The sequence below is a fragment of the Hevea brasiliensis genome, chromosome 11, assembly GCF_030052815.1.
Source record: "Hevea brasiliensis isolate MT/VB/25A 57/8 chromosome 11, ASM3005281v1, whole genome shotgun sequence".
Classification (NCBI taxonomy): domain Eukaryota; kingdom Viridiplantae; phylum Streptophyta; class Magnoliopsida; order Malpighiales; family Euphorbiaceae; genus Hevea; species Hevea brasiliensis.
Genome location: NC_079503.1, coordinates 19,730,178 through 19,802,266, shown reverse-complemented (window position 1 = coordinate 19,802,266; position 72,089 = coordinate 19,730,178). Strand labels below are relative to the sequence as shown.

The 72,089-nt window shown below is 35.9% G+C and overlaps 3 protein-coding genes across 5 annotated transcripts; 1 reads left to right on the top strand and 2 right to left on the bottom strand.

Moving 5' to 3' along the window:
- Positions 1 to 26,199: 26,199 nt before the first annotated feature.
- Positions 26,200 to 35,662, top strand: LOC110660288 (lysine-specific demethylase JMJ18). Of its 2 annotated transcripts, none has more exons than XM_021818539.2 (12): positions 26,200 to 26,447; positions 26,898 to 26,988; positions 28,472 to 28,543; positions 28,952 to 29,029; positions 29,152 to 29,661; positions 29,761 to 29,991; positions 30,722 to 30,883; positions 31,687 to 32,055; positions 32,215 to 33,274; positions 33,397 to 33,500; positions 34,255 to 34,443; positions 35,043 to 35,662. In XM_021818539.2, exons 2-12 carry the CDS (start codon positions 26,941 to 26,943, stop codon positions 35,355 to 35,357), a joined length of 3,138 nt encoding a protein of 1,045 aa, XP_021674231.2. In that variant the 5' UTR covers positions 26,200 to 26,447; positions 26,898 to 26,940; the 3' UTR covers positions 35,358 to 35,662. The 2 variants fall into 2 exon arrangements, with proteins under 2 accessions (XP_021674231.2, XP_057985979.1); XM_058129996.1 differs by having other exon boundaries at positions 26,252 to 26,447; positions 26,878 to 26,988.
- Positions 35,663 to 36,178: 516 nt separating this feature from the next.
- Positions 36,179 to 37,787, bottom strand: LOC110660292 (FAS1 domain-containing protein SELMODRAFT_448915). The gene has a single exon (XM_021818543.2). The coding sequence runs from the start codon at positions 37,555 to 37,557 to the stop codon at positions 36,637 to 36,639; it is 921 nt and encodes a 306-aa protein (XP_021674235.2). The 5' UTR covers positions 37,558 to 37,787; the 3' UTR covers positions 36,179 to 36,636.
- Positions 37,788 to 39,447: 1,660 nt separating this feature from the next.
- Positions 39,448 to 53,254, bottom strand: LOC110660287 (gamma-soluble NSF attachment protein). Of its 2 annotated transcripts, XR_009141389.1 has the most exons (10): positions 52,935 to 53,254; positions 52,147 to 52,214; positions 46,356 to 46,440; positions 46,074 to 46,232; positions 44,985 to 45,122; positions 44,423 to 44,501; positions 44,100 to 44,179; positions 41,912 to 42,041; positions 39,827 to 39,956; positions 39,448 to 39,726 (listed from the first exon to the last, which is right to left on the bottom strand). XR_009141389.1 is itself a non-coding variant. In XM_021818538.2 (9 exons), exons 1-9 carry the CDS (start codon positions 52,979 to 52,981, stop codon positions 39,625 to 39,627), a joined length of 888 nt encoding a protein of 295 aa, XP_021674230.1. In that variant the 5' UTR covers positions 52,982 to 53,252; the 3' UTR covers positions 39,448 to 39,624. The 2 variants fall into 2 exon arrangements, 1 of the variants encoding a protein (XP_021674230.1); XM_021818538.2 differs by lacking the exon at positions 39,827 to 39,956 and having other exon boundaries at positions 52,935 to 53,252.
- Between the last annotated feature and the right edge of the window lie 18,835 nt (positions 53,255 to 72,089).

Sequence of the window (72,089 nt, the reverse complement as noted above, 5' to 3'; positions counted from 1 at the left end):
GACAGGTGCTTGCAAACCTTTTGGTAGATTATCCCTGCCTAGAGGTGGCAGAACTAGTTAAGTATGACTAGAACATTTTCAGTGCTGAGAAGGTTCCATAGATTCTCTGGTTCAATGGTTTCAATACAGAAGCTGTGATTGTAATCACTTCCTCTATAGGAACTAAGACGGTAGTATCTTTTAATGTAGAATTTCAATGCACCAATAACCAAGCTGAGTATGAGGCAGTGATTATCGGGTTGGAGGTCCTCAGAGAGTTAAGAGTAGAGGAGGCACATATCATGGTTTGTAACACCCCTATTTGGACAGCCTGGTATGTTTCACTGTTCCGGTGACCGGTGTCGATCCAGATAATTAAGGGGATTAGAACCACATCTAAAGCAACTAGATAAGCCCTGAACACAAATAATTAGTAATTGTCAATTAGTTAAGTATAAATAAGAAAAACAGAACATAAGAAGTTAAATGAGCCGACAATCACAACGATGGGTGACCTTCTCGGGAAGGACTGCGAGGTCAATTTAAACTCGAATTTTGAACTGTAAAATGTGACGCTGCAGTCCTTAGGACAATTGAAAATACAGTGGAAAAGAGAAAATCATGAAAAATAATTTTTAAGCAAGTCAAATAATTAGGTCAGGGATCTGGAAGAAATATTAAATAACTTGCATACCGGATCAGACCGGCGAGGGGAAATTTGGTCAATTCACCCCTAGAGGTGATTCTTGACTTAACTGTCCAATAAAATCGGAGAAATGAAAATTTTGAAATAGAAAATTAAATTAAAGAACCATTGAAAAATAAAGGAAAAAGAAAAAAAAAAGAAAATTGCCTTATGACATCATGTGTGTGACATCACACATGACCTCATAATTAAATTCTAATTACTTGAAATTTTGACTAAGTCTGTGACACCCCTTACCCGACTACAGTGTAGCCGAGCAAGTTATGCCACTCAGTATGCCGGAGCACTCTATTTTATCTTAATTCATTTTTATCATAGTTTTGGAAATAACTTGTGAAATATAATTCATTTATTGAAATTGTAATTTATTTGAGGTTCCGAAAATTTTATAGAAAATCCGTGAGTCTGGCTAAAAATGGAGAAAAGCAGTTCTTGAAAACATGAAAAACACTTCCTATGATCATATTCAATCAATCCTAACTCCAATTATCAACAAAGTCTCAGAATAATTTCAGCAATTTCATTTATTTCTCAATCATTCATCTCATGGTACTCATATACAATTCACATTTTGTATCACATCAAGTTACAACAATTTCTTAACGATTCCTCTATTTGTCATTTCACATCATCATTAGACTCAAATCATAAATAAATTCTCACATGTGATTTATAATCACAAATTACAAGTACTTACATTAATACAAAATTATATTACATTTGTTCAAATACATATGTTAAAATAAGAGTTTAATTACCAAATTTACAAAAATCTCAAAATACAAAATGGGACCTAGTGTCCTACCAATGCACTATGGATGGTGAGGTGACACGGATGCTATGCAGAACTGTGAACTGCCTTACCGAATCTGTGGTCTACTGGGCCCTCTGTCCAAATCTTGATTACCTCACGGCGTTGCAAAGCGGCGCTAAGCATAAAGCTTAGTGGTGCCAATAATACAAGAAAATATAATATGCAAATAAAGATAATAATTTCCTTGCTATTGTGTTCATAATAAATGAATAATTACTAACTTATTGTTTAGTCGAGGGCTATTCATGTTTTATGATATTAACTTCTTCATGCATTTCGTTAATTATTTTCTTCATGATCTTGAGCTTCTTTGTATTTTTGTAATCATTCCTGATACTTAATTTTCGTATTTTCTTTAATAATCAGTGCAACCACAGTTATACTTTTCCATGCCCAAGTAACCTATACTGGACGACTGGACTGGATAACGGGTCGTTGGCACTGGACACCGCGGTGCCTCGGGCCGTCATACCATGGGACGCAGAACGTCTACCACGTATGCAGTCAGTATGGCTAAAAAGCCATGATATCACATAATCGGGCATAAAAGCCATGAATACGGGCATAAAAGCCATGAATACAGGCATAAAGCCATGAATACAGGCATAAAGCCTTTCGCAGTACTGCTAAAACAATACCCTATTGGCATGCCAAACTATCCAAACCAATCTTGTTAGGAATACTAGGGCATTTAATACTTTAAAATGTTAATATATTGTGCTTTATGACTTCATTATTTCATGATAAATTTCAATCATAATTCATACATTCATTTGATCATTTATATGATCACAATTCACATCAATTATTCTTTTATACCATTGTACTCAAAATACTTCTCCTCTTTACAATAATGAGAACTAATGTCTCATTCATACATTAATATGGTTTATTTATCCATTCATTATGTTATTCATATTGATCACAATTCTAAACAATGGTTCACATGTACCATTGTATTCAAAACATTTTTCCTTTTTTATTTATACATTCAAGAATCTACTTATGTAATTACAAATTTTATATTTCAAGTTGAGTTACTAATATTTTATAAATTCCATTTGTGATGGGCATATATGCCCTAACTATCTATTCACATCAATTAGGTGACTTATTTTTCATGTTTCAAGTAATCCATGAATATTTCATGGATTTCAAATTTATGGCCTAAATTTCTTTTTAACAATTTTGACTAGGATGCATAGTCCATATTTGTCATACAATTCTAAGCATTTAAGCTTAGAATTGGTTCTAGGTCTTCATCTTAATTCACTAATCATTTTGATTACTATTCACCATACTAGTCAACCAAAATGTTGACCTTTTTATACTTAATGGATATATTAATTCTAATTACACCAAGATCCCACATTTTGAGTTTTACATTTACTAGTATTAATTGCCAATTGCAATTTAAAGTCCCTTAGATGCATTTCTAATTTTAAATTTTGAATTTCAAGTTTTGGTGTCACTATTCACCTCATTGGTCAACAAAAATGTTGACTTTTGCATAGACAATAGGTACATTGGTTTTAAAACTCCCGATGTACCACATTTTGCATTTAAAACTTGTTGGAATCAATTACCAAATCCATTTCCAAGCTTATTTCAAGTTTTCATGTCACTATTCACTTCATTAGTCAACTAAAATGTTGACTTTTGCATAGAAAATATGTACATTGACTTTGGCACTTCCAACATACTACATTTTTCATTTAAAACTTGTTGGTTTTGATCACTTTCTCAAAGCTTAGGTCATTTTGGCAAAATTGCCAATTTTCGGTTTTGGTGCTCCGAAGTTGCACTGTTTCATTGGTCGATTTACTGTTGGAATTTGACAAAACTTCCTTCATAGAAAATGTTTCTTATTTTGTCTAGTTGAATTTATTTTTTTGAATCACTCTATTTGGAGTTTTGTAGCTCAAGTTATGGCCAAAATAAGTTTACTGTTCACGTGTACTGTTCCTGCTGAAATTTTGGGTTTTGGCAGATTTTGGTCCAACTTTGGTCAGTAATTTGACCAAGTTAAGTTCATAATTTGGTCTAACTTTCTTCATATGAAATGTTCTACCATGCCTTAGGTTTCCATCGGTTCAAGAATCGCCTAAATCCGAGTTTTCTAGAGAGAGTTATAGCCATCCAAACATTACTGCTCAAATGAAAATTCTGGAAATCTCAGTACAGTAAACTTTACTTTGCTCATTGTTTTGAATAGGTTATGGTCATAATTTGGGGTAGGTTTCTTCATGAAAGTTGTTTTTCTATATCATGTCTTGTTACTGTAAAAATTTGAGGTCAATTTGACCATTCTACAGTGAGTTATGGCCAAATGAACAGTTACTGTTTATTTGGTCATTCTGCAGGGGCTGTTTGCAGGGTATCCGGATTGGGGCCAACTTTTGGTCCTCTTGCTTTGGTCTTTTGGGCATGGTTTCTTCAGCAAAAATGTGCCATTATAAGCCTAGTTTCATGTCCAATTGGCCAAACACCAATTGGACCAACACAGCCCAAGCTATGGCAGTCCAAGTGGACTGAAATTTTAGTCACCCTGCTGCACTCACAAGGCAGCATGCTCCTTCACTTTGCCATGCTACATTTCAGTCCAATTTATGGCCAACTTACCTAAAATGGTCACTAATTGACCATTAAAATGTTCTCTAATAATTTCCTAAGCCAAGTCAAATTTTCACTTCTCAAAACCCTAATTCCCATATGAATTTTCACAACATGCTTTAATTAACTAACTAATCCATTATACTCATATTTACTTACTTTAAACATAATCCCTAGTGCACTCCAAGCCCATCAAAACACTCAATCTTGTTCCTTACTTAGGGGCAGCCGAAATTGATGGCATACATACACATAGTTTTTATTCATTTTAATTACAAATCCTTACTTATTTCAAGTCTTTAACATAGAAATAAAGAGCTTTAGGTGTATATGTGCACTAACCTTAAATGGGGCAGAATTTCCAGCCACCCAAACTCCTTTCTTTCTTCCTCTTTTGGCTGCCTAGAGGTTGCTCAAGTTGCTAGGTTAATTTTTTTTGAAGCTAGGTTATGATTTTATTGGGTAGAAATGGGAGAATCAAGCTTTGAAAAGCTTGAATATGCTTAGCTATGGAAGATGTCACGTTTGAGGAAGAAGAAGAAGAAGATGACCAGAATTTTTGGTCCTCTTTGACTCTTTTAAGTGTTTTAAAAATGCTTATTTGAATGCAATTGGTGGAAACTTGTAAGTGACATCATAAAGATGTCATAAATTGCTTTTTATGGATTTTTCTTTCCTTTTCTTTTCTAATCATTTTCAATTCAATTTTCAACAATATTTATTCACATTTTATGTCATATTAATTATTTACTCAACTGGACAAGTCGGCTAAAAATCACCTCTGAAGGCGAAATGACCAAAATGCCCTCCGTTTGGCTTAACGGGTCGAAATTGTCTGTACCGATTGAAAATTTTTCTAAATATTTTCTTGGCATTCTAATGCCATAGGAACCTTAATGACCCTTCTCTGGAGTCCCAAAAATTATTTTATAATTTTTTCCCCGGGTCTAGGGCTCCTCGTTGCGAGAACCGCAACTTCCCTCTGGTTACCCATCGCTTGGGCACCGGCTCATTTGACTTAGTTGTATTTTATTTCTAAAATTTTTACTAAATTTTTCTTGTCAATATTTGAGTTATTTATGGTTTCTCGCTTTAGTTTAAATATTTTTCCAGACGTTCTAGCTGTCCGGACCGACACCGGTCACCTGAACAGTAGACTGTATGGAGTTGCTACGGGGAGGGTGTTACAAAGTCAAAAAGAAGGATAATTATATATAAAAACAAAATTAAAAAGCTAATTTTCTATCATCTTCTCCATGTTTGCCGTGGCACTCACCTCTCTCATTTCTCTCCCTAAGTTCCTCCATGAGAGCTTAAATTTAAGCTTTCAAAACCCTAAATTTCACCATAAATTTCCTAGTTCCTCAAGTTAAACCTTGATTTTGAGTATTGAAAAGAAGTGTAGAAGAAAGAAATTAGAGAAAAATTGGACAATTAAGAAGATTGGAAAGCTCAAGTGAGATAAGAATTTAAATTGAAATTTTTAGTTTAAAATATATGTTTTGAGTTAATTTAACTTAGATTTTAACTTAAATTCAAACGAAAACTATTATGGGGGACCAAATAGAAATTTCAGCCAGCTAGGATTAGGGTTTTAAATGAATGAGTTTGATGGTTTTGAATGATTATTTGAGATGAATTAAGTGTATAGATGTTGATTATGTATTTTAAATTCATTAATTGAATGAATTGTGCAAGTTAGGATTCTTGGCACTTAGGGTTTGGGAGAGAAATTGTAGAAAATGGTTAATGGATGTAAATGACCATATTTGAGTTGAGAAATAGTGAACTGTGACCATTTGTGGTGTGCATGAATTGTTGGAAACAAGTTTAAATTCGGATTGGAGAGAGTCAATCTGCAAGCAGCTTGACCTAGATCCCTTTTAGGGACTAAAACTAAAAATTTACCAACCCAATTGGTGTGAGGCTATTTGGGAATGAAACTAGACATAAATTGGCATATTTTTCATTTAGGAATCATGCCTAGAAAATGACCATAGCATATTGAACAAATTGGCCAAATATCTGACCTATACAAAAATGATCAAATAAATAGTATTTATTCATTTGGCCATAACTTGGGCTAGGCAAGTCTAAAATATCTGAAATTTTACTAGTAGAAATCTGAGATATATACCTAAAACTTTCATGAAGAACACAAACCCAAATTATGCCCTGCCAGAACCCGGAATTTGCCCAGAAAATCTGGGTTAGACCAATTCGGCAGCCATGATTCAAATGGCTATAACTTGAGCTAAAAAACTCCAATTAGAGTGATTCAAAAAGTAGAATATATTTAAGACAATAAGAAACAATTTCTATGAAGAAAACTTAACCAAATTCTAACAGCAACATGACCAATGGAACAGTGCAACATAGGACACCAAAACTGAAAATTTGCAATTTTGCCTAAAAAACTTAAAATTTGAGAAAACAACCAAAACCAACAAATTAGGTAACCAAAATCTGGTATGTAGGTGAAATTAGAATTCTCATACCTATTAAGCATTAGAAAGTCAACAAATTGACCTGAATAGTGTCATGAATAGTAACCCCGAAATACAAATTTTAAAGAACGTCAAGTTTAGCATATTAAAGCTAGGTATAAGTAGATTTGAATTTATTTTTGGAGTTATGATAAATGGTGATATTGAAACACTATGAAACTGTGTGTTTCAGTGGAAAAGAATATCAGGAAAGAACCCGAGACATCGAGTCAAGGCCAGTAGGTGACTCGTGTAAGGTTTGTGCACAACTAACTATTTTATTACTTTTCACTTCTAAATTGATTTGAACAAGTTTATTTTGTGATTTATAATTTTGTTGTGTTGGGGATTTTAATTTGTTGAATGAAATTGTATAAATTAAATGTAAATTTTCTTATGCATTTAAGGATTTATTGCATGGTTTTGAGGACTGTAAATTTTAAGTTTGATGTGTTGCCAACCTTGAGTATGAATTTATGATGATTCAATATGTTAATGGTTTGTAAACACTTTGTAAATAAAAATTGTTTTGAATATGATTTGAAACCACAGTTGATATGGCAATATATGTTGTGAATTCTCATTAGTTTGTCTAGTGAGATATCTCCTCCACTAGATGGGGTGAGTTCCTTCCTCTCTGGCTTGCCAGTTGGGGAAGAGTTTGAATGAGTACCCATATATACTAGCTAGTCTTTGTTCCTCCCTTTTAGCCTCGGTTATTGGGAGAGTTTGAAATGTCATTATGTACAACACAGCATCTATTTGAATTTTGGGTCATGGGTTCAACTGTGTGAATTGTTGGCAACGCCCTTTAAATTATGCATAGTTTGATAAATTGTGGTAGAAATAAATAATTTATCAGTGATTCAAAATATTTTTGTATTATTTTGAGATTTACAAGAAATATAGATAAATAATTACTATTTGATCAAAATGTTATTCAAATGAATAATTTGCATGAATGAAAATATTGATTTCTGAATGTTATGAATTTTGAAGAATTTAGAAATTTTAAATTTTTATTTGTTATGAATTGTCAAGCATAACTTGTATTAAGTTTTAAATTATTAGTTTGTGCACTACTGAGTTCACCACTCAGCGATAGCTTTGTATGCTGTCGCAGGTGAAAGAAAATATAAAGCAGCTGAGCAAGATTACTGAAAGGCATAGTGAGACTATCTTCGGGTATATCATAGGTATACCCTTGTACTTTAGATTTTGATGTAATTCTGTAATTATATGTATGAAATTTGCTTTTCTCTTTTGTAATATATTTTTGGATTGTAATTAAATATAAATTATTATAAGGTTATCTTGAGATTTTATGTATTTATAAAGTTTTGCACTACTAAATTTTTAATGATCCCATGAATGTAAATATTAATTTTGTAACCTTAATGAGAGGTTTCAATGTTTGATTTAATTTAAACTATGTATTGAGTTGCTTGTGCTGATTTGTGAAATGAGATTGAATAATGGAGTTGTGATTAAGAAATATATTGGGAGTGTCTTTATTTTTAGGTTTTGAATAACTATTTTCTCAAAATATAGATGGCACTCTGCCGAAAGTTTTGTAAAAATTACGAAGATTTTAAATATCTAAAAATTTGATTTATGTTTGGACTTTAAATAAAGGTTTTTAATATCTGAAAAAAATTTTACCCACCAATTAAAAAAAAAATGAACGAAAATTGTTTTAAAATCCCTTGTAGTATATTTAATGGGTTATCGATAGGCGAAGTATGGTAATTCATTAGGTGTACTACGGGAGCATGTTACATCTTATGAGGAGTAGGGTGTGACATGTTTTAGTGGTATCAGAGCTAGTTTTAAAAGTAAATTTTGAACTATGAATTTGAAATATTTTTTGATAAGTATAATTGCTCAAATGTTTGATACATATAGTATATTTACATTATAAATATGAACTAACAGGGAGAAATCTCCTTTTATTGGTTGTATAGAAAAAAATAAATCCTGTGAATAGATATGGACAAGGGGGATAAAACGGTAGAGCAGTTAGATACAACTGACGTGCGAGGAGAGGCCTCAGTTCTGCAGAGCGTTGGAGGTCCAGCTGCACCAGTCCCTCCTATACAAATTACTGCACAAATGGCCCAGCAGATAGCCATGTTCTTTCAGCAAATGGCTGATAATCTGTCAGCCCAGGCCCTAGTACAAACCCAACCCCCTCAAGAGCAGCATGAAAAAGAGAAAAGTGGGAAATCTATCGGCCAAAGTTCGAGTAGTAATTTGGGAAAGAGAAAAGATTTTGAGGGACCCCGAGCTCCTAAGTATGACAGAGGCGGATCTTCAAGGCGAAAGCAATCAAGAACCATTCGTCAAAGAACCAGAAGTTCCTACCCTATCCGTATTTGTGACGTTTGTGGAAAATTACACGGGGGTATTTGCTATAAGGTCACTAGAGCCTGCTTCAATTGTGGTAGAATTGGAGATTTCACCCGAGATTGTACTAGCGCACGTCGATTTATGCCACATACTACACCAGCAGGATTAGTCCAAGGTTCTGAATTTAGAGGCTCATTAATAGTTAATAGGGGCAGAGGTAGAAGTAGAGACAACACTTCGGGTAATCTTAGCACAATGGACCAACCCGAGCAGAGGAATACACTAGAAAGAGGGAACGCCATGCATCGAGGGGAAAAAGCAGAGACTTCAGATGTAGTTACCGGTACATTCATAATTTTTGAAAGGAATAATTATGTACTATTTGATTCCGACTCTACTTATTTATATGCTAATGCTAAAATTATATGTTCTACTGCTATTCCCTTGCATAGAGATAAATTTTGATGTGTTAGTAATTAGTCTTTTAGGATAAGAATTGCGATAATAAGCGTGATTGAAATTAATTTTAAAAAAGTTTCTAGTGAGATACATCTCCTAGACTACAATAAATTATAAAGTTAATTAGTAAGCCTAATTAGATAAGGCAAGAGGACCTAAAAGTAAGTTATAGTAATATAGCTACCTTAGATGCAGGTAAGGGTATTATTGCTAATAGATGTTAGTAGATACTATAATCAAAATATGTAACATCCTCACTTTAGCTAGTCCATACAGTCTACTGTTCCAGTGACCAGTGTCGGTCCGGACAGCTAGAACGTCCGAAAAAATATTTAAACTAAAGTGAAAAACCATAATTAACTCAAATATTAATAAGAAAAATTTAGAAAAAATTTTTTGAAATAAAATACAACCAAGTTAAATGAGCTGGTGCCCTAGCGATGGTTAACCTAGTGAGAAGTTACGGTTCTCGCAACTAGGAGCCCTAGACCCGAGGGAAAAATTATAAAATAATTTTTGGGACTCCAGAGAAGGGTCATTGAGGTTCTTATGGCATTAGAATGCCAAGAAAATACTTAGAAAATTTTTTCAATCGGTACAGACAATTTTGGCTTGTTAAGCCAAATGAAGGGTATTTTGGTCATTTCGTCTTTAGATATTATTTTTGCCCAACTTGTCCAATTAAATAAATAATTAATATAACATAAAATATGATTAAATGTTGTTAAAAATTTAATTGAAATTAATTAGACAAGAAATGAAGAGAAAATAAAAGAAAATGGCATTATGACATCATAGTGATGTCATTAAAGTTTTCCCAACCAACCCAATGTGGACACATGGCATAAACTTATTTAAAAGAGACAAATGGGTTGGAAAAATGAAACAAAAATCAGATTTCTCTTCTCTTCATCTTCCTTGCCGCGAACCTCCTCCATAGCCAAACCATTTTCAAGCTTTCAAAGCTTGATTTTCACTCACTTCTACCTGACAAAACCCTAACCTAGCAATACAAAAAAGTGTTCTTGCATCTTAGAGATTCTTTTGGGAACAAAAAGAAAAGGAAAACAAGAATTCTAGCAAGTGAGAAATCTCACTCCATAGAGGTTAGTGACCTAAACTTGAATTTCACTTTAAATTCATGTTTAATAATTATGAATGAGTGCAAATGATAAGGAAATTGATAGAATACCAATTTTATGTAAACTCTAAGTTTTGGCAGCCTTGGTTAGGGCAAGATTGTGATGATTTTAATGAAGTTAAAAGGATAGTATGGCTGCCCACAATGTCTCTTTTATGTGGATTGATGAAATGCAATCCTAATGCATGGTTTGAAATGTTGAGTTAGGGTTTGGAGTGGAAAAATGGGACTTTGACCATGTGATGATGAAAATAGGTTTTAATGGTCAATTAGTGACCATTTAGTTCTGTTTAAATAAAAAATAAAGTATGTTGAGTAGTGGGATTTGGGTTTGGTGTGGCTGCCCTTGGTGACCTGCAGAATTGGACATGAGTCCAGCAGGTTTGGGCAGCAATAACATGAATTGTAGAGGTTCAATTAGTGCAAGGCCAATTGGACATGAAACTAGACACATAATGGCACAACTTTGGTGAAGAAACCATGCCCAGAAAACCAAACCAAGTGAACCAAAAGATTGCCCTAATCCGGGTGACCTGCAGTCTACCTGGGCAAAATGACCAATGAATAGTGTTTAGTCATTTAGCCATAACTTAGTGTAGAAAGGTCCAATTGACTTGAAATTTTATCAGCAATAAGCTAAGATATAGACCAATAACTTTCGTGAAGAAATCTAACCCAAATTATGACCAGAACATATTCAAAAGGTAAGTTGCAGTCACTATTCCTAACACTGTAGATTTGGTCAGTCCAGAAATTCTGGACAAAATTTCAATCCAGCTAGTTGTGGTTTTTGGGCCATAACTAGAGTTACAAAAATCCAAATGGAGTGATTTTAAAAAGGAAATGCAACTAGACAAAATAAGAAACAACTTTCATGTTGATCAGTTTGCCAAATTCCCACTACAAAAATGACTAATGGAATAGTAAAGACAAAGCATGAAAACTGAAAATTCTGTCCAATTGGCATTAAACTTAGAAATGGTATTGGCAACCAACACCAACAAGTTTAAAATACAAAATGTAGTATGTTGATGATATTTAAACCAATGTACCCATTGTCAATGCAAAAGTCAACCTTTTAGTTGACTAATGAAATGAATAGTAACCATAAAATTTCAATTTTAAAGAATTAAATAAATTAAAAGTGTAAAATGCCCTAGTATATCTAACAATATTAGTTTGGATTGCTTGGCATGCCAATAGGGTTTTGTTAGCAGTACTGCATATGACTTCGTTCCATTCTATGTTTCATGGCTTCCCATGCCATTCTGTAACATAATAGCCTTTGGCTATGTTATTTGAGTTGATATACTTGGGTTTTCACCCTGATATTATTACAGCTTATTAGCTGTTCTGTTGCACACCGGGAGACACAATGTGACCGATGGTGTGATGGTCTGAGGTACTTAGTACCCAGTGCCAGTTTACCCGTTTATCCAGTCCAATCGACTAATATAGGTTACTCGGGCAATGATAATAAACCTTACAAAATTTTAAACGAATAATACTGCAAATAATATTAGAAATTAAGTCTACCCAAAAATGTTAACATACATTCTGCATAATTATGTTTATTTTATTTTATTTTATTTTATATTGTCACCACTACGCAGAATTGCTTAGCGCGTCGCTTTTGCCATGTGCAGGTACTGGAGATCTAGTTGGGGAGCCCAGCAGACATCAGACAGGGAGAGCCTTCGAGCTGCATCCGTGGTCCAGAGTCACCTCACATCTGCACTGCATATGGTAGGACATTAGGATTTTGGGTAGTATTTTGTATTTGCATTTTGTATTAGTTTTGGATTGTAACTATAAACTCTTGTAATTATGTAATAATGTAAATATATGAAGTTTCATGTTTTTGAAATTTTCTATATAATGTATGTTGATAAATGAAATGTTGAGAAATATGAATGTGCTTTCAATGATGATGTGAACAAAAAAGAAAAATTTCTGAAAATAGTATTGAGATTTTGAGATTGAGTTGAGATATGTATGAATAATGGAGTTTGGATTTGGAAATTATATTGGAAGTGTTTTTAAGCAGGTTCAGAAGAATTGTTTTTCTAATTTACAGCTGGCACTCTGCCGGATTTTCTATAAAATTTGCAAAAAAATTCAGATTTATCAACAATTGAAAATAAATAAATTAAAAGGGATAAATTGTAATAGAAACATAAATTGGTGCTATGGCACACTGAGTGGCATAACTTGCTCAGCTACACTGTAGACGGGTATGGGGTGTCACAAAATAAGTTTAAGATATTAGTAGATTTGAAAGAAATAAGATATAGGGAAGTTTGATCTATTGGGATGTATCGTAATAACTATGCAATATTCTTGATGTTTGTGCTGTAAGCTGCAGATTACAGTACTAAATTGGGATTTATTGTGTAGAGCTACATACTACTCAATAGTACATAAGGATAAGAATAGTTATAAATGACTTTCGCTTTGGTACAAATATACCAGAATAGAGTTTATTACTATAACTGAGTTTGAAAATCCTAATTCGAGATTTAAAACTCTATAATTAGAATATCAAAATATTATGGTTGCAAGGGAGTGAGAGTTAAAGACTCCGTTAGCCTAGCATGAATTACAGTACATCAGGAATTGTTATGGGACTAGAGATTTTAGCATGGTCAAAATTTAAAAATAACACCTATAGGGCTAAGTCATCCAGTCTCCGATATGGGGTTTATAGTTGTTCTGGTTTTGCAATGGATCTTTTGATCAAAGTTTAGTAAGGAACAGTATTCTATTTGTGTAGCAGTAAGACACAAAATATGATTTTATTCCCCTGAAAGAGATAGGATGCTATGGATAACAATTATAACTTATAAAACAGTTAAGAAATGATGTTCTACTGATAACAGTAATTCAATAAGAATTAGTTGGCCAGGTATTCTTTAGGAAGAGCACAATTTTATTATGCTAACCATAAGGATTAGATTAGAATTAAAGCAAAACTTTTGAATAGCATGGGAAAAAGGAGAGTCTGGTAGACTCCCTTCTTAAGATTGAAGAATTGTTTATGGTTCAAAAAAAAAAGGGGTAATGATCGCAAACCAGCAAAAAATAAGCTATAGGATATCGGTAGATAAAAGAAAATATAAAAGTAAAAAATTTGAATAGTGGGTGCAAATGTAATAAAGAAACGTTATGAATATTAGTTAAAGTGTTGACTAGAATGGTCAGAGGACCAAATCAAGGTAATATTGAAGTATAGTGGATTATTAGGGACGATAAGAGGTGCTAAATTATAACTCGACAGTCAAGTTAAGGAAGAAGATAAGATTGAGGAATAAATTAAAGTTAAGTTGTGAAATGAAAAAAGAAACAAATAAAACAGTAAGAAATGAGAAAAACACTAGATGAGGAATTGCCACAAAGGCAAATAACTTACTTAAAATGCGTAACGATATCCCGAACTATTTTATCAAGAAAGAAATAAGTTAAACAAAATCAAACAAGATAGTGCAAAATGACACATAGGCCTTGGTCATAAATGGAGATGGTAAGATAATGGTTATGGACCTATGGCTAAGAAAGAGATAAGTAGTTCATATATAACCAACAAGGTCATTTAAAAAGAAAAAAAAACTACAAAGGAAAATAATTGCTAAAACAACAGCAAGAAAAGACTAAAATATTCTAAACTAAACTGAAGGTTGCATCAAATGATCAAGAGATTTGATAAGAAAAGAGTAAAACTAAGTTTTCACTCATAGGATCATACGAGATCCTAGAAAGAGTGGATCCACTAGTACATAGATTTTCTTACTTCTAAATTGAAATGAATTTGAATCTAACTTATGACAGAAGCTCATAAGAAACTTGACACACGAGGTCAGCAAACGATGAGTAAATAGTATTGGTTAAAGTGCTATAGACCATTATTCCGATTATGAAGCTACGAAGAAATGTGAGAAAAATATGAGAAAACAACATGTATGACTATTTGCGGACAGATAGTGGATACAATTTAGAGGACGAAATTTATTTTAAAGGGGAGAGAATTGTAACACCCCTATTTGCATAGCCTTGTATATTTCACTGTTCCCGTGACCGGTGTCGGTCCAGATAATTAAGGGGATTAGAACTACATCTAAGACAACTAGATAAGCCCTGAACACAAATAATTAGTGATTGTTAATTAGTTAAGTATATATAAGAAAAACAGAACATAAGAAGTTAAATGAGCCGACAGTCACAGCGATGGGTGATCTTCTCGGGAAGAATTGCGAGGTCGATTTAAACTTGAATTTTGAATCGTAAAATGTGACGCCGCGGTCCTTAGGACTATTGAGAACACAGTGAAAAAGAGAAAATCACGAAAAAGAATTTTTAAGCAGGTCAAATAATTAGGTCAGGGATCCGGAAGAAATATTAAATAACTTGCAAACCGGATCAGATCGGCGAGGGGCAATTTAGTCAATTCACCCCTAGAGGTGATTCCTGACTTAACTGTCCAATAAAATCGGAGAAATGAAAATTTCGGAATAGAAAATTAAATTAAAGAACCATTGAAAAATAAAGAAAAAAGAAAAGAAAATTGCCTTATGACATCATATGTGTGACATCACACATGACCTCATAATTAAATTCTAATTACTTGAAATTTTGACTAAGTCAAAAAGAAGGATAATTATACATAAAAATAAAATTAAAAAGCTAATTTTTTGTCATCTTCTCCATGTTTGTCGTGGCACTCACCTCTCTCATTTCTCTCCCTAAGTTCCTCCATGAGAGCTTAAATTTAAGCTTTCAAAACCCTAAATTTCACTATAAATTTCCTAGTTCCTCAAGTTAAACCTTGATTTTGAGTATTGAAAAGAAGTGTAGAAGAAAGAAATTAGAGAAAAATTGGACAATTAAGAAGATTGGAAAGCTCAAGTGAGATAAGAATTTAAATTGAAATTTTTAGTTTAAAACATATGTTTTGAGTTAATTTAACTTAGATTTTAACTTAAATTCAAAAGAAAACTATTATGGGGGACCAAATAGAAATTTTAGCCAGCTAGGATTAGGGTTTGAAATGAATGAGTTTGATGGTTTTGAATGATTATTTGAGATGAATTAAGTGTATAGATGTTGATTATGTACTTTAAATTCATTAATTGAATGAATTGTGTAAGTTAGGGTTCTTGGCACTTAGGGTTTGGGAGAAAAATTGTAGAAAATGGTTAATGGATGTAAATGACCTTATTTGAGTTGAGAAATGGTCAATTGCGACCATTTGTGGTGTGTATGAATTGTTGGAAACAAGTTTAAATTCAGATTGAAGAGAGTCAATCTGCAGGCAGCTTGACCTAGATCCCTTTCAGGGACCAAAACTGAAAATTTACCAACACAATTGGTGTGAGGCCACTTGAGAATGAAACTAGACACAAAATGGCACATTTTTCATTTAGGAATCATGCTTAGAAAGTGACCATAGCATATTGAACAAATTGGCCAAATATCTGACCTATACAAAAATGACCAAATAAATGGTCAATTGTGACTATTTGTGGTGTGTATGAATTGTTGGAAGCAAGTTTAAATTCAGATTGGAGAGAGTCAATCTGCAGGCAGCTTGACCTAGGTCTCTTTCAGGGATCAAAACTAAAAATTTATCAACCCAATTGGTGTGAGGCCAATTGACAATGAAACTAGACACAAAATGACACATTTTTCATTTAGGAATCATGCCCAGAAAGTGACTATATCATAGTGAACAAATTGGCCAAATCCAGATTAGGCAATCTGACCTGTACAAAAATGACCAAATAAATAGCATTTGTTCTTTTGGCCGAAGAACACAAACTCAAATTATGACCTTAACTAAGTCATTTAATCACCCAAATTCGGTGACCTAAAACTGCCAGAACCCAGAATTTGCCCAGAAAATCTGAGTTAGACCAATCCGGCAGCCATGATTCAAATGGATAACTTGAGCTAAAAAACTCCAATTGGAGTGATTAAAAAAGGAGAATAAATTTAAGACAATAAGGAATAATTTCTATCAAGAAAACTTAGCCAAATTTTAACAGCAACATGACCAATGGAACAGTGCAACATAGGACACCAAAACTGAAAATTTGCAATTTTACCTAAAAGACTTAAAATTTGAGAAAACAATCAAAACCAACAAATTAGGTAACCAAAATGTGGTATGTGGGTGAAATTAGAATTCCCATACCTATTAAACATTAGAAAGTCAATAAATTAACTTGAATAGTGTCATGAATAGTAACCCCGAAATACAAATTTTAAAGAACGTCAAGTTTAGCATATTAAAGCTAGGTAGAAGTAGATTTGAATTTATTTTTGAAATTATGATAAATGGTGATACTGAAACACTGTGAAACTGTGTGTTTCAATGGAAAAGAATACCGGGAAAGAACTCGAGACATCGAGTCAAGGCCAAGAGGCGACTCGTATAAGGTTTGTGCACAACAAACTATTTTGTTACTTTTCACTTCTAAATTGATTTGAACAAGTTTATTTAATGATTTATAATTTTTTTGTGTTAAGGATTTTAATTTGTTGAATGAAATTGTATAAATTAAATGTAAATTTTCTTATGCATTTAAGGATTTATTGCATGGTTTTGAGGATTGTAAATTTTAAGTTTAATGTGTTGCTAACCTTGAGCATGAATTTATGATGATTCAATATGTTAATGGTTTGTAAACACTTTGTAAATAAAAATTGTTTTGAATATGATTTGAAACCACAGTTAACATGACAATATATGTTGTGAATTCTTATTAGCTTGTCTAGTGAGATATCTCCTCCACTAGATGGGGTGAGTTCCTTCCTCTCTAGCTTGCCAGTTGGGGAAGAGTTTGAATGAGTACTCATATATACTAGCTAATCTTTGTTCTTTCCTTTTAGCCTCGGTTATTGAGAGAGTTTGAAATGTTATGGTGTACAACACGACATCTATTTGAATTTTGGGTATGGGTTCAACTGTGTAAATTGTTGGCAACGCCCTTTAAATTATGCATAGTTTGATAAATTGTGGTTCAAATAAATAATTTGTCAGTGATTCAAAATATTTTTGTATTGTTTAAAGATTTACAAGAAATGTAGATAAATAATTACTATTTGATCAAAATGTTATTCAAATGAATAATTTGCATGAATGAAAATATTGATTTCTGAATATTATGAATTTTGAAGAATTTAGAAATTTTAAATTTTCATTTGTTATAAATTGTCAAGCATAACTTGTATTAAGTTTTAAATTATTTGTTTGTGCACCACTGAGTTCACCACTCAGCAATAGCTTTGTATGCTGTCGCAGGTGAAGGAAAATATAAAGCAGCTGAGCAAGATTACTGAAAGTTATAGTGAGACTATCTTCGGGTATATCATAGGTATACCCTTGTACTTTAGATTTTGATGTAATTCTGTAATTATATCTATGAAATTTACTTTTCTCTTTTGTAATATATTTTTGGATTGTAATTAAATACAAATTATTATAAGGTTATCTTGAGATTTTATGTATTTATAAAGTTTTGCACTACTAAATTTTTAATGATCCCATGAATGTAAATGTTAATTTTGTTACCTTAATGAGAGGTTTCAATGTTTGATTTAATTTCAACTGTGTATTGAGTTGCTTGTGCTGATTTGTGAAATGAGATTGAATAATGGAGTTGTGATTGAGAAATATATTGCAAATATCTTTATTTTTGGGTTTTGAAGAACTGTTTTCTCAAAATATAGACGGCACTCTGCCGAAATTTTTATAAAAATTACGGAGATTTTAAATATCTAAAAATTTGATTTATGTTTGGACTTTAAATAAAGGTTTTTAATATCTGAAAAAAATTTAACCCACCAATTAAAAAAAAAATGAACGAAAATTGTTTTAAAATCCCTTGTAGTATATTTAATGGGTTATCGGTAGGTGAAGTATGGTAGTTTATTAGGTGTACTACGGGGGCATGTTACATCTTACGAGGAGTAGGGTGTGACGTAGTTGATTCATAGTTGGTCATCAAGTAGCTAATAGAGGAGTATAAGGGCAGTAGCTTCTTCCTGGCTTCGTACTTTGTAATAGCAGCGCAGCTCCCCGATTGCTTCAGAGAAATATCTTTCATGCATATGCTTAGAGAGGTCAATTGGGAAGCAGATTAGTTAGCCTAATTAGCTTCTAGCCTAAAGATGTCCTGAGAGACAAAATGATTTTGGTTAGGAAAAGGAAACACTTGTCCATTGAAGAAATAGGTATACCAGTCGATTTATTTAATACTAACTTGGTTGTTACAAATGATTGAAGGACTCTGTTGACAAAGTACCTAGAGAATCCTTTAGTTAAAGTGTCCCACTGCATCAAAGTACAGGCCTTGAATTACCTATTGCTTAAAGGGGAATTATTCTAGAAAGGCTTTGACAGCCTGCTGCTCAGGTGTTTCAACTTTCCTGAGACTTTAAGGGTGATGTAACAGGTGCATGAAGGTAATTATGGGGCACACTAAGCAGGTGTAAAGATGAGATGGCTTATTAAGAGACATGACTATTACTGGCCAAAGATCCTCAAGGATTGCATAACATGTGCTAAGGGATGTTAACAGTGTCAGAGGTATGGTGCGGTCAAGAAAAGGCCAGCAGAGGAAATGCACCCTATCCTGAAACCTTGGTTGTTCAGAGGCTGGGCGATAGACCTCATTGGGATGATCCACCTTGTGTCTTCAATGGGACACACCTTTATCATTATTACAACATATTACTTCACTAAGAGGGTGGAAGCAGTACCTGCAAAGAAAGTAGAATAAAAAGATGTCATCCACTTCATTAAAGAACATATCATCCATAAGCTCAGAATTCCTCAGACTATCACAATTGAATAGGGGATTATGTTTACCAGACAAAACATGAAAGACTTTACAGAGGACTATGGTATAAAACTACTCACTTTAACTCTGTATTACACCTAAGCCAATGGATAGGTAGAAGCATCTAATAAAATCTTGATAGGTATCCTAGAAAAGATGATCGATAAGAACCCAAGGGAGTGGCATCTAATACTATTAGAGACCTTATAGGCATACAGAACCTCTAGGAGATGCAACAAAGTTGAGCTCTTTTCCCCTAACCTAAGGGCATGATGTCATCCTTCTAATGGAGGTAGTGGTTCCTTTATAATGGGTTGCAAGGAAAAATGACTTGACTCCAAGTGAATACACAGACAATGGCCATGGAATTAGAAGAATTAGATGAAATTTGAATACACGCCATCAACCATATGGCAGCACAAAAGAAGAAAGTCTCAATGATTTACAATGAAAGATCTAAAGATAGAGCTTTTCAGGAAGGTGACCTAGTTTGGAAGACTATACTGCCAGTAGGTGCCAAGGATAAAAGATTTGGCAAGTGGCCTCCAAATTGGGAAGGACTTTTTTAAGTGCATTGAGTACTCAGAGAAAATGCTTATTGGTTGGGTAGCCTTGCAAGGGAGCTACACAAAAAAGTGATCAATGGTAAGTACCTGAAGAAGTATTTTCCCACTATGTGGGAAATGTAAGAGCAGTAAAAGGAGGAGAGCTAATACTAAACCTGCAGCCCTACCTAGTTGACCCCACAACTTTCTTGAAGATTCCTGCAAATACTAAAATAGACAAAGCCAACAAATGATAATATTTTCAATGTAATCACACATGCAAAGTCAAGAATATAGTTATGTAAAAGGCCTATCGGCCACTGATGTAAATGGAAAAAAGACAATCCATGGCTAAATGTTCATCAAAGCTACCAAAATAACTATTATGAAATATATTATACTACATCCCATAAAAGTACAATCACAAATCAAATCTAAATCAATGAAAGGAGAGCTGCTCTAACAGATGACCAATGGCTGTAGAAAGAAAATAGGAAATCGAGGTAGTTATAACAGCTCTAAATTTAGAGCTCCATTTAAGGAAGTGTCGCCTTCATAAGCTTGCCTTCAACATCTATCTTCTTGATGCTCTGGGTATAGTCAACTTTTATCTCCTGAACCTGATCCAATAGTGAGGCCCTCTTGACCTTTACCTTGGGAATCTCAGCTTTTAGCTCAATTAATCGTTGATCCAATATTGTGATCTCATTCTTCTTCTCCTAAACCAAGCTCACTTGTGAGTTGGCTTGATCTACCAATAGATAAATACTGGCTTTTCGAGACATAAAATCATGAATCTCCTTGGTCAAAGATTTAGTTATCTTCTTCTTTTCTAAGTGCTGAGGAAACAAATCAGACAGCTAGGCTTAGAAGTCACCTAACTAACCAGATGGCTCAAGGGCAGCCAAAGTAGAAAGAAAAGATAAGATCATACCCTACTGATCCTCAAAAAGGTCACCAACATCTAGGGTAAGCAAAAGTCTCAATTCTACTTAGTTATACTAACAACTTATGCAAAGGGCCTGAGGGGGGAACTAGTGGAGTCAACATCGAGATCAATGAAGAATGAAAGATCCACGATCAATAGAGGATCAGATACAATTTGAAAACTGATCAATGAAGATACAGGAGCAGTTGGTGCAATAATAGCATCAAGCTCATCAGCCAATGTTGTAGTGAAAATAATGGTAGGGTCAACAGAAGACATTATGACCTAAGGATTTGGTACCTACATGTAAAGGTAAGGTTAGTACAATAAGAGAAAATAATAATGCACAAAGGGTAAGAATTCAAACCTCAGGAAGAAAAGTGAATTGTATATCATCCAGAGAGTCAATATCATCCTTATTTACTACCTTAGTGTCATCTCTCTAATCAACGGTAGGTGCAATAGCCTTCCCACCATCACTAGAAGCTGCATCTTGTGAGGTAGAGATATCTATAATAAAAGTGCCCTCGAGATTAGAAGAATTAGTGTGATCGAAATTTGAGGTAGATGAAGTCACAACAGAACTCAAGGCAAAGGTCTTAGAACCTTTAGTCCTTGGAGTCGTACATCCTAAGAGCCTAGGACAGATAGATATAGGAGGATCTCTCTTTGATCTAGAAATCAAGGATGATGTGCCTTGGACCTCAAGCCTGAACTACAGTGTGGTGGACTTTACTTTATTGGCAGTAGGAAGAGAAAGCTATGAAGGGGATACCTTTTGTTTTTAGACAGCACGAGAAATAAGTGAAGCACTTGTGAAAGGCATTAAATTAGAAGTAAAAAAAATATAAAACAAAAGAGATGCAAAGGTACTTGGTGGAATCTGAACTCTTACAGATTCCTAAAACCTATAGGTCCACCAATTATTAAAAGTGAGAGCACAGAAGCTGAGGAAGGCACCAAACACAACTGGGCAGCCTCATTAAGCCTAGAATCACTGTAAGACTGGAAAATAATATGATCTTGAGGAAAAGAGATCCTGGCCTTACCAATCGAGTTGTAGGTAGTGACAGGGGATGGAATACCCTAAATTAAATTAAACTACTGAGACTAAAGAGAAGGTATATAAAGCTCTAGTCTTGGATGCATCACCCCCAGTAGAGTGGCAAAGGTAGCACTAGCGTGTAAAGGCCTCACAATAGTGAAAGAAGCCCAAGTGTGGATAATAGTCTCACTAGATGGGACATTGCTCCTACTCAACCACGGAGGCAGCTACAATGTAGTAAGGTCCTCTGAAGAGTCCAAGGGCATGAAATCATCAAAACCTCTGGGGGATAGGTTAAAAGAATTGCAACACCTGATCAGTACTCCAATCACAAGCAGAAGATACAACTCAAAAACTAAAGATCTTGATTAGAGAAGTTGGAGGAGAACTCAATAGTTGAGGGAAGTATGAGAAAAGCCACATTCAAACCACCCAAAAGCTCCCATTCACCTTACTCAGAGAATGATTTAAGCTAATGCTTGATAGATGGAAACAAGAAGCATACTCCCTAAGGCACATTCACCTCCTATGGCTATAAAATGGGCTAATGGAAGGAGCTTAAAGGGCTGGTCAGATACAGGACAAAATAGGTACTTGGGAAGGAGGCGATAGATAAAAATAATGTGATCAACAATGGTGGTACCTATCCTAGCCGAGATTAGAGCACTTTAAGAAGTGAACCTCCCTTTGAGTTGATATTTTGGCTCAGGTTTTATAATCAAACTAGGCACATTAGTACTAATCACTGGCAGACCAGTTAACATGTAGATGTCCTTGAGTGTAATGGACATAAGTCCCATAAGTAGAATAAAGGAGTTACAGGTGTAGGACTAGAACTGGAGAGAACCTAATATGAGTCCGAGGTAGAATGGAGGAGCAAAGTGAGTCAAATAGATGAACTTCTTGATACTAGCCTTCTGCCAAAGGCCTGAGTATATCAGAGATAACCTATCAATCCATTTAGCCTATCCAAATGTGTATCTTAGCCAAGATTTAATCTCCTTTGACTTAGTAATATCCTTTAGGGTGTCCCAGGTAAGTAGCTCATCAATTTGGCCAAGGGGGAAAGGAGGAACTAAGAAGTCAGTAGAAGTGTTCAGATGACCAATGCTGACATTGGCCACACCCAAGTTTTGCATTGAAAGAACAAAAAAGGAGTTAAAAATAATTGGAAAACACTAATGGAACTGGACAAAAGAGTTGCAAATAAGGAGAATATTTACTATCATAGATGAACCTATTATAGAAGGACAAACACTTGAAGAGCTACCGAATGAAGGAGAAGAAAATCTTGAGGCAACACTTGTAAAAACAATGACAGCACCAAGTTAGAAAAAGTTTTGATGGAGTTTCCCCTTTATTAGGAAGGAAAAGAAAATTAGCCTGTTAAATAAAAGCCAATCTTCGGGAAAAGCAATAAACACAACCTTCAAGGAAACACAGAAACACAAGATGTAATAAATGGCATAAGTTCAACTAGGTGCAGTACTAATATAAGTCTAAGTGCAGTAAGAAATTTTATCTCTAGCTATTATAGAAAAAGGTTAATGCTAGACATTAGGAAGCTGGGAGGTAAGAAAACCCTCAAGGCAAAATAGGCATTAAGTCCCGAAGTAGAGGAACACACGGGAGATATTAACAGAGGAGATGTTGCACAGGTACTTAGTACAGGTGCTATAATAGAGGTGGTAATAAATGTTGTGCCCAATGTTGTAATAGGTGTAGTGGCAGGTAATGTAGCAGTGCAGTTATGGATGTAGTACCAGGTGTGGTACTAGATGCTATCGTAGGCATAGTGCCAGGTGTTGTGGCGAGTGTAGTAAATAACATATTGATAGTATAAAATTTGAAGATAAGCATCATGCAACCAAATTATCCAACATATCCCAACAAACAAAGCCCATTTAGCACCCATTTGGCACTAGGTACCAATTTCATTCCTATGACAACAAAACTCATAGTACCAGTTCTTTCAAATTATCCCAATATCCTCTCAAATTGTCTTTAAATCAACAACACCCAAACAATACCTAGTGCTCATACTACCAAGAAATGGCTATTAGAGCCAAGATTAGTTTAAAAGAAAGCATAAAATCAAAAAATAGAGTTGAGAAAATACCTTGAATGGCATTGGATATGGCCAGATGGCACACAAATCGTGCAAGGAGGCTTCCAAGGATTGACAGCATGGTGGTTGCCGATGATGGGTGGTAACGTAGGCAAGAATGGCAAGTGAACGAACAACATCAGTTGAAACACAATGGTGAGCACAAGAATCGCACAGTGGAAGTGATAGCGCATCAAAAAAAGAAGAAGAAAGAAAGAGGAGAGGAAAAGAGTCTTAGGTTTTTATGAGTTATGATTTTAGAATATTGATGATAGGCTTAGATGATGGGTTTAAGAGAAATGAACAAGAAGTGCAGTTGTAATACATAAATAGTGAGAGCATTTCTTTTTTGGGAGAAGACTCACAATGTCCTCGGAAAAGTAAAGCTAATTTGACTTTGATAAGAAGTCTATGGAGATTAGGAAACTTCATTAAAGATTGAATTATATTTGAGATGAAATTCCAGAAGAGGAAGTAGACTTCACGTTAATTTTAGCAAAGGAATAGGAAAGGATCAAGGTCTTGAGGAAATCAATTGTCTAAATTAGAATGGCCTCACTAGCCAATCAATGTGCGGAGGGCAATTATTTACACTAAAAATAATGTAATAAGTTCTTTAATTATTTTTAAGTCTGTGATTAATTAAATTAATTTTTCGTAAAGTTAATTTAATTAATTTTATTGTATTAATTTAATTAAGAGGCCTGAAATAAATATTGCTAAATTATTTTGGTGGTGATTAAGATATTTATTGGAGAAGATTAATTAAACTAGCAAGAGAAATTATTCAATCATTGTGGAGGTCACATGCCATAAAGGAGGTTACTAGTAGTTAGCAAGATCACGGACAACAATTGCGTAATTGCTGAGACGTGCGAGTAAGGGGTAGTATTGGTTCCGAAATATTTCAGGTATAGCTATAAATATGTTCTGATGTGTAGCGTTCGACTCCAACTAATTCAAAAAGAATAACAGATTTCAGCAGTCTATCTATTTTTATTTTTATCTGTTTTTAAATTTTTTAAGTCTTGTATTGAATTTTCAAACTTTATACTCACTTTTCCTAGCAATCAATACAATTTTTGTTTATTTTACTATTTGATATGAGTGAGATTTTAACGAAACTACGTTTAATTTAGTTAAGTTCCCACAAATATTTGATAGAAATTAAAAAAGTGTACAACTAATACACTCATAATCTAATACACCCATATTTTCTAAATTGTTAATTAACTAAATTATTTTCTAAGCAAACACATATTAATTCAATCTCTCTGCTAAGTTAATTTTGAATTCGAATTCAAGGACACCGCTCTAATCTACAATAGATTTGGTCTTTAGTCCATTCCAAATCCAAAGAAGAATTGGTCAAATTCGACTACTAAGTCATCGAAAAGACTAGATTAAGTCGTGGGTTAACTTTTATCTAGTTTACTATCCCATACAATTAGTCAAAATATATGGAAATACTGTTTAAAAAATAAAAATGAAAAACCACTTCTGAAATTTTTTAAAGAATACATATTCTTTAAATGTAATAAGACAAAGTGAACGTTGAACATGTAACACAATACACGAATTCCCTTTGTTTTAACTGTTTAAATATTTTTAAGTCAATTTATATATAATTTAAATAATTATTTATAAATTCACAAAATATACACATTTAGTATTTACGTTCAAAAATTATTATTTGAATCCATTGATAAAATATAAAGTTCGTCTAATCAAGTTAACTTTGAAATTAAACCTATAGTTTTTCAATAAAGAGTTCGTATTTACTGAATTTATAATATCATGAATTTTAATATTAAATAAGTAAATAAAAATTTATCAGTCAAAATAATAGAAAAAGGCGCGAGAGATTCCACGTAGATGGGGCGCTCACGGAAAAGGTCGGGTTTAGTTCCATCGATTTAACTGTAATTGATAAAATTATATTTTTAAATATATTAATTTGAAAATATTAAAAATTAAATAAAATTAAATTTAATATATTTTAATTATAAAACTATTAAAATAATAAAATATTTTTTTAGTATTAGATCACAAATATTTCCTAATCCTACACGTTTTAGAAGAAGAAAATATTTTTTAAATATTTCTTAATCATAAAATTCAATATCAAATACATATTCCTTTCTTCGGCTCTTCTTTAACCTCTCTCTCTCTCTCTCTATATATATATAACGACTTTTTCTCTCTTAGATCCAACCAACTTCCGCGTCCTTATCTTTAACCTCGTTGTTGTCTTTTTTTTTTTTTTTCTTTTTCTAAAAGAAATTAAATTCCTCTCTCGTTTATTTACTTTCTAAAATAAAATATTTATTCAATCAAATTTAATATACCCAATAATAAATAATATAATAGAGAAGGTGGGCAAAGTGATCCAATAAGCTTCTTTCAATCTCCAATCCTAGCCTAGCAACAGAAGCAAGGTATTCTTTTTTATTATTATTTTTATTTACAAGCATCTTTTTTAAATTTTTAAGTTTTAATTCGGTGAAAAGAAGTCAATTTTAAAAAATATATTGTAAAAATTTTTTTTATAAATATTAATGCTGAATTTGATCTTTATGACTCATGGAATAAAGTTATGGAAGTTGAAGGAAGGAATTTAGGGTATGATAGATTGATATGTAGAATAAATTTTTTTCCCTCATTTTATGTATATGTGATATGATTCATGAGAATATAGGAAAACAAATCCTTTCTGGAGGAGGAAGATGGAGAATTGATTTTTTCCCCCTTTTTTCTATTTAAGCTAAAGATTGGATTTTTTTGAGGGGCTAGGTTTCAGGGAATACTTTTTTATTTTTGTTTCTTTTTGCTTCTGGGAATCTAGTTTTCTAAATCTGGTTAGGTCAGGGATTGCTGTGTTTTTGCAGGCTATCAAAATTTCTTTTCTATCTTTATTATCATCAACAGACGATGGAAGAGTTCAAATCGGCTTCAGCTTCACAATCCCATATCAATGAGGTTTGTTTGGTTCTATCTCTTTCTCTCTAATTATATTCTTCGTTTCGTTTTAATTCCAATGCTATGATATTATCTTCTAAAATCTGTTTGTCTGTTTGTTCTAAAATTTGCAGTCCTTGTGTATTTTTTTTTTTGGCAAATCTGGTAATTCCATGTTAGGTTTTATAATCTTCATGCCCCAGTTCTTTTGCAGGGACACAATTGTTCAGGTTGCAACCCTACCATTAGTAGTTTTAGAGGTAGAATTGGGAGTCATGCTGCAGGATAGGAACAAGGGTTTCAGGACTACATATGATTTGAATTAGATATAAGGATGTTATATATATGTATAAGCTTTGTAGTTAGTTGCAGTTCATTGAACCTACTGTGATTGTCTGCTTGCATACAATGTCATATTTGTGGAACTGAGGCACTGATGGTGGAGTGATTAGATTAGAACTAAGATATTTACTCATTCTTTTCAGAAAGTTAGGCTCCTGTCCCCTTAGGGTTCGAGGAAATGATGGTATTAGCTACAGACCAGATTTTGTTGATGAAAGATTATAGTTTTCATGGATATGGTAGTACAAAGATACAACTACTTTTTCAAATTATGGCTATAATAATAGAATCGAGGAGAGTGTGTAACTATTAAATAAGAGAAATTTTCAGGCAACTTTGTTATGTATCAGATGATTCAGATTCTTATGATGCAAATAATTTCAAATCCACTAAAAAACTACCTCAATAATCTTGTTAACTTTATGGCCAGAACAGATTAGTATCAAAGTGCGAAGCTTAGATTGAACTTCTAATAATTCGTTCATCTATCTTGAAGAGCCTACGCTGCAGTAAATGAAGAGTGCTGTTGATATACGCCTCTGGTTGGCCAAAACCATATAATAATTATTCATCAAATAGTGATGATGAGGATATGTTCCTATGGCCAAAACCTGGTATAATTGCTCTTGCAGTTTTCTCTTCAACAAAGCTTGTAATTAAGGAATCCTAAGCTATTGAGTTATTTTACACAATCAGGAATCCAAATAACAGCTGTTGTACAACTAATACAATGTGTGCAAATTACTTTATATTAGCTAGACTAGGGACTATATTGCAGGACCATGAAGTTTGTGTGATCAGATACACAATTTTGTGAGTTGATTATTTTTCTTGCTAAATTTGTGTGGATTTTAATTGCCAATTACAAGAACTTAACAAACCCCTCTCCCCACCCCACCCCCACAACACCACCCACCCCCCCCCCCCCCCCCCCCCCCTCTCTTTTATTTTCTTTCTATTAGCTTTACTGCTTTATTAAGATTGCCAACATTAGTTTCTGCAATATCCACCTGTTGCTTTTTTCCTGCAACTTATTTTCATTCTCAACTGTGGTGGAAAAAAAAAAAAACATTGTTGTATCGGAATGAGTGATATACAGTGTCATGGTCAAGCATTTGAATTTGAATCGTGGGTTATCTGATATAAAGGACTTATTTTGCAGGATAGTTCTTTCAAGCATTCCTCAAAAAATGATAGCACTATTGAGGGCTCAGGGAGTCCAAGAAATCGGAAGGTAAATTATGTTAATATGGTCTTCACTGCTGTTTCAGTGGCTGTGCAATGTTGTGCTGTGAAGAACAGCTTACTAGTGTCAGAGGGTTGCCACTTGCCACCCATCAAGATAGCCCTATGATTTTAATCCTTTCAGTACTGATTTAAATTGACATTTTAAGAGCATTAGGGTGTTATGACCCTGCTCAGCATTAGGGTTGCCACACAATTGTTTACTAAAATATCTCAATTGACTAGATGTAGGGCCCTTATGGCTTTGCTCAGCATTAGACTGCATATGGTCAAACTAAATGTTAGGGCCAACCGGGCAGCCCTTAAGTTGCTCTGTGATATTTAAATTCCTTGTAAATATTGTGTTTTCTTAATTCCTGATGCTTATATAAATATGATTACTATTAATATGTTTCAGGTAACAGCCAGATGGGATCCAGTTGAAGCTTGCAGACCTATTATTGATGAAGCACCAGTATTTTATCCAACTATTGAGGTATTTCTTTTGTCAAAAGGCAGAAATTTAATGTTGATTTGTTATATTTGGTGGTAGTTTTGCACCTTCCGCTCTTCCCTATTCTCTTCATTTATTACATATGTAATGTTGTATTCATTTAGGAATTTGGGGATACACTTGGTTACATATCAAAGATACGTGCAAAAGCAGAGTCATTTGGTATATGCCGAATTGTCCCTCCAGCTTCATGGAGGCCACCTTGCCGCCTTAAGGAGAAAGATATATGGGAAAGTGCTAAATTTTCTACACGAATTCAGCAAGTTGACTTGCTTCAAAACAGGGAGCCCATGAGAAAGAAATTCCGAAGCCGGAAACGAAAAAGGAGGAGGCATTCAAAAATGAGCATGACTAGGAGGTGTGCTAATTCTTGTTCAGAAGCAAAAGCTGCTTCTGAGACTGATGAAAAATTTGGGTTCCAATCAGGATCTGACTTCACACTTGAAGAATTTCAGAAATATGCTGATCATTTCAAAAAGTGTTATTTTCAAATGACGGATTCTGTGGAGGATGTTAAGCCTGGTGGGATTGAACACCAGAAATTAGAACCTTCTGTGGAGGAGATAGAGGGTGAATACTGGCGGATTATTGAACAACCAACAGATGAGGTTGAGGTGTGGGATAAAGTTTTCTTGATGTACTCATTTTACTTTAATATTGGTGTAGTTATATCTATGCATCATATATGATCTTCTTATCCTATTATATTGCAGGTATACTATGGAGCTGATCTGGAAACAGGAAGATTTGGAAGTGGCTTTCCTAAGGCTTCTTCCATGATAATTGAAGGTGATTCAGAATCTGATCAGTATGTCAATTCTGGTTGGAATCTAAACAACTTCCCACGCCTGCAAGGTTCTGTGCTATGTTTTGAAGCAAGTGATATCTCAGGAGTTCTGGTGCCATGGCTGTATGTTGGAATGTGCTTCTCATCATTTTGTTGGGTAGGTCATTAGAATTACTATTCTCGAAGTACAACTAGAATAAAATGATAAATGCAAAGATTATTTATTTAGTTTTAATTTTAATTAACTTCAACATTTCAAAGGCTGGCATGAATTCTCTAAATCTGCTTGATTCGGTTAAGTTTGTGTCTCCTTTTAATACCGTGATCGCTGTAAAATTTTGGAGATCTTTGTGGTTTTAACCACCCGTTTCCCAATGGTTCTTCTGGAAAATAGAGAATGCTAACAATAAGTTTGTGCATGGAGCTAGAAATTTTAGGAATTTTTCTCTAAAAATATGGGAGAAAAGTGCTGGAATGAGCCGTTAATGCTTCTTGTTTAACAGTTAAAGTGGCATAAAAATTTTTGAAAATTTGTACTGGTGAAGATGAAAATTTTTATTTATTATCTTCTGATTGGGAACCACTGTGATTTTAGTGAAACTTATTTTACACATAGATTTCATAATTAGGTAAATGTTATTTCATTTAGTACTTATATTATTATTATATTATGATTTGTTTAGACGCACACAATTTTCATATTCATATTAGCAATCATATTAGTCTCTTCTATTTGTAATCTACAAAGCAAATCACCTACATAAACTATGGAATGAAGTATAGTATTCTGTGTTACTTTTATTTGGTGAATTAGATCTTCATTTCCTGAAATTGCAAATCCACTTGTTTACTGATGCCTTCTTCCTTTTCAATCGTTTTTGTAACAGCATGTTGAGGATCACCACCTTTATTCACTAAACTATTTGCACTGGGGTGATCCAAAGATATGGTATGGAGTACCTGGAAGCCATGCTTCCAATTTGGAGGATGCAATGAGAAAGCATTTACCTGATTTGTTTGAAGAACAGCCTGATTTGCTTCATGAACTGGTAAGGAGATGATTCTTATTATTTTTCATTATGCTTGGATCTAAAAAAGTGTTATTTAATTTATAGTTGGAATATTGAATTTTTCCTTTTTTTTTTTTTTTTTTTTTTTTTGTGGGGGGGAGAGGGGAGAGAGAAGGATTTGTGGTGGGACAATACTTTTCAGTTCATTGGACTTTGCTTTAATCTATCATAGTCAATCACATAATACAATTCCTTATCCCAAATATCATGCTTACAATTTTTAGTACCCCCTATGTCTTTGTTTCCCCATCTCTTGAGACACAGTGTTGAATGTTTCTGCTGTATCAAGTATATTGTATAGGAGCTCTAGTTGAAGGGGAACAGGGAAGAGGATAAAATGTTAAACAAGGGAAAGAGAGAATGATATTTGGATAGTTATATTAGCAGTTACGCAAATTTTTATACCCACTTTACCCTGGCATTTTTTTAGCTCTAAATGAAATTGTTATCCTGATGAAGCATATATGATATATTGTATTATGCTTGAAGGTATAATCTTGTTTCTTAGTTCATACTAGTCAGTCAATTTATATTATTATATTTTGTCATAGATGCATCTTGATGCCATGCAATACCATTGACAAGGAATGTATTTCAAGATGTTTTTTTTTGAAAAGGACCTGTTAACTGTCAAGTGTCCAATTGTACATCTTTATGATTCTGTTGATCAATTGTCACTGGTCTTTTGTATGGAGTGCCAACTTATGAAACCATTCTCGTCATTTTCTTTTGACCTAAACATTGCTTTTGGATTTCATTATTGGTATCATATTCTTGGGCAGGTGACTCAACTATCTCCTTCAGTTTTAAAAGCTGAGGGTGTACCAGTGTACCAAGTTGTCCAGCACTCTGGGGAGTTTGTTCTTACCTTTCCTAGGGCATACCACTCTGGTTTTAATTGTGGCTTCAACTGTGCAGAAGCAGTGAATGTAGCCCCTGTTGATTGGTTAGCACATGGGCAACATGCGGTTGAGCTCTACAGTAAGCAGCATCGTAAGACTTCTATATCCCATGACAAGCTGTTACTTGGATCAGCTCAGAAAGCGGTCCAGGCCCTTTGGGAGCTACTAGTTCTTGGAAAAGAAACTCCTGAAAATTTGAGGTGGAGAAGTGTCTGTGGGAAGGATGGGCTGCTTACCCAAGCAGTTAAGGTACTCTTTTCTCTCCCTCCTCCTTCCTTCCCCAACATCGCCGGCCCACCCCCACCCCCAACCCCCCCTCCAAAGATGCACACATGCACTAATGTGGGTCAAAATTTTACTTGAGCACTATTGATGAGACTTATTTTTTAAAATGATTATTTCTAACAGACAAGGGTACAGATGGAGGAGGAAAGACTACGGAATCTTCCAACTCGTCTAAAATTGCAAAAGATGGAAAAGGAGTTTGATTTGTGTAGTGAGAGAGAATGTTTCACTTGCTTCTATGACTTGTATTTGTCTGCTGCCAGCTGCAAGTGCTCCCCTGAACAATTTGCATGTCTTACACATGCAAACCGTTTTTGTTCCTGTGAAACAAATGACAAATATGTTCTTCTCCGTTACACTATGGATGAATTAAAAACAGTAGTTGAAGCATTGGAGGGAAGATTAGATGCTGTAAAAGTGTGGGCATCTAAGGAGCCTAAATTGGATTCTGATGGTGACAATGGTGCTCATGTATGTAAGCTGGATCAGAAGAGAGAGTCATTCCAAACCAGCTATTCTGAGCAGAAGGAAAGTCCATCTTGTTCCCCAAAAGCAGAAGAAACATTGGGCACCAATATCTCTTGCTGTTCAAATAGTCAAGTTTCTTCAGAAGTAATCCAATCTGATAGCCATGACAATGTCTTTAAAAATGAAGCATTGATCCTGAAGAATGCTTCTAAGGTGAAGCAAGAGAGGTGCATTGATTTAAATCTTGATTTTATGTCTGTTGATCATGGAAGTGATTTTCTCTATTCATCTGATAGCTCCTACAATAAAGTTGTCTCAGATATGGAAACAAATATGTCAGTTGGTAAGCAAGAGAAAGCTAGCAATTCTGATGCAGCAAAAGAGTCAGTTGTATCACAACTTGGCAGTGATTGTAATTCATCAGAATTGCATGAATTTTCAAATAAAGATAATAATTCAGATAAAATGCTTCTTGGGGATACTTGTGCATTTAGCAAGAAGTTGTTTGGGGTTGATCTTTCAGTTCCGCATTCAGATGCAATGGTGCCATCAGGGAACTTTAAAACCAAAATAGTCAACATCTCAGATGTTGGACCATCTATGGCTCATCAAAACAATCCAGTGAATAATTTGGGTTTTTTTGTTGAACCTCTAAATTTTGGATGTGTCATGTTTGGAAAGCTTTGGTGCAGTAGGCATGCCATATTCCCGAAAGGTACACTGATTATTGAGTTTGCTTAAATATATGTTTTTTTGAAGATCTCTTTGCCTTTCTGTAGTTTCTTTTATGTACTTGAGAATCCAATCTTTTTTTTTTTTTTTGGGTTGATTTTACAGGTTTTAAAAGCAGAGTTAAGTTCTTCAGTGTGCTTGATCCAAGAAAACTTTGTAGCTATATTTCAGAAATAGTGGATGCTGGACTCCTTGGCCCTCTTTTTAAGGTGATTTTTCTCGATGTAATCCCATGATTTTGTGTGATCTAATTTACTGGCTGTAAATGTCTAGCCAGATTTTTACTAGTCAAATATGCAGTCCTGACCAGAGCTCTGATCATGGTTCAGGTTCTAATTACCAATATATACAATTTCATGCATGATTGATTTTCTGTACTGCTGGTGACCATCTGATGCTCATTTGATTAGCTAACTGTTTGTATGGTGTTTGGAATTCTTATTATTCTCAGATCAGTTGGCAAAACAATTGAATAAATGAATAATCTTAATGACTGCATCCATGACATTATCCCCTGAAGGCATACAATATGACAAATAAACACCAGAGCTTTCGAAATATACAGGTTTTCAAAATCGACTCTTGCATGTAACTATTTGCAATAGTAATACTTACCTTCACAAGATTATGCCTTATTGAACCAACCACACAATGATGGAGCTTGTTTCTTAAGAAAGTCGGACTATATTTCAGCAAAGGTTGGTTAAGCTAATGAAGGAAGCCTTGCTAACTGAATTGAAAACAAGCTCAATCAATTTGGTTGAATCAAATCCCTATTTAGTTTTCCATTTGAGGCCATATTTGTCATTATTAGTCCTAATTTAAGATTTAAATTGGATTTTTCTCTTGAATTGTAGCGTAGGATTATGTTATATATTCTTCATTCCTGGAAAGATAGATTGATGCCAAGATAGTTGAAACGTGATTCTCATTTGACTTCCAAAATGTTGTTTCAAATTTCAGGTATCTTTAGAAGAATGCCCAAGTGAAACATTTACAAATGTTTCAGTAGAAAAGTGCTGGGAAATGGTGCTGCAACGACTGAATGAGGAAATTATACAACAAAACAGCATAGGAGAAAGAGGACTGCAGCCTTTGCTGAGTGTTAATGGGCTTGAAATGTTTGGGTTTCTTTCTTCACCAATTGTTCAGGTAAAGCAATCTCTGCTGTGTGCACACTTAAAATCAGATTAATGCCCTGTTTGGCGTTGCGTTTGGAGGTCTAAAACTACTTTTCTGAATAAAAGTATTATTTTAAATGTTAAAAAAAACAGTTTGAAAAAAGCTGTTTTGTTATTTTAGTGTTCTTATGATTAAAATTTATCAAATTTAATTTTAAATTATTTTTTAATACTCTCTAACTAGTATATCTAAAAAAGTGATTTTCTCAACAGCAGTTTCAACAGTATTGCCAAACAGGTCCTAAACAACTGTTTTTGTCAGTTGTCACAGAAATTTTAGTGACAACTATGTGTGTGTGTTAGCAAGTTTGCAAAACCATGTATTTTTCTGTTTCCAGTTATTTCTGAATCTCTATATGATATTGACTCTAACTCTCTCTTGCACATGCACACATACTGTAATGCAAGTTTATCTGCTTGTGCAATTATAATCTGTTTGAGGTGGCTGCGTCAGCCATACATGTGCATTTGCATTGATAAAACGTAAACATGTAAAAGCCAGAGGTGTTGTGGGTTTTGATTCTTTAAGTGTCTGGATTCTAAATTTGGCTTCAAACAAATTTCTTTCAGGCTATTGAGGCTCTTGATCCCAATCATCAGTGTAGAGAGTACTGGAATAATAGGCTTTCGAATTTGAGCACTACAAGTGATTTCAAGAAGTCCCCATTTGGACTGAGTTGCAATCTCATAGACAATCCAGCTATAGGAGGTCATCATTCAAGTGAAGAAGAGGTGCAGCATGTGCTGCAAGGATTATTCAAGAAGGCAAGTGCTGAAGAATTACAAATAATGCATAGGATATTCTGCAGCGACGCACAAAGTGCTGAATGGAGAGCTGCATTCACAACATTGAAGGAGGAGATTAACAGAACAAGTAGGCAATAAAAGATGAGATTAGGTTCCATCATTCTTTCTCATTCAGGGCTGCTTTATTCAGTCCCTTCATTTTTTTTTCTCACTCGAGTAGCTTGGCTTAATTTTCTCACTTATTAGGCTCATTCTTTACAAGATTCATAACAGGGCAGAGATCCTGGGCAGGAGTTGTGCACAAATATTTGCAAGGTGCCCACTCATTACAAAGATATAAAAAAATGATTTCTGCTGCATTTAACTGATCAAAGAAAAAGGTTAGATCTATACATTAGAACATTTTACTAACATTTATGAAAATACAAGTTAGTTTTCGTCCAGATGGCTACATTTATGGATTTGATTCACATCTGATTTAGAGATTTCTTTGTGCCAATATTTGCAGTTGGATTTGTATTATCATAGGCAAATGGTCTCTTCGGGACTTTTTAACTATTTTCAAGTAGTCACTTAAAGCCTTTGAAAAATAAATTACAATTAATGTTTTTAATTAACTTTTAATTATAAATAAATAAAATATTAATTTTATATTTTAAATAATTAAAAACTTTTTTCAAAAATTAAAAAATAAAAAATTGATTATTTTTTTTTTAAATTATTTCTGCTGTATTTAAATCCCAAAAAAAAAAAATAAAAAAGTTCTTTTGCATGCATGGGTTGCACTGCATTTCCCTTTTCCAAATTTTCTTGCTTTTCATGATTTATTAACTAATATATCTAAGAAATGAGAGAATGCAATGGAAACTTGATTTACCGAGAAAAGAAACAAGCATTTTTGCGTGGAGAAAATAATAATAATAATAATTGATAAAAACAATCGGTGGGATTCTTTAATTTCACTGAATCCATGCAGAGTTGCTTACATGACTAATGAATGGAGAAGATGAGAGTGAGATATGAAATTAAGCAAAAGATTTTCATCCAATTGAGATGAATGTTAATTGATTCTAAAGGAAATGCATCAGATAATAAGAAAAATATAGCAGAAAATTAATGGTTCAAACAAACCGCAAGAAAGATGCTTAAGAATCGATCAGAGCCATCTCTGCCTTATTTATCTGATGCAAGCAGCATCTCTAAAACCCAACGCAAAATCTTTCTCTGAGAAAAGAACAAGACCCAATTGAATCTAAAAAGATTTGACAAAAAATTACATCAAATCAGAACTTCAAATGGTCTTCTGGCACAGAAATTTGTGTCATATGGCCAAAGAGTACAGGGACGAATAGTAACTAATCCAAGGGATGATCCAAGAAAAGAATGACTCTCCATCATCATCTCCGCCCAAAACCCATCAACGGCCGAGACTCATTCTTTGAATCTTTGATGCCAAAACAGCACAAAACACCAAGAAAACAGGCCAAACCTCAGTACACAAGCAAGCCGCATCTATGTCTGGTTTATCGTCGATCACTTCGCCTGATGGCTCAAACATTGCTGGTGGTGGCCGCGACAATACTTCTGGCTGTGAAGGTTTTGGTTTGGCGTCGCCATAAACAGAGTAGTCCATGAGCGTGGCCATTCCATGGACGGCGACAGTGCCAGTGATGAAAAGATCGGGATGAGAAAGAAGAGAGTCATCCAGTGTAAAGTTGGAACTGGAATTATTGGTGATGAGAATGTGCTTGGATGGGAGTAGCGTAGGAAGGCGAGAATAGAGCTTGAATTGCCGAAGGTCAGCGAAGGAGAGGCGTTGAGGTACAATGTGGTAAGAGAAGATGAAAGGGTCAATGGTCATGGTGGTGGAGATGGGAGATCGAGAATCATCAGCAGGGATGAAGAGGGTGGCGGAGAGAGGAAGAGTGATGGGGTCGGCCACCGAGAGGATGTTGGCCCATCCGTTGAAGTCTCCAGCACCGATTAGTGCATCGACTATGTTGTTGAGCTGTTGGCGGTGGAGTCGGCCTTCTCGTGGCGGCGTAGGTGCGGCGGCGGCGGTGCTGGTGTTGAGAGTTGAGACATAAGTAGGGGGCGCTGTGGTGGTGTTGGGAATTTGGATAGGAGAAGGGGCAGTGGTCGTCGTGTTGGTGGGACTTGGGATTTGAGTGGGAACAGGGGAGGGAGTGGGGTTGGTGGCGTTGAGAGTTGGCAAAGGAATAGCGGCGGTGGAAGGGGAAGGGGCGGGGGCGGGGGAAGGGCTGGGAATGAGGGCTGCGGATGTGAAAGCGAAAGCAGTGAGGAATCGGAGGAGGAAAGAGAGGCAATATGGAGCCATGAGAGGAAAATGAATGAGATCAAAATCTTGACTTCTTGAATTTGGATTGATTTCTTTTGGTTTTATTGATGTGCGCAAGAAGTAGAATAACTAACGCCTAACAAACTCTTCCCGCCAAAACAAGTGCTGAAGAAGGGGCTATTCATTGTAATATGGCAGAATATTATGGTATTTCGTCAATTATTAAAAGAAAACCCATTTTTAAGGTCATATATTTTTTTAGTTTTCTCTGAGTATAGTCGGTACACATATATTATCTCTTGTAATTATATGATATTTAATATTTATATTATAAGAAGGATTTATTTTTTTTGTAAGTAAGAGAGTAACATTATTTTTGTATATATGCAAAGTATTCTATAATCTTTCTTTATACGATTAACTCAGCTGTATAATTTTTTTTATAATATTTTAAAAAATTATTTATAACAAATTTTTATTTTTTAAAAGTATTTTTTAAGTTATTAATAGTTCTGTTATTAATTTGAGTGTGCATATATTTTATCTTTGATAAAATAAAATTCATATTGTCTATCGTGAACGGGCCAATTTGATTTCCCATAAAAAAAAGGAAATTGTCTAAATACCCTAAAAAATTCAATTATTTAATTTCTCTTGTTCATTGCGCCTTCTCTCTCCCCCTCTTCGTCTCACCCTCTCTTTCTCTGCTTATTTAGTCTAGCAGGCCAAAAATAAAAAATAAAAAATAAAAATTCAAGAGTTGTTAAAGTCGAATCGATCCAATTGATCAAACCGGATCTATAGCCAGTTCGACTAATGTCAAAATCCCTTATTAGAAGAGATTTGGAGTTTACTCGAACTGTTTGGATAACATAATTCGATCAACTTGGTTTGATTTAAAGGAAGTAAACCGGTTCATAAAATAAATAAAATAAGGCAACATAGGGAGGGAGGGTTGGGACCCCTCACCTAAGAGTTCCCGTATTCAGCGTATGATATATATACGTGGTAATTATATTATAAAATCTCTTTTAAAACTATCTTACACGAACTGAATTTTTTTTATTGTTTTTATTATGATAAAATTAATGGACTATTTTTTTTTCATTATAAAACATTAATAGTGTTAATTTTAATAAAATATTTGCATAATGTATGAAAATTAAATGTTATTTAATTTTTCTGATATTATTTAATAATTTACTAGTAAAATTTAATAAAATTAATAATTAATATTTAATACATTATTACTAATTCATGAAAAATTATTAATTATATTATATATATATATATATATATATATATATATATATATATATATATATTTAGTATTTAATTAATGGTATACCAGTTGAATTTTAATTCACCCACGATTGAACTTTAAAATCTTAGTTCTCTATTTTTGTCGGTTTAGAAATCATGATCAATGCGCAATTTTTTCATTAGTTTTTTTTTGCTCAAGACAAGGGATTTCATTATTGATATAAAAATACAGGGCCAAAGCCCAAATATATGGCCAGAAAACATGTGTCCACAGGCAAACAACAATTAAAGCCCAACCCACAAATTGATTCCCAACCCATGACAAAAGAGAAATCTAGTTCACTGGCCCAGCGAGAACACAGGAGGGAAGCAATTGCAAGACTCGCCGTCGTTGCCCCTGAGAGTAATCACCGGTTAATCTGAAGATTTCGAGAAAGGCAAAGGTCCTTGCGAGGAAAGCTCGTTCACATAAACCACAAAAACAATAATCACGATGACTAACGGTGAACCCAAGTCGTGGTCTATCACCTAGCAATGCAAGCCATGGAAGTACAAGGAAGGCAAAGCACTAATAACATTAATGAAAAATGGTTTTTTTTTTTTTTTTATCCCCTAACCCTAAGCACATTTTTTTTATTGTTGTTAATAAAAACTCAAATAAAAATGTTTGTGAAACAATACTAATTGCATACAATAAAATCATTTTGTGAAACATTACACCTCTTAGAGAACAAAAGGCAAGGAATAACACTGAATATCAAACCAAATGAAATTATAATATGCTTTACACGCACCAAAACCCCAATTATATAACTGTTACCAATCCTCTAGAGAATGAGAAAACTATGTGAGGTCATTCTCATCCAATGGCTCTTCTTCTTCAGCAGCATCAGTTTTAAATGCGCTAAGATCTCCAGTAGGAAGTTTTCTTGCAAGCCTAATAACCTGCATCCAAATTAGTTCAAATCAAACAAATGCAATTAAATCACTCCCAAGTAAATGTTTAACAGTGGTAATTTATCATCATCAGATGGCATCCTAATACCTATAAATGCTGTCTGATCTAGGGCAAGTCAGACACATCATAAGCAAGACACCAATGGTTACAAGTTAATAAGTTGTGAAGTCCATAACAGCATTAACTAAAAGGGAACTTTGAATTGTTTTGATTTCCCCTGCAAGAAACAAGTTATGAAGTGAAACAAATCATGAGGTATTAGGTAGCGTTTGAAGCTGCAAGTTTCCCCAATCATATCAAATACAGCCAAGGGAGTAAGGGCATTTTCTCATATTGTCCAGAGATTTTTTTCCAGGGATTGAAGTCGTCTGATCCCTGAAGGAAGTTTTCTCTATATGTAGTATGTATTATGGGACAAATGTAATGGCCCGGCCCACTAGTGATATTGTCCGCTCTAGGCCGAAGCCCTCACGGTTTTAAAACGCGTCAATAGGAGTTACGAACCATCAACTTATAAACTCAGCATCTCTCCCGTGTTTTGCCGATGTGGGATTTGCTTAGGGTGTTACGATCCACCCCCCTTATAGGACTCAGCGTCCTTCCTGAGGTTTGTCCCACCATCGTTCAAGGTTGCACGCGGAGCGGCTCTGGTACCGCAAATGTAATGGCCCGGCCCACTAGTGATATTGTCCGCTCTAGGCCGAAGCCCTCACGGTTTTAAAACGCGTAACTAGGGGTTACGAACCAACAACTTATAAACCCAGCATCTCTCTCGTGTTTTGTCGATGTGGGATTTGCCTAGGGTGTTACAACATTATATTATGAATTCTCAGATAAAGGACAAGAAAATAAGTCTTTGAATACTCCCAATGAAGAGAAACACCAGTTAGATTATATAAATGGTCAACTTCATGACCAACGTGGGTTCCAATGTCCAGCAGTCTGCTTTATTTGTGGATACATGGTCACGCACAAACATATGTATCAACACATATATGCATGCAATGATTGTAAGGTGGCAAAAAAAACGTGGCTTGCAGCATAGATTGCTATCAAAATTATACATAGAAGAAACATGAATATTGCTTGACTAGGAAGGAAGAATAAAATAAACTTGTACCATTGTGGTTCAGAAGCTATTGACCTAAAAATAGCTAGCTGGAGTTCACTTACTATAGAAGTATACCAGTTTTGATTTTAGCTTCTGTTGCACGAAATGATAGTCTATTTAATATATGTTTGTCTGGTTATAGTATCTATGGTTGACTGTGAGCAATAAAGGTGTGCACGGTTCATGGGGATCCCAAACCGAACTTATTTTACTGTTTTAGTCTAGCTCTGATTCTTTACTAAGCACTAATACCGAACCAAGAACCAATTTTTTACATATGTTTTTCTATGATCGTCTTAGATGGACATTTTCAATATAATTATGGACTATATACAACTTAATATTATTTTTCATTTCTCTATCTTTTCTTAATAATTTTAATTATAAATATATTAAATCACCTTATAGCTATTAATTATAAGTGTACTATATTATATAATATGCTTTTAGTTCAGTGATATTGGAGTCATTTTCAAGACTATAAAGTATTGAGTTTGAACCTCAATCAAGGCCAAATATACCTGAAAAAAAAAAAATCAATCCATCATATTTTAATTATAACCAATGAGCTTTAGCTCGGTGATGTAGAAGTTGTCTCCAGGACTCTGAGATTTCAAATTTGAGTTCCATTCAGAGTCAATTATAGCAAAAATATATATATAATTAAGAAATAACTGAAATGTATATTATATGATATATTATGTATTAGTAACCACCTTTAAAGTTTAAATGGTAATTCCGGTATGATTTTTCATAGAAATATTTGCACAAAATTGTTTTAAGAACTGAAACAATACTGAATTGGAACATCAATAACAAGCTGGCTTAACAACAGCGTTCTTAACAAGATACGAATTAGGAGTGGGAGATGGTAACTCAAAAAGCTAGGAGAAAAAAATTCCCAAGATTAGAATAGTCTTAGGCTCAACGGAAATATAAGCATTAATATTGGATACCAGATGATCAAGACTAACAAAATGTAAAACAAATAAATTATCATTGATGATGTGAAGGCTGATGCATTTTCAATAAATAGGGTAACAACAAATTAAAAGATTTACCACATGGTCAAGATTTGAAATAGTGCTAGACTGAGAAAGACGTTTAATCTCTTCAATATCACCTTCAGTATAAGCAGAAAGAAGTTTACTAGCACAGCGGTTCTGGTCACTTCTCAAGAAAGCATCAATCCTGTAAAGAGCCAAAAGCAGTATAACCAAACATTTTCTTACTAATGATTAGACAAAAAAAAAAAAAAAACAAAAAAAAAAGAGGTACTAATAACACTATATTAAGAGATCTCTATTGTAATCTTGGTAAAAAGAAGCGGCAAACAAGAGTCGATCATTTCACATAAGCATGATAAAAGAGAACCTCACACATCTTCAAATGATATGTAGAGTAGAGAGGGTCAATCTTGAAATTTTGGCACAAATTATAGCATCCTCAGCCATCAAATGGAAATTATACTTTAACCATCAAGAGAAAAGATAGCCCCTTCATTGTGGTTTAACTTTTGTAAAAATGGGATTTGGACCTTGGACACGTTTGCTGCAAAAACCAGTTATATAGGTCTAATAACAACATTATCTTAGGCATAGGATTTGCTGGTTCTAAGATTTTATGAGTTATCACAATTCTTGAACATTTTACTCTTCCACAAATAATATTATATATATATATATATATATATATATATATATATAATAGGCACTCACACACACATACACTGTATTTAAAAAACAAAAATTTTAAAAAAAGAAACAAAACCCACAAAAGAGGGAGCCACTCATGCAAAAGTACACACTTCAATATCTTCCCCAGAAAAATGCTTTCAACAAGATTTACTAAAGATTAATCACAAGAAAAACTGTGTCATCTAAAGATAAGAATCCATAATCAAATTTTTTTTGTGCTTTCCTATAAGTTTTTCCTCATTTTCATGAGCAGTTAAATTACAATATCTCCAAGTTCACCAGAAAATAGTGAAAGAAATTTCATACCACATTTCTACACATAAAAGTCTATAACAATAACCCCTCCAAGCATTAGGCACCATCCGTAAATTCTCCGCAAAGAACCCGATCATCTAAAGTATATCATATGCCAAACACCACATGTTCCTCACTCACTCACCAATTTGAGGCAAAAGATTCATCAATTCATAATGCTTCTTGCCAAGAAAACATCTATGAATTAAGCATTTCCAATAACAAGAAGAAACTAATTTGATTAAAGTAATTCAAGGTTACAACCCTCATATTGTATTGACAATAGTGTAAAGTTATCCATATTAAACTTTATTCAGGATAAACCACAGCATAAAATGCCAACTTTGTTTCCTAATTTACTATTGCACATGCACATTACATCAAACATATAGGAATATTAGATCAAATACTATTGTCCGGGTTCATTTTAATTATATCAAGTGGATGGATAATAAACAATAACTCATAATGGGCCTATAGCTATGCACATGTCAACATCAAAATTGGCTGCAGCAAATAGCTCACCCTTTTCCAAATTAACTTCCAAATATTACCTTGAAGAAAACTAGAATGCATTTTCAAACTACTGTACAGTCAAATCTCAACCTCAAAAAAAAAAACCTTCAAAAAGTAATACCAAATGTCCATCTTCATTAACAGAATCAACACAAAAGCTTGAGTTGATACTTTAACTTGATAACAAATCAGAATCAACTCAAAAAATAGCCTCCGCTTCCCTTCAGATTAAAAAACTCAAAGCTTCAATTAACTAAGAGGTTCAAGTAATAAAAAACTTGAGACAAAGAATAACACCAACAAAATTAACAGGTTACAAATCCCATGAACTAACTGTTCTCCCTTTCTAGGGACCAAGGCAATAGAGAAAACCAAAGTAATAGATCTAAACCCCTATGGTTACTATCCCACAATTTTAGGGGCCAAGTTCTTTAGAAATATTTGTAGAAATCAATTTCCACCCAGTACAAATGAGAGGGGCAATGGTGAAACATTTGCTATGGGTGCCTCATTGCCATTTGTTGAGTCACACCCCAAATTTGTTATCACAAATATCTGTAGAAAACTATGTAATGTAGTGGTTTCTACAGCTGCAATCTCATTCTCACCATAACATTTGCTGTGAGTAGAGTTGTTCTATCGCACTTTAAATTGTGAAAAAAATAAAAGAAGCATGTCGTGTAAAAATTTTAGCATTACTATTTCCTAAGGGAATCCATGGGCAAAAAAAAAGTTTACTTACTGTGAACAATCATTGTAGCACTTCTCTGCTTGCTTGAAATCATGAGCATAAAGATACACAATAATTGCCCCAAGATACGCCTGAAATCAACAGAGAAATGAAAGAGATAAAGTATGATGGACAAAATTGATGAATAAGTAAATAATGCATACAGGTTAGAGTGTAAAATAAGTATCATAGTTGAAGCAACTAAGGTGTTTGAAAATAAAAATTGAAACTGGAAAAAGTAATATAACAGAAAAATTAGGAGGATTATAGGAGACAAAAAGACTACAAATTAAGATAGGCTAAAAGAAATAGAAAACTAAAGATAGAATTCACACTTTGCACTGGCTATTGGTGGCATTGCATTTATCAGCCGCTAGACCCAATCTCAACAAGACAGCCGCAGCATCTGTATACCTGTTGGCATTGACACCATAATTAACACTCAAAACTTTTAAGTTCCATTACAAAAATGTAAGTGCTGACCCTCACGAAAGCATAACAGTGCCCACTCAATGCCCATTCTTTAGATAATGTTGGCCCCGCATATTGATCATAAAAATATTACAGGGTGTGAAGCAATTCAGCGCATACACCCCACCAAAAAAAAAAAAAAAAAAGGGGAAGAAGAAGAAGAAGACAGAGAGAGAATACTGAACAGCTACACATCATTTGAAGCATCTATGTTATTAACAGGCTTTCACAGTGTAAAATAAGCAATATAGAGGTATTTCAATCATATATATACCAAGAAAACACTTCAAGTAACCACAAAGCATTTATGTAATAGTCATTTTTTTTTTTTTAATATAGGAACATATTAAATGAAAAACTATCAGTTTCAGCATCTTAATCAGATGAATGCAAACTTAATGTGGCAACGGGAAATTTAATCCTTACTTCTCAAGCTTTATATAAACACCAGCAGCAGCACGATATAGATCAAAGGTCATTTGCTCCTTGCCATCCTCTTCAAGAATATCAGAAGCATCAATATAAAGTTGAACAGCAACATCAGGAACAGCATCTTCCAAGGCACTGTGAAAGAAAAAAAAATATATACATACATATATTTCAATTAAGTTTTAAAGAAAATTTGAATTACCAGGTAAGTTAACACTAAGCTTTCTAAAACTGCATTCCCACTGCCCATATTTTTTGCATCACAAGACAAAAGCAGAAGGAAAAATTTGAGCACAATACAAAGTTTTCACAAAACTTAGAACATATACAAATTAAAACTGCAAATGAATCCAATGGAGTATACATTGGTAAAACAAGCCCCTATATAAAAAATTCAAGTAAGTAATTAATAACTATTAATAATCTTCATCATGCTATATTGATGTTTAGAGTTATTAAGTGTAATTGCAAATTGGAAGATAGGATGAAAAAAAAAAAAAACAGCATAAAGAAGTGAATACTATTTCATCAAATACGTCCATGAACAGATGTGCATACATGCAGGGGGAAGGGGATGAGGGACAGAAAAGTCCTTATAAAATTGTGAGCAATCCCACTATTTGCAGATGACACTATAAATACAACCCTTAGCAAGTTAATAAAGAATGTGACCGGACATCCCTTAAATGTTATAGGTCCAATCATATATTTAAGGAGCATTTTCCATGCTGATATGCAAATTAAGGCACAAAAAAAATGCAACTCTGCAAAAATCAGGTAAAAATAGATTTCCCTTATTAAGCCCATAAAGCCATTAGTTTGAACTAAACCATAAGTAATCATATTATCTGCAGATAACACGAGAAAACCACTACCATGTTAATAAAATATATGACTGAACATCCCCTAAATTTTATTGGTCAAGGAAACAAAAAACAATTGAATAGATCTCCCTTTTTAGTTTTCACCACAAACAATTTGCAAGCTCCCAAGTACAAAATAGTAATGGATTATGCCCAAACTCAAATATGTAAGCAGAAAGTAAGAACTGCAACTTTCAGTGACGAGCATAAACTATTTGTTTACCGAGCACCCTTCGCTAGAGCATCCGATGCAGGTTGTGATCTCCCACACTCAATATACAGCTCAGATGCCCTTCTATAAAGATCAGCAACTTCATTCCACTTGCCTAGTTCCTTTGCTAGAGCAGCAGCTGACTCCATATGCTTAGCAGCATCCCAGGGGCTATTGTGTCATAAAGGATATAACAACGTACAAATTTATGTTCACACAAATCAGGAAATAAAGAAGTAACTAATATATTGGTTACAAGGATAAAATTGTATAAAAAAAAAAAGTTGAGGATACGAAGAGAGTATCTCTTGTCCTTTGGAAGCCATTTCAAATGCTGCTTTTGCTTTCTCATATTTCTTGGCAACCCTAAAACCATTAGCTATAGAAAAACCACCATTAATGAAGAATTTTGTTACATATCGTAGAAGAAAGAAGAGAAATAATGATAAACAAGTAGGGGGCTCGGGTAGTTAGTAATTGGAGGGAAATGTTGTTAGCTTGGAAGGAAAGATTAGTTTTGGATAACTGAATTAGTAATTGGAGGGAAATGTTGTTAGCATGGAGGGAAAGATTAGTTTTGGATAACTGAATGGGTTAGCTAGCTAGAGGCAGTTATGCCAGCTCTGTATAAAAGGGAGAATCCCTTCTGTATTCTGATATCCAGTAGTTGAATCAATAACAGAATACTTCTCATCTTCAATCTCTACTCTCTTCTCATCTTTAATCTCTATTTTCTTTTCTCATCTAGTCTAATTCTTCTATTACTCATCTCATTTCTAAGTTTGCAAGAATAATCTCTCCAGGCTGTTACCTAACAATTTGGTATCAGAGCCTTGTTTCGAAGGGGATTAGCTCAAATCTGTGGGTATTGAGGTTGCAACAATGACCAGATCTGGAGCAGTTATTCAAGATGCAGCTGGGATGGCAGAGATGGAAGAGCAATTTAGGGTTTTGCAAGCAACTGTGAAGAAGGATAAAGAGGAATTAAGGGAGGAGATTAAGCAATCTGCAATTGAGAACAGAAACATTATTTTGGAAGAATTCCGATCCCTATTTGGTGTTGTTATGGTGGATAAGGGCAAAGGTGCCAGCTCAGGAGATAATGATGAGGCTGGAAACTCAGTTGCCTCTCTCAGAGGAAAGGGGATTCTGCCCAAACCTAAAGAGAATGGGAATCGGCCAAACAGAGATCTTAATGGCACTGGATCTACAGCTGAAACTGAAGCTATGTCCAAGATTTTACCTAAAGTTAAGCTAGTCACTTGTGATGGTAAAGAACCTAGGGCTTGGCTTAGGAAGTGTATTAAGTATTTTGAGGTGTATGGGGTTCCAAAAGATCAGATGGTGGGAATAGCCAGCTTGTTTTTAGTTGACAGGGCAGATGCTTGGTATCATAATTGGGTGAAAGGGGAAGGATCTCAGTCTTGGACTGATTTTGAGAGGGATCTTTGTGTAAGATTTGGGGAGGAACGTTTACAAGATATAATTGAGGAGTTTATGAAAATGAGGCAGAAGGGTCACTTGAGGAGTATCAAGATAAGTTTGAAGACATAAGAGTTAGATTGGAGAGGGTTAAGGGAAGCGTATTTTTTGTCTGGTTTTATTGGAGGGTTGAGAGATGATATTAGGCCTATGGTGAGGATGATAAGACCCACTACTCTATCCCATGCCATTGAGACTGCCAAATTTCAAGAACAACTCTTAAATTGCAATAAAAAAACCTAATTTCTACTATAGACCTTATCAAGGAAATTTCAAAACCAATTCTTTCACTTCACCAGCATCTTTTTCTCTAAACCTAACCCAAGCAACCAAAATTTTTCATATATACCTAGACCACCTAATTCAGAGAACATTAATACCCTAAAACAGCCTTTCACCACTCAGAAAAACCTTCCCACTGCTAGCCAATCTTCTGTTAACCAACCTGCAATTAAAACCAATACTAATATCGCTACAAATTCCAATACCATCAGGCAACCAAGGCCTTGTTTTAAGTGTGGAGATAAATACTTCCCTGGGCATCAATGCAAGCAACAGAAATCATTAATGGCAATACAAGGTTGTAAGAGTGATGGAACAGCTTTTCAAGTGCAAGGGCAGGACACGGAAGATGGTGATGAAGCATGGCATGATGTTGGAGAAGGAGAGGGAATAGGTTCTGCAGAGGAAATGACATTATCTGTGCATGCAATTGAGGCCAGACAGAGGACTGAAACAATAAGAGTTCTGGGCAAGCATAAGAGCAGAGAATTATTGATTTTAATTGACAGTGGTAGCACCCACAGTTTTCTAGATGTTAGGGTAGCAAGAAAATTGAAGGTGCCTTTGGTGGATGTCGATGTTTTTGCTGTAACAGTGGCTGATGGAATGAAAATTTTAAGTACCACCATGTGCCCTGCATTTAACTGGAAGATTCATAAACATCCTTTCAGGTTTGATTTTATGCTGTTGGAAATGGGGAGTTTTGATATGATATTGGGTGTGGATTGGATGAGGACTTTTAATCCCATATTATTTCATTTTCAAAATTCTTCAGTTAGTTTTCACAAGGCAAGAGTGAGGATAGTGTTGCAGGGCATTACTGATTCAATTTCTCAGTGTCAGCAATTGAATTGTGTGAATGGTGATCAATTGGGACATAAAGATGGAGGGTATTTCCAAACTCCATTATTTTCTATTCAATTTTCTCAGCTGCCATCTTCTGTTACTCAGTGTGCTGCTCTGGCAAGGTCTCCTACAGTTGTCAATTATCCGCCTGAATTGCAGCTGTTACTGGATAGATATCATGGTATTTTTCAGGACTCTAAGGTCTTGCCACCCTTCAGAAGTCATAATCACTGTATTCCCCTGGTACCTTCTGCCCAACCTGTTAATATTAGGCCATATAGGTATCCTCATTTCCAAAAAGATGAAATTGAAAAGTTGGTGAAAGAGATGTTGGATAATGGGGTTATACAGCCCGGTACTAGTCCTTATGCATCTCCAGTCCTTGTTAAAAAAAAAAAAAGATGGTGCTTGGAGATTTTGCATTGATTATAGAAGGCTTAATGACCTTACTATTAAGGACAAATTCCCAATTCCCATAATAGATGATCATTTGGATGAACTTCATGGTGCTACAATCTTTTCTAAGATTGATTTAAAAGCTAGGTACCATCAGATAAGGATGAATCCTCCAGACGTTCACAAAACAGCTTTTAAAACACATCATCGGCATTATGAATTTACTGTCATGCCTTTTGGCTTCACCAATGCCCCTGCCACATTCCAAGCACATATGAATCATATATTTCAGCCCTTCCTCAGAAAGTTTGTTTTAGTTTTCTTTGATGACATCCTCGTGTACAGTTCTTGTTGGGAAGATCCCTTGAAACATTTAGAAGCAGTTTTTAAGGTGTTCCAGCAGCAAAAGTTATATGCCAAGCTTAGTAAGTATTCTTGTGGGAAGATGGAAATTGATTATTTGGGGCATATTATTTATGGAAATGGAGTGTCTACAGTTCCAGCAAAGATACAAGCTATGGTATCTTGGCCAGTTCCAAAATCTGTGAAGGATTTGAGAAGTTTTTTGGGGTTGACTAGGTACTATAGAAAATTTGTGCATCATTATGGATTAATTAGCAAATAACTTACTGACATGCTCAAGAGGGATGCTTTTCATTCGGATGATAGGGCACAACAGGCCTTTGACACCTTAGAGCTGCTATGTCACAAGCTCCAGTATTGGCTTTGCCTAATTTCTCTAAACCATTCATAATAGAAACTGATGCAAGTGGGACTGGTATGGGGGCTGTCCTACAACAGGAGGGGCATCCCATTGCCTTTATTTCTAAGGCATTTGGTCCAAAAACAAGGTCATTGTCAGTATATGAAAGGGAGCTACTGGCCATCGCTTGTGCTGTTACAAAGTGGAGGCATTATTTGAAGCAGGGTCTTTTTTTCATTAAAACTGACCACGAAAGTATTAAACACTTACTTGAGCAGACGTTTCATACAAATTTACAACTTAGAGAGGTTTCTAAATTAGTGGGGTTGCAATACAGAATTTTATATAGAAGAGGAGCTGAAAATAAAGCAGCTGATGTCTTATCTAGAAGGCCTGCAGATCTGGACAGCACTCTATTGGCCATTCATCACTCCTCTCTACAGCCCACTTGGATGTCACTGCTGCTGCATAGTTATACTGATGATACTACAGCTACTGAATTGATTTCCCATCTTTCCATTGATGACAAAGCCCATCCTGGTTATTCATTCAAAAATGGGTTGCTATTCTATAAAAATAGGCTGTATGTATGTAGTACAGGCCATTTAAAGGAGCATCTGTTAGCTCTTTATCACAATTTCCACTTGGGAGGCCACTCTGGTGTCAATGCCACGTATGTCAGGCTTAGTAGACATTTTTCCTGGCCTGCTATGTTAAAACCAGTAATAGAATGGGTGAGAAGCTGTGACACTTGTGCAAGACGTAAGGCTGAAACCTGTGCTACACCAGGATTATTGCAGCCTTTGGATGTCCCAACTCAAGCTTGGCAGCATGTCACTATGGACTTTGTGAAGCAGTTGCCTAAGTCCAAGGGCAAAGACACCATCCTAGTAGTAATCTGCAAGTTCACTAAGTATGCTCATTTCTTAGCACTCCAGCACCCTTTTTCAGCTCCAGATGTTGCTAAATTTTTTCTGGAATCAGTCTTCAAATTGCATGGTTGTCCTGTGACCATCATTTCTGACAGAGATAAGATCTTCAATAGCCTTTTTTGGAAAGAATTTTTAAGATGTTGGGAATTAAGCTAACCTATAGCACAGCATACCATCCCCAGACAGATGGGCAATCTGAGAGGTTGAATCAGATCTTGGAAGGGTATTTCAGGTGTCTTTGTTATCAACAACCCCATTCTTGGTTCAAATGGTTATCCTTAGCTGAATGGTGGTACAATACAAGCCATCATTCTGCTTTGAAAATGTCTCCTTTTGAAGCTTTGTATGGCTATAAGCCAGCTCCATCGACATTTCTACCTTTGGGAACTACTTCAATAGGTGCTGTGTCCGATTTTGTTCAGGAGAGGCAGTGTATGTCTCAAATTATTAGGGACAATTTACTGATGGCCCAAAATAGAATGAAACAGTATGCTGACAAGAAAATATCAAAAAGAAGTTTTGAAGTTGGGGACTGGGTCTATCTCATATTACAGCAATATAAGCAGACCTCTTTGGCTATGCGGAAAAATTTTAAGTTGGCTGCTAGGTTTTATGGTCCATTTCACGTAATAACCAAGGTGGGATTTGTAGCCTATAGACTTCAGTTGCCTAATACGGCCACTATCCACTCCGTCTTTCATGTCTCACTTTTGAAAAAGAAGGTTGGGGAAGGAACTGTTATTGTCCAATATTTGCCCTCTTTTCAAGATGACATGGTAGTGGTAGCCCCTGAGCAAGTCATGCAAGTCAGAACTATAACCAGGCAGAACCAGCAAGTGCTGCAAGGGTTAATTAAATGGCTTCACTTGCCTGCAAAAGAAGCTACTTGAGAGGACAAGTCTTTTATTCAGACTCAATTTCCTGAATTTCAATCTTCTTGGGGACAAGAAGATTCTAGGAGGGCAGGTATTGCTACATATTGTAGGAGAAAGAAGAGAAATAATGATAAACAAGTAGGGGGCTTGGGTAGTTAGTAATTGGAGGGAAATGTTGTTAGCTTGGAGGGGAAGATTAGTTTTGGACAACTGAATGGGTTAGCTGGCTAGAGGCAGTTATGCCAGATCTGTATAAAAGGGAGAATCCCTTCTGTATTCTGATATCCAGTAGTTGAATCAATAACAGAATACTTCTCATCATCAATCTCTACACTCTTCTCATCTTCAATCTCTACTCTCTTCTCATCTTTAATCTCTATTTTCTTTTCTCATCTCATTTCTAAGTTCCCAGGAATAATCTCTCTAGGCTGTTACCATACAAATTCCTCCAAAAGCATGTACATTTTTTGTACTGAATTTTATGTTTGGTCATTATATGAATGCCTTCTACTCAATTAATCATATTACACATAATCTCAATGTTCAGAAATGCAAAAGAAATTGCTTACCAGCTTGCTCGTACAAAAGAGTGGCACTTTTCCAATCAGCACTCCACCTTGTGAGACTCAGTTTTGTTCTAAGAAAAAGACAAGTAAAACAACTAATATTTCAACAAAACATAAAAGTATTTACAGCAATAATATAAAAGTTCCTATTTCTAAATTAAAAAGAAAAACATTTTGTTGCTGTTCTTCTGATTTGAAACAAGCAAGACTTGTCGATCCCATGTTGAATCGCAAGCAACAAAAAAGTAAAAATTTCTATATATATATATATATATATATATATATATATATATATATATGTATGTTAAACCATATGGTATGCAGATGGAAAACTAAACGACCAAAAGGATTAAGTTTAGTGAGTATAGCACCTATTCTTCCATCAACATTCACTATCACTACTAGTAACAAACAATTAATCAAGCAGTTTGATCTTTCTTCTTTATCCAATTTGCTTTTACAGTTCCAAATTCCTATGGCATCCATGATCAAAACATTTCAAGCTAATGAATTCCAAATCAAATATCTTCAAGCAATGAACATTCGCTTTTTCTTGGTAGAAATCAGAAAAAAAAAATCACCAATTCGGAAATAAATAAATAAATCTTAGGCAAAGCACAACTTAATAGATAATCCACTAAGACTAGACTGCATAAATTTTAAAAAAAAAATGGGAAGAAAGCCGTTCTTCAATGCGTAAATTAACTAATAATTAAAAACAAAAATCAAGAAACATAATCATGTATGGTCATAAAACAGATTGGACCCTGCATTTACAGAGAGGAGCTCACAGCTTATCGGCCTTGACGATCAACTTATCGGGATCGGAGGAGGACATGGCGGTTCAGTTGCTGAAGCAGAAGCTTCTTCCCCACAAATAATTTTTATCTATAGTACGGGAAAGGTAGTTTGGTGAAGCCGTGAGCGAACGAAGTGCTGTTACTGCTGGATTCGGGCTGTGATAGATGGTTCCGTTGATCGCAGTTGTACGACGATCAATTCGATCCGACGATCGATGTGCTTTGGCACGTTCTTAAGGATGATGTCAAGAGTGATGGTTCTCTTTGCACGTGTTAACCCCTATTTGGATGATGTCCGCCGTGGTTTCTTAAAAAAGGGTAGTATCTTGTTGATAGTTTCTTTTAAATTCGAAGTTTTGTATTTCCATTTTATTTTGCACAATTTACAAATTTTAATTACATTTTATTATTTTATTTTCAGAAAACCTTTCTTATCCCCTCATTTACAGCGAAGGATATTTAAGTAATCTTAATATTTATTTTTTCATACCATATTATCTAACTAATTAAGAAAATATTATTAAATTATTTTATACTATATTATCTTTTAAAATATGTTAATAATATAACTCATATTATACAATATAATATTATACAAACGTTAATAAATCACATTACACTCAATTAAAATAGAGTGTAAGTAGTCCAATCACAAGTTCATGAACATCCTCTCTTTAGATAAGTTTGTTTGTGAAATAGTCTTATTTACAAGATTGTGAGAAGAATCATTTGCAAGTCCAAACTCATGATATATCTCATTTAAAGATTCTTAATAACCATCCAAAAGATTGATTTAAGCAGTGAGAGATTTATTCGGCTTGAGAGATATTAAGTTCGAATCTGGCTATTGACCTTTTGGTAATATAGTATATCTACGTACAATTAACCCCATCCATAGAAGCATCATAAGTTTTGGCTCTGACAATGGTGTGATTTCCTACTAGGTGTGTGGTTAATCTATTTGTACACTCATTTTTTGTAAAAAACAAAAAAAGACTTATAATAGGGTGATTTCCTACTACTAATTTGGTGTTTTGGGATAGTTTAAACATTTTGTATTCCCATTTTCTCTTTGCATTATTTATAAATTTCAATTACATCCTATTATTTTTTCTTCAGAAAACCTTTCTTGTCCTCTCATTTTCACTACAGGATATTTTAGTAATTTTTATATTTATTTTATCATACTATACCATCTAACTAAATAAGAAAATGTTATTTAACCATTTTATAACATATCACTTTTCTAAATATATTAACTATAAAAGCCATATCATACAAAACAATACGAATAAATCACGCTGTACTCAATTCAGACAGGGTGTAAGTGGTCCAATCGACAAGTTCATGAACATCCTCCTCAAATAAGTTTGTGAATAGTCTTATTTACAAGCCTATGAGAAGACTTGTTTGCAAGTCCAAAGGATTGGTTTAAATGGCAGAAGAGATTCATTCAGCTTAAACAGTCTCAAGTTCAAATATGGCCACTAGCCTCTTGGTAATGTGGAATATCTATGTCCAGTTAATCCTATCCACAAAAGCATCTTCAGCTTTGGCTCCGACATAAGTGTGATTTTCTATCAAGTACATGATCAGCCAATCCATACACCCATTTTTTATAAAGAAAAAAAAGACTCATAATAAAGCTCGACAAACAAACATGTGAAGTTACTTATTTTCAAAAAGATTTATATTAATTATTTGATTTCTTAATTTTGTAAATATATGTATTTTATTTTATTTTTTTAAATATATTTATTTTACTAATAGTGTTAAAAGTAATATATTTTTAAAATTACTACATAATTGATATGTAAAATGTGTTTATAAAATATAGTTATTTTTAAGTTAAATTTATTTTTATAAATCAATTTAATTTTTATACGATAATAAAATTGAAATATTAGATAATAAATATGCTTTTAATATAAAATAATATATTATTAAATATTATATTATTATTTAAAATTGTGATAATTAATATAAAATTATTTTTATAAAATATAATTATTTGTATTTTAATTTTTTTTATGAAAATTCCATATATATGTGCGTGTAAGTAGCACTAAAATTTAGCGCTTCAAGTGTCCACCCAATAATTTCTCAATAAATAAATTTAAAATATTTGATAATAAATACACCCTGAATTTTAAATATATATTTAAATATAAGCATGTATTTAAATCATTTTATACATATAAATTTGAAAAAAAAAATTTAACCATAACAAAAATATTTAAACCATTTTATCTAAATTAAATTACCGAATAAATGAAAATTATGTAACTTTGGTGGTGGGATTGGAACTTGAACACTTTTTTTCTCTTCCTCTCTTTCTCTCTCTCTAAAAGATTAACTCTCTCTCTCTCTCATTTTTAGTCTCCTCTCTAATCACTCTTTCTTTCTCTATTAAACCTTTAAATCTCTCTCTCTCTCTCTCTCTCTCTCTTTGAAATTGTTTATGATGAAAAGGTGTGATAACATAAATGAGCTACATAAGATTCAAGTTTAATGCTAAGCTATCCATTATTAAATTACTATATAAATCAAAATTACGTAGTTTTGGTGGTGGTGATGGGATTGAAACATGAGCACTTTTCTCTCTCCCTCTTTTCCTCGTTCTTTGTAAATTTTTAATTTTTAAAAAATTAAGCTACTCTCTCTCTCTCTCTAATTTTCAGTCTCCTCCTCTCTAATCACTCTCTCTCTCTCTCTCTCTCTCTCTCTCTCTCTCTCTCTCTCTCTCTATTAAACTTTTAAATCTCTCTGTCTCTCTCTCTGAAATTATTTATGATGAAAAAGTGCGATAACATAAATGAGCTGTATAAGATTCAAGTTTAATGCTAAGCTATCCATTATTATTAGTCTCTCTTGCTCTCTCAATCTCCTTCTCTCTAAGCACTCTCTGTCTCTCTCTTGAACCTATCTCTCTTTCTCTCTCTATTAAACATTTAAATCTCTCTCTCTCTCTCTTTGAATTACATATATATATATATATATATATATATATATATATATATATATAGGCATTTGGATAATGATCAGATGAAGGATTTTTTTTTTTTTAACTGATTATCTCATCATTCAAGAATCTGGCATACAAGTCTAGTTGATCTTATGGTAAAAGGACTTTGATTCTTAAAACTGTTGCAAGAGTTTGGTCATTTGTGGTGATGTTAAATCTAGAATGTGATGATCTGATAGTGTTATGACCAAACTCTATAGGTCAGACCGGCACTAAGACTTGGGTTAGCATAAAGCCCTCGAAGTCTGTAATAAGCCTCACTACTCCTAAACCCATAATCACACCAAAATCAAGGCACATGCAAATGCCATTTAATTTTTATTTATTAATATAATACCTATATATACACTAGTGTCACAATGGAGCCTAATAATTAAACAAATACATAAATAAATTAACGCATTAAAAACTATTGACTAAGAAACACCACAACCTATGGAAAAAAATACATGTTAGATTCAAAAATAAACTTGCTCCTCCTACAACTTGAAAAGAAAAATATTTGAACAGGAATGAGCGTTTAACTCAGAGAGTTTAGATATTGATTATAGATGTAATTTCTAAAACTACCTAAAGTTAGTATAATCTTGTTATGAAATGCACGTCCATCATACATAACAAATAATTCATTCAATATTCACACGAAAAGATAATTTAGAGTTACGCACACATACAATGGATCACATCAATACCTAAATATGGGAGCTGATCCTCTATATAACTTTCTTTGTCCAAATCCGGCAAGCTCAACTCAATTCGAACTTTTGCTTAAATCCATGTGCGGGGGCCAGCGGGATCAATTCAAAGCCATAACTCATCCTGACATTACCATATATATAAGGATTGGGCTTCAGCGAGACTAGCCCAAGCTGCGACTATCCATCCTATCCATATCCACCTTATACCATATAACACACACATACACACAGCTCCAATTTATCCTCAGGGCGGCAAATATAAGTAATTAATAAAAAATAAATACGCAACAACAAGAATGCCCAAATATATTTTAACTAATTATATTCATAAATAAATATTTATAAAATTCATGACTATGCCAGATATATAAATAATATTGAAATTACAAAAATAACTAATATCTAACTCACATATTGGTTGACTCAATTGCAGCTAGTCCGACTAAAAGGAGAAGATGGCTGGCCTGATCACCTATACAGATACACTGACCTCTATCAAATTACTGATAGAATTAACCAATTAATTTAATTTACAGAAGCAAGAGCAAATCCTAAGGTCTTGCCAAATTTCAATAGAGTCTCTCATATAACTGGACCTCACCCCCATATAAAAACTCAACAAAAAGCAAAACACAAGGCTTAAGGCCCACAACAATAACATCACAAGCCCATCGCAAATCTACAAGAATCTAATCTAAGTCCAATCATCCAAACACCTGCTCGGGTCTCTAATAGTCTAAATAATTATTTTTAACACTTCAAAATTTATAAAAATATTCTTAGAGGTCCTCTACCTCATCTTTGTATTGATTAAATTCATTTTTACTTAATTTTATTCAACTAAAAAGTATTTTACAAATTTAACTAGCTAAGTTAATTAAGGCAAAAACTACACAGCTTGAGGTAGGGACTACCTTTGTAAATTCTACTATTTGAAATGAGTCTGGAATGTCTAAAAATGATAGAAATGACTGTAAATATGACCACTTTTCAGGATGGCTCGTCGGGCATCTGGATCGAGCCGAAAACTCAGTCCCAAGTGTCGATGAGCTATTGCCGATCTGATAATATCTAAATGAAGCCCATAAATTGTTAATAATTATCATATAATTTTTTTTAATTTATGAAAATTGAAAAGGCTCAAAAATCTCATCAGTCGATCTAAGCCATCCAAAGATCTTCTTTTTCAAATGATGTCCGATCGAAGCGGGGTTGGTTCGATCTTAAAGGTTTTGGCATGTTGAGTTCAACGGTAGTCTCAGATCACCGATTCAACAGTCGAATTGGCCGAAAACTCGTCTGAAAGTGGTGAAAACTCATTTTTCTTTCTCATTGGTAGTGCCGGAAACAACCACCAAATATGGCATTGTTGGTCCCATCTAAAAGAGCTCTTCACCAAGAGTCCATAACTGCTGGAATTACTCCAATCAGACGTTGGGATTGCCAGATATAAACATTCAAAGTTTGGTGCCCATTTTCTCTCTTTAACAAAAAATCACTGCTACCGCCACCCATTATCGTTGATCCTTAGCTTGTCGATGTCGCTTTATGTCCTTGGTTACTCACCGGCCGGTTACCATCCATGGGTGTGGTGTTGGCCAGAGCAAAACAAGAAGGGAGAGAGAGATAACATGAGAGGGAAAGAGAGAAAGGGGGGGGGGGGGGGGGGCGTCGAGGTGTCTGTAACATTTCAAATTTAGTGTAAAAAAAAAAAACCCTTTCTTTGGATCTTGATGTGATTGACTCCCAGATCCATTTGTAATAATTTATTTTTTTTATTTTTTTAAATATTATGAAATATATACAATAAACTTATAAAATAATATTATCAACTTTGAAGAATTAAATGTTTGAAATTCCAATAATATTATAATAAAGAATATAAATTTACATAATGCTAATTATTTTTTCATCAACCACTAACTCATTGCATAAATACTTGAAAAATTAATCTTTATTGGATATAAATAACTCAATTCCAATAACACCAAAATTTAATTTAATATAATAATAATAACACGTTTAAATAAATTCTTAGAAATGTTTATAAATAAATCAATAAAATTAATTTAAATTTCTAAATAATAGTAATTTTATTACAATAACATCCAATTAAAATATTTTATCATTATTATTATTTTTATCTTGAAAAAAAAACTCATGTTACATTCTTTCCCCCTGAAGAAAATTCGTCCCTGAATTTTAAACAAAAAGTGCTAAGAAAAAGAAGGTAATTGGAACAAAAGCAAGTACTTATTTCTCGAACTCTAAATATGTTATCAAACATGTTTTACTACTCTCTGACTATGATGTAGAGTGTCTGAGGTGCCATCATCCTTTTGTAGTAAAAATCTTACCTCTAGCTACTCGTTAACCTTCTTTTGACATTTTTGATACCCACTATGCTTCCACTATCCTCTGATATAGTAGCTTGCATTGTCTCATGAAGTACCCTTTTGAAGTAACTACTTTTGTCGCAAGGGGTTTTGCGGTCGCCTGGACGATCACTCACCGAAGTGGGAAAAATGAGGAGTCGCCACCTTAGTTTTGAGGGAAACTAAAGAAAACCATTTGGGAAAATAAATTAAAAATGAAACCACTTCAAAACAGAGATTCTAGGTTCGGGGTCCGTAAACGGGTGGGGAAGGTGTTAGGCACCCCACCTCGTCCCTTAATAAGGGTAAGTAGATTTAATTTTGCGTTCTTTGTAAATTAGTTAAGAGGGCTCGGATAGGAATGTTAATCCTTTTTTTTAAAGGAAATTTTGATCTTTCACTAAATTCGGATCACTCAGATACACAAGTAAATGAGACCTCCTTAGTGAATTGACGTTACAAATTTTTAGTTCTAAGATTATTTTGCGTACGGGTTAAGATTTGGTGTGAGAATCGGATAAGAACTCTCCTCCAATCTCTTTTAAGTTATTTATTGAAATTTTGGAGGGAGATCGGATAAGAACCCTCCTCCGATCTCCTCTAGACGTTTATTAAAACTTTTAAGTTGAAACCGGATAAGAACTCTCCTCCGATCTCTTTTTAACGTTTATTAAAATTTTGAGGGGAGATCGCATAAGAACCCTCCTCTGATCTCCTCTAGACATTTATCAAAATTTTTGAGTTGAGACCGGATAAGAACTCTCCTCCGATCTCTTTTTAACGTTTATTAAAATTTTGAGGGGAGATCGGATAAGAACTCTCCTCCGATCTCTTTTAGATTAACAGGAGCCTAAAAGGGACTTTTCCGATCTCCCGGATTTTAACTTCGGCTATATGACATAAGAGCCTAAAGCTAAGGATTCTGGCGTTCAAAGATGCTGGGGATAAAGCTTCTCGATACCTTTTGGCTAGATGGGGATAACTAGGCTTGATTTACCGACCTTTCATGTATTCATTTTACCAATATCTATTAATGACCGATCTATTCTGTTTTGCTTATTTTGGTTTTATTCCACTTTATGACCTCTTTGTCGAATCGCTGTTCACGTCAACCTAATAGTTTGGCTATCTTCCTGACGCGTTATTCAGGTTCTCTCTTTTAAAAGAGACCCCTAAGTTGCAGTTACCTACGTCTTGCCTGACCATTTACACGCTACTAGGAACCAGAAAAACTTGCATGACGAAGATTAATAAAATGACGGACTAATCACTAAAGAGATAACTCGAGAGTAACATTCTTTTAGGTCCTTTTGCACAAAATGAACTTGGAGAAAATCACATACGTAAGAAGAAACAAAGAAAGTGCGAAAAATAAATGTAAACACTTAGTAACAGCAATATGAGCTCTTACCGTGAGGAGCCAAATCTCTTGAAATAGCTACGGGGTGGCAAATAGAGATAAGACAGTGGACTGATTAGCCTGAGAGCTGATGTTCGTAGGGAAGTGAAGGGAGCTCAGCTAAAATATAATCAGATTAAGATAAAAGCCGAGTGGAATGAAGTTTAGCTTAGACAGTGGGAATGAAAATAGAGATGATAAAGGGCTTAAGGTGAGGGTGTGGCCAGATAATGAACAAACAGTAAATGTAGAGTTCGATTATCGAATCCTTTTCAAGAAACACTTCAGAAAACTAGTTTCCAAAGTTTTTCCAATCAACACTTCAAAGTAGCGGAATAACAAACTAAATGAAGTTTTCAGAGTTCTTCCGCTATAATAACAGCCTCTTCTTTTTGTCCGTCCTTCCCTGAACAGTTTTTTTATGCAGGTATTTATAGGAATCGGGCGCCCCCCGTGAAGGGTCAGGATTTATTTTGAGGGAGATGGAGGGTCGAGATTTCGAAGGACATGATCGGATGTCCAGGGATTAAAGAGAATCAAAATGAATGGCTGAGATCCCTCTTCAGAACGTTTGTCCTTTTCTTCTTTCAATCTGACGGTCCCAGATCTTCTTGTCCGGAACGATCTAAGGGCTAAGAGCGAAAGACGCTGGTATTGTCGTCTTCTCTCTTGATCCAAGGGTTCCGGGTTTGTCCTTACAAGTGAGATCAACGGTGGGGATTGGGATGTACAGGACTGTCATGACATACCCTGGCACCTGTCAGCGTTGCGGGCGATTCTTAGGCGTGCGGTGGAGATCTCGCCTGCAACGCTTTAACTACCTCGGCTCTGATTCTGACAACGGTTATTTGGGATTTGTCTTATTCCTTTTGTCTTCCGATCCTTCCTCTTTCTGATCTCTTTCACATGTTCTTTCCGATCTTTCATGCTGGTCTCCCATCTTCCGATCTTTCCCTTCCTTAGGTCCGGTCTGGTCAAAGCATTAATTGCCCCTCGATTCCAGAAGCGTTCGCTTCGTTTTCTGTTCAGCAATAAATGCTCATTTTCCCCTATATATACCCCTGTTGACAGAGACATTTCCTTCATCTGATTTTCCTCTCTTCCTTCTTACTTTTCCTGTTCTAGCTACTCCGGTGGAAGTTCCGGCCATGATGGTGGTTTTTGATCCCTTTCTGATGAGCTTCTTTAACCACCGGCTGAAAATTTACGATCCCGGTGATCGCATAACCCTAACTGACGATGGTGAGAGAACTGGATTTGACCGATCTGTATTGCGGACCTCGGTTGTACCGATCTCGAGTCGCTCAACTGAGTTCATTCGGCTTCTCATCACATTGAGTGTTCCGACAGCGGCTTTCCTCCACATTGGGTGTTAACGGCGCCTCGGTTACGTCGGTGACACCCCTTTGGATCAGTCACAATGTGACATTCCGATCCCTAGAGATCGCCCAAATGATGTATTTTATTTTCAATGCAATCCGATCTCTAGAGATCACAGAAATGATGTAATCCAATTTTAGTGTAATCCGATCCCTAGAGATCGCCCAAATGATGTAATCCGATCTTTTGAAAATAAAGACTTTATTTTGTCGATTATCATCTTATTATTTTTGCATTGATTATTTTCCGATCTCTAATGTGATTATCCGATCTGGTTCTTTACCTGAATGACACTTAACTGATCCTTTATTCAAAATATTTAACTTATTATGCCGATCTCCAATTGACCGATCTCGGAACATTCGAATATTTGAGAGAAGTGTCAGAAAAGCTGTCGAGTCCCACCAATCGATGCGTTGCCTAGAACCTCGCGAGCATTAAATGCTCGGACTAGTATAAATAGGGGTGGAAGGGTTAGCCAGTTGTTCTCTCATTCCATTTTCAATCCCCTGCTCACAACTTCGAAGTTCTCTCGTTTTCTCAAGTTCTTCCGACGCCGATCAGACTCCGGTAAGGGCTTTGATCTTCTTTTTTAGTTTAAGTTCTTTATTCCTTTTGAAAATGAGCGGTGCCGAAGGTCAGAGAGCGGCGAGCCCTCCTTCCATTCAGTTCTCATGGTCGTCCGATGAAGAAGAGGTAGTCGGGCCAAGCACGCAACCTGAACCCCCTAGGGTCTCCGCTCCAGCTCGGGGGCGGATCATACCATCAAGGCGTGCACTGTTTGAGGAGGAGACTCTCCCTATAGATGAGCTACCGTCGGTTCTTCGAGTATCCGATCTGTAATCGTTTAGTCAAGAATACAACATTCGGCCTGATTCGTACGAGCTAATCAAGTGCCACGGCGATCTTCGTGTCGATCAGTCCTTTGAAGAGAATGACATGGTTATGGTGTACGAGGAACAGTTAAAGGCCGGTCTTCGGTTCCCTCTAGATGACTTCTATAAGGAGGTCCTAAAACTTCACCGAGCGTGCATTGCTCAAATTCACCCTAACTCGTGGCGGATCTTGGTAGCCTTCCGAGGTCTATGCCGAGCTAAGGGAATCAGACCTACGGCTAAGGTGTTCGCCTTGCCGCAGACTAACTCGCCGAAAGGATGACGAACACTGGTTCTTTCAGGCGAAGCCTCATTGCGGGCTCTTTTCCGATCTGCCCTCATCCCTTAAGAATTGGAAGAACCGTTTCTTCATTCTGAGGAGCAAAGATCCGAACTGCTTTGAGGACTTCCCCCGTAGCTGGTGGTACCAGGGGCCTTTACTTCCGAAGCATATTACCCTGAACCAGGAGGAAAGCTTAGTAGTGATGGATCTGAAGAGTCTGGCCGCCTCTCAAAAGTATTCTTGTTTGGATGCGGTGACTGCCGAGTTGCACCATTGGACTATTCAACTGCTCACCGGCCAAGACCGCGAACTTCCGCTCTCTGACCTCGGCATTGGTATTTTCTATATCTCATCTCTCAGGACCTTAGCGATCTCACTGACCTTTCCTTTGTGCAGGTATGGCGGGTGGTGAGGGTTCTAGGAAACGGAAGAAGGACAAAGAGATCTCCCGGAAAATAAAAGAGATGAAGCGTTCGGAAATGCTTCGAACACCTGGTCATGAATCTGGGGAAGTACAAGGGGACCCGCCTCAACCTTCAGATCTGAGGCGACCGGCTGTCCGATCTCCTCCTAGATTGGAAGAGCAACCTCCGGCTCTTCCGGTTGTTCCAAGCACGGAAAGGGGTCCTTCTCAATCTTCTGGGAGGACCTCTTCTCGTGGCGCTCAAAAGCTAATCGAGTCCCTGAAGAATAACCGGACTGTTCGGGAGAACCCCGGTTTTGCCCAAGTCTTGGGGTCTTCCATCTTTCTTCGGGAGGATCGGGACAGGCTATCCTCGAACAGCCTTGATGATATCTTGACTCAATCCATGAGCCTGAACGTGGAGTGCACGTGAATCGGACCATGGTTTGGGAAAAGGTTCGTGCAGGTAAGGAGATCGGGAAGAAAAATCAGAAGTGGCTTCCTCCGATCCCAACTCTCATCCGCTCAAGATTATATATCTCAAGTTGAGGGTGGGCGAAGTTTTATGAGGACAGGTGGCGGCTGAATCTTGTTCCGCTGAAAGGAATCGGGTTCTCGGAGAAGTCCAGCGCTACAGCCAACGAAGGCTGCTCAGTCGCCCAACTCATCGAAGAGCTTAAAGAAAGACGGGGAGCTTAAGGAGAAAGATGAAGAGATGTTTACGGTAATAGCCGGGGCCTATGTGAATGCTCACAAGGACCTCTTGGCCGAACTCCAGAAGCGTTACCCAGGGGAGGACTTCTCTTGGATGGCCGACCTGGCTCCTGAGGGCGACGATGAGGACAGTGAGGAGGAAGCCGAGGGTGAGAGAGAGGGTGAGCAAAATGTAAATCAAGCTGGGGGTGACCCTCCAGCTGAATAGCTTGTACAAAAATGAAATGAAATGGGCTCTCTTTTGTTCAATGAATGGATGTGATTGGAAAATCTCTGAATTGCCTAAGTATTTGATTGTATGAGCATAGCGAAACAATAACTAAATGCAATTATTAATCTAAGTATAAGAGATCGGAAAGCACAATAAGCATGAGATCGGTGGGGAAGAAATGCTGAATGGGACTTGATTAAAATTGAAAATTTAACTTAAACACTTAAGATTGGAATCCTTATTAAACCGAACCAAAACCTTAACTCTTAAACTTTCGAATGGGAGATCGGCAATAAAACTGGTAGGAAAAGATCTAGTGCCAGTTCATTTATCAGGAATATACTTGACGGGTCCTGAGTTTCGACAATGGGTTTGAAAGATCGGTGAGCGATAGACTGGTAAAGCTTTGACTGATGCGAGAAATTAACAATTTGATTTAATTCTTTGCGGGGAGAGATCGGAATTGTGACAGCCTATCAAAGAGGGATCGGAAATGTGATTAGCTGTCCGAAGGAGGCTCAGTACCGGGGATCGGTTTCAAAGTTTTATTGATTTTGGGAATTGGCCAAAATATGGTGTCGACAGCTGCCCCTCTTTACATAATTTCTATTAAAGGAAAAAAAATTTTCGGGTAGGAATTATGTAAAGATTCAGACTCATATTTTGGACGATTAGGCGTACCTAAGTTAACGACCTAGAGATTGGCAACGGAAGTTAGGATACTTAGAAAATCAAAAACCAACTTGGATCAAGAAACCAGAGGTTGATAGCAGGAAAATTAAATTGCAGGAAATTAAAATCAACTTAGATCAAGGAACCAGAGGTTGATGACAGGAATGTAAATTGCAGGAAATTAAAATCAACTTAGATCAAGGAACCAGAGGTTGATGGTGGAAATTTGAATGCAGGAAATTAAAATCAACTTAGATCAAGGAACCAGAGGTTGATGGTGGAAATTTGAATGCAGGAAATTAAAATCAACTTAGATCAAGGAACCAGAGGTTGATGACAGAAATGTAAATTGCAGGAAATTAAAATCAACTTAGATCAAGGAACCAGAGGTTGATAACAGAGATGTAAATTGCAAGAAATTAAAATCAACTTAGATCAAGGAACCAGAGGTTGATAACAGGAAAGTAAATTGCAAGAAATTAAAATCAACTTAGATCAAGGAACCAGAGGTTGATAACAGGAAATGTAAATTGCAGGGAATTAAAATCAACTTAGATCAAGGAACCAGAGGTTGATAACAGGAAAGTAAATTGCAGGGAATTAAAATCAACTTACAAAGCAAGTCTAACCCTGACACATGAAGTTCTTTCCCTGACAAAGTGTACTTAACAAGATACCGAAGGCCGATGATTAATGAAGGAGGAGTTGCAAGACTCGACCCATGATCCCATTCCTTTGGATGGCCCTTTTCTGTCCCCGATTTTCTTTCTATTTTACGGAAAGCGCCCTTGTGGGTTTTCACTTTCTTTTCGTCCATTCGACCAGAAGCGCCCTTTCGGGTTTTCACCCCTAGTTTTTTATTTATATATATATATATATATATATTTTTTTTTTTTTTTTTTTGAAGGCCATTCCCTGCAAATCTCATAATAAAGTACGTGAGGTTATCAATTTTCGAATTCAAATCTTATGGCAAAAATTTTAACTAATCAATAACGCATTAAACAAAGAGGAAGGATAGTATTTGAAAAGTGAGTAAACAGGAAAACAAAAGCAGAAGGAATAAAGTATAATTTTATTATGGCTTTAGGAAAAATAGGGATATACTTTGAAAGGAAAAGGAAGGGTACAAGGATAGATCTCACATATTCCTTATAGTTGGTTTTGAAGTCTTTTAACTGCCATTATTTCAAGTTCTCTGAAGCTTCATGCCGCGACAGTTTCCTCTCCATCCTCGGTTTCATATCCTCTTCCTTATTTCTCCATTTTGGTTCTTGGGGCGCCCTTTCGGGTTTTCACCCCAAGTTTTTTTATTTTTTTTATTTATTTTATTTTTTTTTGGGACGCCCTTTCGGGTTTTCATCCTTCACTCATTTTATGCATAGTACCTCTTGACAGTGTCGGCATTTACAGGTCTCGGGAATTCGTCACCGTCCATGTGGGTCAAGATCAAGGCTCCTCCAGAAAATGCCTTTTTAACCACATAGGGTCCCTCATAGGTTGGTGACCATTTGCCCCGGGGATCGTTTTGGTTCGACAACACTTTCTTCAGTACTAGGTCCCCGGGTTGGAATTCGCGTAAGCGGACACCTTTATCAAATGCCCTAGCCATTCTCCTCTGGTATAATTGCCCATGACATGCTGCTGTTAATCTTTTTTCGTCTAGCAAGTTTAACTGATCCAACCTTGACTGGATCCATTCTGATTCATCAATTCCTGATTCCTTCAGAATCCTTAAGGAAGGAATTTCGACCTCAATAGGTAATACTGCTTCCATCCCGTAGACCAGTGAGTATGGAGTTGCCCCGGTTAAGGTCCTCACGGAAGTCCGGTATGCGTGAAGAGCGTAGGGGAGCATATCATGCCAATCCCTATATGTGACCGTCATTTTCCGAATTATCCTCTTGAGGTTTTTGTTTGCGGCTTCCACTGCTCCATTCATCTAGGGACGGTATGGGGAGGAATTAAGATGTCGGATTCTGTATTGATCACACAATTTCTGAACCTTTGGACCATTCAAGTTCTTGGCATTATCAGTGACAATTTCATTCGGGAGGCCATGCCGGCAGATGATGTTGCTTTTGAGGAATTTAAGAAACGTGTTTTGCGTGATGTGAGCATACGACATTGCTTCGACCCATTTGGAGAAATAGTCGATGGCCACTAGGATAAATCTATGTCCATTGGATGCCTTGGGATTGATGGGACCAATCACATCGATCCCCCACATTGCGAAAGGCCAAGGTGAGACGAGGTTGAATAACTTGTGAGGTGGCACATTTATTGGATCCGCATAAATCTGACACTTATGGCACTTTCGAAAATACTCGATGCAGTCCTTTTCCATTGTGGTCCAAAAATATCCCCGTCGCATGATTTGCTTAGCCATCACGTGTCCATTGGCATGAGTTGCACAATTTCCCTCATGAGTCTCAAAAAGGATTCTCTTTGCCTCTTTTGCATCTACACATCTCAATAATTCGCCGCTGGAGCTCCTCTTGTATAGGGTTTCTCCTTTGGGAAGTATCCCAACGCTAATCTCGAATCATCTTCTTTTCATTTTTGCTTGCCCTCGAGGAATTCTGCAGTTCTCTGATGAGACCAGGATGTCATGATACCAAGGCTTTCCATCGGGCTCTTCTTCAATCATGAAGCAGTAGGCTGGTTCACCCCTTGCTTTAACCCTCAATGCTTGAGTTGTCTGCCCTTCTTCCATTTGAGCCATAACGGCTAGAGTAGCTAAAGCATCAGCAAATTGATTCTTGTCTCTGCTAAGATGAGTGAAAGAGATTTCTTCAAATTCCTTGATTAGCTCCAGTAGGTACTTCTGATATGGGATCAGCTTGGGGTCTTTGGTTTGCCATTCTCCCTTGACTTGATAAATTATCAGAGCCGAGTCTCCGTACACCTCCAACTTTCTGATTTTCATCTCGATAGCAGCTTGTAGCCCCATTACACAAGCTTCATATTCTGCGACATTGTTAGTACAGTCAAATCTCAACTTGACAGCTATCGGGAAATGTTTTCCGTCCGGGGATACTAGTATGCGACTCGATTCCATTCCCGGATAAATTGACTGCTCCATCAAAATACATTTCCCATACATCGGCTGGCCCGTCTTCTTCGCAGTCTACCTCATTAATATGTTCATCAGGGAACTCGAAATCCAGAGCTTCATAATCCTGGATAGGGTTTTCCGCTAGGAGGTCAGCAATCACGCTACCTTTTACCGCTTTCCGGGTCATGTAGACTATATCATATTGGGAGAGTATAACCTGCCACTTGGCTATCCTTCCTGGCACGAATGGGCTCTCGAATACATATCTGATAGGATCCATCCTGGAGATGAGCCATGTCTTATGATTCAACATGTAGTGCTTGAGGCGATTTCTTTGTCGAGCTAACGCGCAGCAAGTCTTTTCTAAGAAAGAGTACCTTGATTCACAATCATTGAACTTCTTGCTCAGGTAATAAATGGCCCTCTCTTTTCTGCCGGTATCATCATGTTGTCCCAAAACACATCCCATCGAAGTTCTCACTGGATCGCCATGTACAGATCAAAGGCACTGTCCACCACAGGTGGAACCAATCTCGTGGATTTGTGAATCGCTTGATTTTCTCAAAAGCCTCTTGACAAACTGAATCAGATTGAGTAGAGTTGTTCTTCCGAGTAATGTCTGAAAATAGGCTCGGCTTTGGCGGTGAGATTAGAAATAAACCTCGAAATGTAGTTCACTTTCCCGAATCGCGCACCTCCCTTTCTCGTTTTGGGGGACGGCATTTCTTGAATAGCTCGGACTTTGTGCGGATCTACTTCTATCCCTTTCTCGCTACTATGAATCCCAACAACTTCCCGATCTAGCTCGAATATGCATTTAGCAGGGTTCAGCTTCAAGTGGTATTTCCTGAGCCTTTCGAATACCCTCCTCATCACCTGAACGTGGCTCTCTTCTCCCCTGGATTTGATGATCATATCATCCACATATACCTCCACTTCTTTATGCATCATATCGTGGAATAATGTGACCATTGCGTACCGTAAGTGGCCGGCATTTTTCAACCCGAAGGGCATGACTCGATAGCAGAATACTCCCCATTGAGTGATGAAAGCAGTTTTATCCTTGTCTTCTTCGTCCATTGGGATCTGATTGTATCCTGATGCCCCATCAATACACGAACACCTTCCCAATCCTGCAGCATTGTCAACTAACACATCAATGTGGGGGAGAGGGAAATCGTCTTTCAAGCTAGCTTTATTAAGGTCCCTGTAGTCAACACACACCCTGACTCTCCCGTCCTTCTTCATTACCGGGACGACGTTAGCCACCCATTGGGGATATTTGACCACTTCCAAGAACCCGGCGTCATACTGTTTCTTGACTTCATCCCGAACTTTGAGCAGTGTGTCGGGATTCATTCTCCTTAGTTTCTGCTTCACCGGAATCGTTCCTGGAATTAAGGGAATTTTGTGCGTTACTATCTGAGGGTCCAAACCCACCATATCATCATAGCTCCAGGAAAATACATCGAGGAATTCTTTAAGCAGACTGATCATATCTCCCAATTCTTCACTCTCTACTACCTTAAGTTCCCTTTTTACTTCTTCTGTGCCCAAGTTTATTGTGTGCGTCTCGTCTCCACAAGGCGCGAGGGAGGGCTCATCCTTTTCACCGTCTCCTTGTGTAAGTTCTTCCTCAGAATCACTTGAAGTAATGGCAGTTATGGGGATTTCAAAATTAGCCAGAGGGATTTCTGAGTATATTGGATTATTAGGTGTTAATTGATGAATGGTCCTGAATAAATAAAGAATAGAACGAGTTATAAGGATGGAATTAAAAAGGAAAGAAAGAGAGTATTGGATTTAAAATGCGCTATCAATTCATTAATATTAATGCCATAAGAAAAGGTCCATTTACAGTATTACACTTGTCACCATGGACAAAATGATCAAGTGTTGATAACCAAAGGTACTTTACTCGAGATTGAGTACAGGGATATCCTCTGTTGTCCAGTTGTCCAACTCCTGCCCCTCAGCTATTGGCGATACTAGGGCCTCATACAAGGAGTCCAGTTGGATGACATCGATGGATGGATCATCGGGTGATTCTTCTGTATTTGCTGGATGTTGAATGATCGGTTTGGTGAAGATCTCCGCGATTCTCGGGACTACTTTCATCTTTCCCATCTTCTGGTTAAACCTCTGATCCCGAAGCATTTTCCTCATCCAGAATCGCCCATCCACGAGGGCATCCTCCTCATATCCCAAACCACTACGGCCCACCTTACGAATAGCGGTATGGGTTCCACGATTCCTTGCAAGGCGGTGCCCAAGCCTTTCCCCTCTTGATACCCGTTCCTCGACATCACTTTGGCCACCATAGCCATAGCCCCCTCCTTCCCGGTATCTTGCAGTTCAAGGGCCTGGAAAGAACTCTCCAACGATTCCTCGGCCGCTTCCACATAAGGAAGTGATTGCGGCTTGGTGACCGATGGCTTCTTCGCCTCTTACAGTGATGATTTTGCCGTCCTTAATGTATTTGATCTTCTGGTGCAAAGTCGAAGGAACAGCATTCGCAGAATGGATCCATGGCCTTCCCAACAGCATAGTGTAAGCCGGCTCAATGTTCATCACCTGGAACGTGACATTGAAAGTACATGCACCGACTTGGATTGGCAAGTCAATGTCTCCCAGCACCTCTCTCCTGGTACCGTCAAAGGCTCTTACCACCATAGCACTCTGACGTATATATGAGTGGTCGACTGGCAGCCTGGCTAAGGTAGCGCTAGGCAGTACATTGAGGGCTGATCCGTTATCGATGAGGACCTTGGCCACTATACAACCCTTACACTTCACAGTTATATGTAGAGCTTTATTGTGCCCTAAGCCTGCGGGGTCTACCTCCTCTTCAGAAAAGGCTACAAAGCTGGATGCCTGGATTTGTTCTACTATCTTCTCAAACTGCCCCGGAGTAATGTCGGGGTTTACAAAGGCTTGATCCAGGATTCTTTGTAAGGCTTGTCGGTGGACTTCCGAGCTCAGGATTAGTGATAACAGTGAAATCCGGGCGGGTGTTTTTCTCAACTGCTCCACCACATCATACTCGCTCTGTTTCATTATTTGGAGCAGCAGTTCTTCATCTTCCTTGTGCTCAACAGGCTCTACTTCCCCTGCTTTCTCGACCTCCTCTTCTGTGTTTCTTGATGACTCTCCCATTTTTACTTTCCCTTTCTTCCTCTCTCTTTCTTCGTTCCCGTAACACCTCCCACTTCGAGTTATAAACTCGACTTCTTGCTCAGGTGGAGAGGGTTTTGTTGTGATAATGGGCTGAGAACTGGTCTGGGGAGTAATGTTGCTGGCAGGTCCAGCATAAGTCATCCTGAAGTGCTCATGAGGAGCGAAACATGGTTTTGGTGGTGCCGGAGGTGAGACAAGACTAGGAGCCGAGGTACTGCTTGACGCTCCCTGAGTGAAAACTTGGAAATTATAATTCCATGGAACAGCGTGAGTATTGGTGACGGGGAGCTGAGGCGGAGTTCGGATAACCGTTACTGGCGGTGAGGCTACCGGGGGTGAGAAGGTGATTTTGGGTTTGGAGGTAGAAGCATTCTGGCTGTATCCAGTGGTGTTCACTCCCTTTTCCGTCTTCAGCCTTGTCTGGCATCTCAGAACCTTGAGAGACAATAAGTTCCGGACTTCTTGCCTAAACCCCTCACAATCTCGCAGCTCATGGTCAGCTGCTCCTCCATGGTAAGGACACCCCGTACTCTCTTTGAATCCCGCTACCTGAGGGCAAAGGTAGCCTTCCCTCATTGCTACAGCAAAAATCTCCTCAAAGTGAGGAACCAGCTTATCCACTTCTGGTGTTGATCCTTCTCCCTTAGACTCTATCATATTTACACCACTGCCCGTATTATGGTTAGGCAGTGGGTTTGAGGTAACGTTGGGGAGGGAACCATTTCCCTCGATCTTCAACCACCCATTTCGGATTAAAGCGTGCACTCTCCCTCTGAGTGCCCCGCAATTATCAGTTGAATGCCCTTGTGCCCCTCCATGGTACTCACAAAGGGCAGTGGCATCATACCATCTGGGGTATGGTGGCTGGATTGGGTC

What these genes read in the sequence shown, in the direction of transcription:
- LOC110660292 (XM_021818543.2), bottom strand. Translation starts at nt 37,557, where the DNA reads ATGGCTCCATATTGCCTCTCTTTCCTCCTCCGATTCCTCACTGCTTTC.
- LOC110660287 (XM_021818538.2), bottom strand. Translation starts at nt 52,981, where the DNA reads ATGTCCTCCTCCGATCCCGATAAGTTGATCGTCAAGGCCGATAAGCT. An exon ending in GGACAAGAGATACTCTCTTC is followed by an intron (nt 46,233 to 46,355) that starts GTATCCTCAACT and finishes ATGACACAATAG; the next exon opens with CCCCTGGGATGCTGCTAAGC. An exon ending in TGCTACAATGATTGTTCACA is followed by an intron (nt 42,042 to 44,099) that starts GTAAGTAAACTT and finishes GGCTCTTTACAG; the next exon opens with GATTGATGCTTTCTTGAGAA.
- LOC110660288 (XM_021818539.2), top strand. Translation starts at nt 26,941, where the DNA reads ATGGAAGAGTTCAAATCGGCTTCAGCTTCACAATCCCATATCAATGAG. An exon ending in GGAGTCCAAGAAATCGGAAG is followed by an intron (nt 28,544 to 28,951) that starts GTAAATTATGTT and finishes AATATGTTTCAG; the next exon opens with GTAACAGCCAGATGGGATCC. An exon ending in TTTCTTCACCAATTGTTCAG is followed by an intron (nt 34,444 to 35,042) that starts GTAAAGCAATCT and finishes AATTTCTTTCAG; the next exon opens with GCTATTGAGGCTCTTGATCC.